At 38.5% G+C, this 68,606-nt stretch overlaps 6 protein-coding genes and 1 long non-coding RNA gene across 10 annotated transcripts; 3 read left to right on the top strand and 4 right to left on the bottom strand.

Moving 5' to 3' along the window:
* Positions 1-3,917: 3,917 nt before the first annotated feature.
* Positions 3,918-15,713, bottom strand: hspa4l (heat shock protein 4 like). The gene is made up of 19 exons (XM_046856370.1): positions 15,349-15,713; positions 14,643-14,700; positions 14,417-14,557; positions 13,815-13,937; positions 13,619-13,718; positions 12,340-12,473; positions 11,965-12,209; positions 11,735-11,811; positions 11,501-11,652; positions 10,750-10,856; positions 9,875-10,008; positions 9,275-9,471; positions 9,073-9,150; positions 8,828-8,971; positions 6,852-6,977; positions 6,562-6,669; positions 6,219-6,338; positions 5,239-5,400; positions 3,918-4,891 (listed from the first exon to the last, which is right to left on the bottom strand). The coding sequence occupies exons 1-19, from the start codon at positions 15,453-15,455 to the stop codon at positions 4,730-4,732; spliced, it is 2,475 nt and encodes an 824-aa protein (XP_046712326.1). The 5' UTR covers positions 15,456-15,713; the 3' UTR covers positions 3,918-4,729.
* A 13,381-nt stretch (positions 15,714-29,094) lies between these two features.
* On the top strand, positions 29,095-33,583 carry chmp3 (charged multivesicular body protein 3). The gene is given in 7 exon segments (XM_046856567.1): positions 29,095-29,246; positions 29,632-29,692; positions 29,841-29,861; positions 29,864-30,019; positions 30,116-30,237; positions 30,846-30,960; positions 31,887-33,583. Coding segments are annotated over 7 exon segments (657 nt in total). The 5' UTR covers positions 29,095-29,201; the 3' UTR covers positions 32,024-33,583.
* A 932-nt stretch (positions 33,584-34,515) lies between these two features.
* On the top strand, positions 34,516-47,352 carry reep1 (receptor accessory protein 1). 3 transcript variants are annotated; one of them, XM_046855584.1, is made up of 8 exons: positions 34,516-34,633; positions 38,362-38,434; positions 38,574-38,650; positions 38,778-38,898; positions 39,400-39,513; positions 39,979-40,150; positions 43,536-43,804; positions 44,460-47,352. In XM_046855584.1, the coding sequence occupies exons 1-8, from the start codon at positions 34,602-34,604 to the stop codon at positions 44,535-44,537; spliced, it is 936 nt and encodes a 311-aa protein (XP_046711540.1). In that variant the 5' UTR covers positions 34,516-34,601; the 3' UTR covers positions 44,538-47,352. The 3 variants fall into 3 exon arrangements, with proteins under 3 accessions (XP_046711540.1, XP_046711539.1, XP_046711538.1); XM_046855583.1 differs by lacking the exon at positions 43,536-43,804; XM_046855582.1 differs by lacking the exons at positions 43,536-43,804; positions 44,460-47,352 and adding an exon at positions 42,759-42,945.
* Positions 47,353-47,367: 15 nt separating this feature from the next.
* mrpl35 (mitochondrial ribosomal protein L35) lies at positions 47,368-51,198 on the bottom strand. Its single transcript, XM_046855585.1, has 4 exons — positions 51,063-51,198; positions 50,588-50,747; positions 48,271-48,415; positions 47,368-47,806 (listed from the first exon to the last, which is right to left on the bottom strand). Exons 1-4 carry the CDS (start codon positions 51,091-51,093, stop codon positions 47,624-47,626), a joined length of 519 nt encoding a protein of 172 aa, XP_046711541.1. The 5' UTR covers positions 51,094-51,198; the 3' UTR covers positions 47,368-47,623.
* On the top strand, positions 50,703-52,480 carry LOC124389959. The gene is made up of 3 exons (XR_006926668.1): positions 50,703-50,838; positions 52,074-52,259; positions 52,354-52,480. It is a non-coding gene; the product is annotated as an uncharacterized LOC124389959 (long non-coding RNA).
* On the bottom strand, positions 51,487-57,301 carry si:dkey-21a6.5 (sushi, von Willebrand factor type A, EGF and pentraxin domain-containing protein 1). Its single transcript, XM_046855581.1, has 9 exons — positions 56,965-57,301; positions 55,883-56,068; positions 54,974-55,112; positions 54,804-54,892; positions 54,587-54,650; positions 54,085-54,173; positions 53,092-53,204; positions 52,332-52,488; positions 51,487-52,235 (listed from the first exon to the last, which is right to left on the bottom strand). The coding sequence occupies exons 1-9, from the start codon at positions 57,014-57,016 to the stop codon at positions 52,078-52,080; spliced, it is 1,047 nt and encodes a 348-aa protein (XP_046711537.1). The 5' UTR covers positions 57,017-57,301; the 3' UTR covers positions 51,487-52,077.
* Positions 57,302-61,779: 4,478 nt separating this feature from the next.
* nt5c1ab (5'-nucleotidase, cytosolic IAb) lies at positions 61,780-66,713 on the bottom strand. 2 transcript variants are annotated; one of them, XM_046855305.1, is made up of 7 exons: positions 66,499-66,713; positions 66,227-66,413; positions 64,669-64,836; positions 64,388-64,517; positions 63,840-63,962; positions 63,577-63,761; positions 61,780-63,082 (listed from the first exon to the last, which is right to left on the bottom strand). In XM_046855305.1, the coding sequence occupies exons 2-7, from the start codon at positions 66,326-66,328 to the stop codon at positions 62,717-62,719; spliced, it is 1,074 nt and encodes a 357-aa protein (XP_046711261.1). In that variant the 5' UTR covers positions 66,329-66,413; positions 66,499-66,713; the 3' UTR covers positions 61,780-62,716. The 2 variants fall into 2 exon arrangements, with proteins under 2 accessions (XP_046711261.1, XP_046711260.1); XM_046855304.1 differs by having other exon boundaries at positions 66,513-66,713.
* Between the last annotated feature and the right edge of the window lie 1,893 nt (positions 66,714-68,606).

Raw genomic sequence — 68,606 nt, 5'->3', positions numbered from 1 at the left:
CTCAATCTCGCCTCCCTCACCTTGTCACCAAAACATCCTACATGCGCTGTCCCTCTAATAAACTCATTTCTAATCTTATCCATCCTCGTCACTCCCAACGAAAACCTCAACATCTTCAGCTCTGCTACCTCCAGCTCCACCTCCTGCCTTTTACTCAATGCCACTGTCTCTAAACCATACAACATCGCAGGTCTCACCACAGTCCTATAAACTTTCCCTTTCAATTTTGCAGATACCCTACTATCACAAATCACTCCTGTCACTCTTCTCCACCCACTCCACCCTGCCTGCACTCTTTTCTTTACTTCTCTAACACACTCTCCATTACTTTGCACTGTTGACCCCAGGTACCTGAATTCCTCCACCTTCCAAGCTCTTCTCCTGCAACCGCACCACTCCACTGCCCTCCCTCTCATTCACACACATGTATTCTGTCTTACTCCTACTGAGTTTCATTCCCCTTCTCTCCAGCGCATATCTCCACCTCTCCAGGCTCTTCTCAACCTGCTCCCTACTCTCACAACAAATCACAATATCATCCGCAAACATCATAGTCCAGGAGACTCCTGTCTGACCTCGTCCGTCAACCTGTCCATCACCACTGCAAACAGGAAAGGGCTCAGGGCGATCCTTGATGCAGTCCAACCTTCACCCTAAACCAGTCTGTCATACCTACTGCACACTTCACTGCCGTCACACTGTCCTCATACATGTCCTGCACCACCCTCACATACTGCTCTGACACACCTGACTTCCTCATACAATACCACAACTCCTCTCTTGGCACCCTGTCGTACGCCTTCTCTAAATCCACAAATACACAATGCAATTCCTTCTGTCCTTCTCTATACTTCTCCATCAACATTCTCAAAGCAAATAAGGCATCTGTGGTGCTCTTCCTCGGCATGAAACCATACTGTTGCTCACAGATGGTCACCTCTTCTCTCAGCCTGGCTTCCACTACTCTTTCCCATAACTTCATGGTGTGACTGATCAACTTAATACCCCTGTAGTTACTGCAGGTCTGCACATCTCCTTTATGCTTAAAGATCGTTACCAGCACACTTCTTCTCCATTCCTCAGGCATCTTCTCACCTTCCAAAATCCTGTTAAACAATCTGGTCAAAAACTCCACTGCCATCTCTCCTAAACATCTCACGCTTCTACCGGTATGTCATCTGGTCCAACCGACTTTCCACTCTTCATCCTCTTAATCGCTGCTCTCACTTCCTCCTTACTAATCCTATCTACATCCTGCTTCACCAACTCCACATCATCCAACCTTCTCTCTCTCTGATTTTCCTCATTCATCAGCTGCTCAAAATACTCCCTCCACCTTCTCAACACACTCTCCTCACTAGTCAACACATTTCCTCTCCATCCTTTACTGCTCTAACTTGCAGTACATCCTTTCCAGCTCGGTCCCTCTGCCTGGCCAATCGGTACAAATCCTTTTCTCCTTCCTTAGTGTCCAACCTCTCATACAGCTCCTCATATGCCTTTTCCTTGGCTTTCGCCACATCCTCTTAACCTGCTGCCGCATCTCCTTGTACTCCTGCCTACTTTTCTCATCACTCTGTCTATCCCACTTCTGTTTTGCCAACCTCTTTCTCCTTATGCTCTCTGCACTTCCTCATTCCACCACCACGTCTCCTTGTCTTCCTTTCTATTTCCAGATGTCACACCAAGTACTTTTCTAGCTGCCTCCTCATCACTCCTGCAGTAGTTGCCCAATCATCCAACACCTCCTTAACACCACTGAGCCTCTCTCTGACCTCTTCCCTGAACCTCACACTACACTCTTCCTCCTTCAGTTTCCACCATCTTATTCTTCTTTCAGTCCTCACTCTCCTCCTCTTCTTCGCCTCCAAAACCATCCTACAGACCACCATCCTATGCTGTCTAGCTACACTGTCCCCTGCCAACACCTTACAGTCGCCAATCTCCTTCAGGTTGCATCTCCTGCATAGCACATAGTCCACCTGTGTGCACCTTCCTCCACTCTTATACGCCACCCTATGATCCTCCTTCTTCTTAAAATAAGTGTTCACCACTGCCATTTCCATCCTTTTAGCAAAATCTACCACCATCTGCCCTTCCACATTCCTCTCCTTAAAACCATACCTACCCATCACCTCCTCGTCACCTCTGTTCCCTTCACCTACATGCCCATTAAAGTCCGCCCCAATCACCAACCGTTCTTTCCTAGGTACACCATCTACCACTTCATCTAATTCACTCCAGAATCTTTCTTTCTCCTCCATCTCACAGCCAACTTGTGGAGCATAGGCACTGATGACATTTATCATCATCCCTTCAACTTCCACCTTCACGATCATCACCCTATCAGAAACTCTCTTCACCTTCACTACACTCTTACTGTACTCTTCCTTCAGAATCACCCCTACACCATTTCTCTTTCCATCCACACCATGGTAAAACAGTTTAAATCCACCTCCAATGTTCCTGGCCTTACTCCCATTCCACTTGGTAGATATGAGAAAAAAATGCCATTCGGAAAAACATTTGAAAAATTAGGATCAGCTTTATGACTTTCATTAGAGGCATTGAACTCTACTGTACTATAAAATGGACTGTTTCTCATGTTTTCTCTTTTATTTATTTATTTTTAAATATAAAATCATAAATGAGAGGAACCATGGCAACTTGAATATTTTGAATCGAATATATTGATTGGTATAAGGCAACATAAAAATTCAGCCCACAGCCCTTAAGTCAGGTATGATTTTTGGCCCTTCATAGGAAACCTTCATGTGAGGCCCTTCATGTGCCCCTCTGCTGTACATGATTGAAATGGCTTTTAATTTTTTTTTGGCTACACATGCCTGTTTGAGTAATGCAGAATCAGACTGCATAAATGTTATGTTGACCTAAAGATTTGTTGTATATTAAGATACCTCTTCTGCAATACTCTCATAATGTACAGATTTTCAGCGATTCATGTGCAAAAGCAATTTTTCAGCAGAGATTAATCTTACCTGAGAATTATAATAGAAAATGAAGAGCTGAAGATAATTATATATTTAATGTAATTCCCTCCTGTTTAGTCAGTAATCCCACAAATTTATTCCATTTTCATATTTTACTTTCAATATCGGGATTAAATACTATTTAAACATCACCTTAGTTATTGCATTAGACTCACAATGTTTTTCTGTGCAGAATGGTCTCTTTATTAAAGCCTTGTCATCATAATTAACCATTTTTTATGATATTTTAACTTTTACCTCCATATCAAATCTGTTGAAGGCCCTGATTGAAAAGTTTGTTTCATCATGTTCTGTGATGATAATCACCTTTCTCCCTATTTTGCTATTTGGATTAAACATTTATTTTGTCTTTTTTATGTTGCTTGCTGTCTGATTTTATAGCTTGGTGTGTTTTATTATTTATAATATCTTTATTGTTGATAATCCTTATTAAATGTTGTACTACTATTTTCCATTTCTGAATTGAATAATTGCTTTACTCCTGAGTTGATCTTCATTTGATTCGTAGAACCAAAATATTCAGTTTTAAACATCTAATGCTGTAAACTAAGTATGGAAAAAAAACCATATATTTCCCTCGTGTATTTTTTATATAATAAAATAAATATATATTTGTAACTCTATTTTACAAAATAACAATTACAAACATCACATCTATATAGATACTTATTACAGTAACCTTGTTCATATCTATTTATTTAAAATGCACATTTAGATTGGCATCAAATGAGGACATCAGCATGTAATCTATTTCTTGACAACTTTTTTATGGTTTTCATGCTTTTCATCTGAATGATAAAATTTTGACTGTGCAACACTTAAACGAGGGAAAATTACCATATTCTTTCTGTTCATTTTGTCTGAAAGATTTAAATACACAACACATCTTTACACAAGCCAACAGACTTTGATCATAAAGATGATTTTATTAGATGTCACCATCAAATCTCAAGACTTAATATTGGGAAATGGATAAGTAAAGTTAACTTGAATAAAGAGCTTTTCATGTTCTACTTCTAAGTAACAGCTTAGAGCTGGAAGCATTGCCGTTTCAGCACAGGGACCCCATATGTACCCTTATATTGATTCATAAATCAAAATGACTAATACAATATTTACAAATCCCAAACAACACACCTTTGAATTTCATATAGAAATATATACTCTCTCTCTATATATATATATATGTATCTCATTGCATATATATATATATATATATATATATATATATATATATATATATATATATATATATATATATATATAAATATATTTGCTCAAGTTTTTTCAACCTTAAAAATGATCAAGTAGCAATTTACATGTTCTCCATACATGCTGCTGTGCAATAAAATTGACCTCTTGGGATTGATTTGAATCCAGCGATTGTATTGTCTTAACATATTTTTGTTCTGGAGAGGCAGCATTTTTTTTTGTGTTGAGCTACAACTAATTTATCCTGGTCTATTGATGGACATCTCACCCGGGACTTACTTTTATTCATAGCCCTAACATTCAAATGATAAACTTAATCCAAAATGAAATAAATACAGAAAAACAGAAAACCAAACCAGCAATCAGACTTTAACAAGCAGAGGTGCAAACTACAACCAGCGGAGTTGTGGACAAAGAGAGACTGGTACTGGCTACAGGTGAGAAGTTTGTTGCACGGGACGGACGGAATCTTCTGTGAGAATGAGAGAAAGGCTAGATAAAGCAGTTCAGTTCACTTCCATCTCTCCATGGTTCTTAGTCTGCTGGTTGCTCTTGCCATCAACCCCATGTCCTCCTGCAGGACCATTGTGTGCTCTGTTCTCCTCTGCTGGCTCCTCAACATTGGGTTTGGGACGGTTCACCACAGGACTGCAAATGTCCTCCAGGTCCTGTAGATAAAGAAGAGATACAGAGTACTATGTCTATGGCAAGAGTTGGTGGCTTAGTGGTAAGGCATAAGACATTGGATCCAAAGTTCATGTCCAAATCACCACACCAAACTGCCATTCTTGGGCCCCTGAGCAAGGCCCTTATCTGCACAGTTGTATAAATGAGATAAATGTAAGTTGCTCTATATAAGGGTGTCTGCCAAATGCTGTAAATGTATGACTACATTTGTTTAGAGGATCATACTTGGCTCATGTCAACATGATTATACTGTAAATCACTCTGGATTAAAGTGTATGCCTTAAACGTACATGATTCAATTTTTCGCTATTAATACAGTTTCACTAACCTGAAACTTCTGTATGATCTCTGCTACTTTCACTGCAGGATCCTGGGTGATGCTGAGTTTGCTCTGAGCGAGCATCTTACTGTTCATCCAGCTCATGGCCTCATTCACACTCTTCTCCACACTGCTCATCTCCTCAACGCTCAAGTGTTGGTAACGCTCATCCTAACAGTCAAAACATACACCACTGTCAAACACACGTTTCACGGACATTTCATCGTCCACAGTGATAAAAGCTAATCTAGAATTAGTTTTATTGGTTTCAGACTTCTGTTTAACCTCTTAAAATATTTCCAAGTTTATTCTTATGTAAAAAGTGTTAAAAGTTATAAGACTAATATACAATAACACTCCCAGACACAGGACAAAATAATGATTAAACTCTATAAATCTATTACAAAAAAATAGTAAACATTAAGCATGGGCAACAAAAGACAGTCAAAATGACCTATCTACCTTTGACTTTGAAATTTCTGTACCTCATAGTTGCTTGTTATACTTAAATAAAAACACAAAAATAATAAGGGGGTGCTCATAGTTCTACAGGGAACATAACCTGAAGAAGACTTCACAGACTATGGATAATTAAAATGATTAGCAGTGTAAAAGTAATTAGGCCAGTTCCAGCAGTGTAGTGATCTTTAGAAAATCTATTATAAAATGCTTTAAAGGGAGATGGTAAACTTCTCCCAGAAGAATACTACCATAACAGCTCATGCACTATTATATTCAGGAGCAGAAGTCTTTTGACAAAATTTCATACACCTCCAGTCATAACTTTGGACACACTTTCTCATACAAGGGGTTGCTGCCACAGTATTTTGTAGCGAAATACTACTAATAATAATACAAATATTACCAGTATAAATTGAAACATTTAATATTTAGCAAGATTCCTGAAAAACTGTGTGCATTCAAGTTACGTGCCAATTATTTCAGCAGTATCTAAACACCTTAGCACAAGCCTAAGGATGGCCCTTTACCTTTTGCTTAAATGCTTCCAGAACCTTCAAGTACAGCTGGATTTTCTTGCCTAGCTCATCAAATGCTTGTGGCCTTTCCTCCTGCTCTCGGTAGCGCTCTTCAATAGGCTCACCAAACCTCTGTACACAAGATCAGATATATAAATATAACCACTGTATTTCACAAAAAGTAAGTCTAAATATTCAGTTTTGAAGCTACAACAACAAAATAATAATCCATTGCTCTGTAACCTGGAGATTAATTTACCATTCTGTCAATTGCCACATATTCACTTAATGAAACCACAAAGATAATATAACTTAATCTAAAACAAAAGAGCTTCATACAAGGTCGAATACCTACTTTGAGTTCACTCAGTTTATCCAGATAGATCTCTTTTAACTGGTCTTCTCCTTCCTCATACAGCCAGTTCTCTGTATCTTCAAGCACTAGAGTGAGTCTGTTGCTGTCCTGCACACCCCCCAAAAGCCACAGACATAACACATCATTTTTGCTTTAGCCTTATATTCATTCACGAGTGTGTTCATAATTACATTTATTTGGTAAAATATGCAAACGCATTACACCCAGAGAAGGCAGATTAGTGTTTAATGAGACACGCTGATTAATGAATAAAGAGCCGATTTACTCACTTCTTCGGTGATGTACTTTTCATAGATGCCACACAGCTTGTCTCGCAGGTCATACACATACTCCTCCACAGCATTCTTGGCATCATTCCTCTCCTTCTCCAATTTATCCTGAACTATCATTTTCCGCTGAAATTGTAAACAGAGAAAACTATAAGTTTTCCTATAAGTAACTATAACAAACAACATATAAACACTTGACTTTTCAAACCATTTGGGGTTCTTCCCCAAACTGTTACCACAAAATCGAAAGCATGCAATTGTATAGAGTGTTACACTAGCATTACATTTTACCTTCACTTAAGACCCAAACCTGTTCCAGTATAATAGTGGCCCTGTGCACAAAGCCAGCTTCATTAAGATATGGTCTTAAGGGTTTGAAATGAAAGATCATGATCAGCCTGCTAAAGAGCTCTGACCTGAACTCTGCTGGACACCTTTTGGATGAATCGGAAGACGGGCTGCACCCCAAGTCTCCTCACCCTACATCAGTCCTAGGGCTATGTAGCGGCAGGAATTTGGCTAATACGATACATTTCATGATACAGGGGTTGCGATACGATATGTTTAAAAATACATCACGATTTAGTAAAGCAAGGCGATATATTGGCATATTTCTTATTACAGAAATAGGATATATTTGTAGGAAAGCCTTCATTAAAAACACACCACCATTTGCAAACCTTAGCAAATAAAATGTATTAAACCAGAGCAAAGTGGAATCTGCATTTTCACATCTCTGAAAATTACATCTAAAATGACACTGCTAACCCAAAACCTTTAAATTTACCCATACCATGGAACCTGTGCCAGCTTTCCCTTCAGTGGCATCAAGGGTTTCGCAATACATGAACACAACGAGTATCACTGTACCTACTATGGGCATTTTTTAAACATGTGCACATATTCGTTAAAGACACCTAAGTTGATGTGCAATTGATGATGATGATAATGATTGTATTATATTATTAGTATTACCACTAGTATGAGGCTAGTATTAGAAACATGAACTGAGCGCTAACTAGTGTTTTGCATCTAAAAGCTACAGTCCTAGAGAGGCCAGAAAATAAAGAGTATGAAAGACTTTTATTTCTTCTAAAAAGTCCACTTTAGGTTTGTGCGTATAGCACTGCTCTTTAAGCCACAAATTAAACTTAGTCTGGTTTTAAATGCAACCACGAATATCACATATTTTTCCTGAGCTTTTTTAATGCCATTTTAACATAATCCCCGAATAAAAAACAATCCGCACATAAACTATACATATTGCCGTTCCTGCGGAAGTTATACCCATAATCGTTTTCACCAGAAAACAAGTGGGTATTGAAGCCAGTACTTCCTGTCACTGTTTAAGTTCAGACATAAGAGGATGGCTATCTGGCTACCGGTCGGGATATAAACGAAACAACTGCCATGAATTTTGTATGATTTTTTTTTTTGTTAATTTGTTTTTGAGAATCGATACAGTATCGGCAAACTAAATATTGCGTTACTCATCTATATTTTCTTACACCCCTAATTAGTACCTGACTTTAAAAAAACCTTTGTGGATTAATGAGCACAAATCTGCAACAAGCACACTCCAAAATCTAGTAGAACAACGTCCCCCTTTTCTCTGGAGGAAAACGACGACTGAATATGGAATGGGATGTTCAGAATGCATGGTCAGGTGTCCCCAAACACGTTTTCCATATGGTGTATATAGTTCTAACATTGTACAAATAATGAGCATGCAAGTACATCTGCCAGAGACACATACAAGACATAAGTATAAAGTATTTTCATAAATTTCATTGTGCTTTTTTTTTATATGAGCCAAATGTTATTCCACAGATATATTAATATTTATACTCTGAGTGCTCAAAAGTACTCCACCAACTCAAAATATCGATTTGTAAAAACAATGAAACCTATTGTGCAGTTCCATGTTATATGTTTTAGATCAGATCAATCACATAACTGAATCAAACTCAACTTACTTCCTCTTCAGTAAAGTTGCTCAGTAGCTCTCGGTCCAGTTGCCTGACAGTGCAGGTGAAGATGGGCAATTCAAAACTCTTCGCCTTTGTTTTGGGTTTGCTCGACCCTGCACCCTGCTCTTGCTTTTCAGGAGATGCACCATCCTTTATACAAGTAGAGAGTATTAACACATGAACAACCACCATACAGAAACACCGACCTTTATATAACATGGTGTGTCAAAAAGCATTGTATTCAGAAGTACCTTAGTATTAAATCCCTGTGCTTTCCCATCTTCGCTGAGCTGCTCACTTTGACTGTCTTGGTCAACTTGCATTTTAGTCTAAAAACACACACACACACACACACACACACACACACACACACACACACACACACACACACTCAAAAAAATTCTATTTACAACTCAGTTCTGGTATTTTTTGATGTGAAGCAAGATGCTTTACCTGCTCTTCTTGCCTGCTCTCATTCTGAACTGTGGGCTCCATCTCCATCTGCACATCCTCCGGTTCACCTTTCTGTTTCTCGATCAGAGAGGCGCTGGACACGCTGAAGATACCGTGCACATTGACGCGCACTTTCACCTTGACCTTTGAACTCTCTCCATCAGACTGGGGAACAACATTCTGGATAATAAAACGGCCTAGAAAAGAAACTGAAATTATTTCAGGTCCTGTGCTGGCTTCATTTGTGATTATCCCTTAGAAAATGAAAAACAGGTATAAATCAAAGAGGTGACAAATATGATGGACCCAGAAAAGCATGTATGCAGTGTTATTGGAAAAACAAGGAGAAACTAAGACAGGAAATGCTTTTCCTCTGATACTGGGACTCCATTTCTCTGAATATAGCCGTTTTAGCTTAGAATTAACTAAGATACATCATCATTAGTACTTGTGATTTAACTGTCAAAAGAGAGCCAAGTTTACCAGCTATGATCTGAATCCTGGAATGGATATTTTTAGAATAAAAAAAAAAAGATTTCATTCTATTTTTCACAGGATACGAAATCCTGCCTATGCAGTAAGCTTTATAACACATCCCACCTATTGCGGTGTCAGGAAACGGCAAATCTTGCGAAGTACTGTAAAACGCTTGCAGATCAAAGGGCTCTTTCTTGTGGAAAGTGATGACTTTGGAGAAAGGTGCTGCATGGTTCTTGCTGTACACTTCACATTCACTATGAAAAGAGAATTGCAAGAAATAAATAAGTAGGACAGTGGTAGGGCTTGGAGCGTTTACACTGTTAAACGATTAACATTGCTGTCTATTCAACTTACATGTTAGTCATATATAGTTTAATGCCTATGACATATCATTAGTGTGAGCAATGACTCATGTGCAGAAGGTAAAATAGAGTGAAGGATGTAAATGTCTTTAGAAGAGAAACTAGAAGCAGGGAAATGTACACCTTGTAAAATCATGTACAAATTATGCACACAAAAAAAAAAAGACAAAAAGGAAACTTTATTAAATAGGTTTTGATTTGAACAATAGGGATGAAACTTTTCTCTCTACTCTGTTTGGCATTTGAAGAAAACCACTTTGGTATTTGGACTTTAGCAGTACAGCACTACAGTCCTGAAATACTTTAAATAATATAGAAATTAGAAATGCAATTTTCTATCTCCCTTTAAGTGTGTTTACATGTGCCCTATGTCATTTATGTAATATGGTGCATTGCTCAAGCCTAACAGTTTCTCCTATTGATAAATTAAATATTAGCCTTCTTATCTCATATCAGGACCAGCAATCACTGACACCATAATTTAATTATCTTCAAAAACTGTTCTCATTTATACCCACAACTACTGGTCCAAATTATTGATAATCAATGAATTTAGGTTTACCTTGCTACTATCAAGCACTACAGGAAAAATAATAAACAAAATATATATTTTCCAATTTGGACAGCTGTTACCCAACACCCTCATCTGTGGAAGACTTCCAGCGTAGAGTGATTGGGAAGGGAACCACATCAGTGATAGTAAACTCACGGACCTTAAAGGCTGGAGACAAGATTGCACACTGCACACACACACACACACACACACACACACACACACACACACACACACAATAATTTTGCTCAATGAACACATCAATACATTTTATATGGCTCAGACTCAGAGATTTCTTCATATTGTTTTACATGGTATGATATTATGAGAAAGGTCTATGGAAAAGCAAAAATATCCACACATCACCTAAAAGTAATTTCTTTTTTAATTATAGGTTTTGTTATTAATCTTCAAAAACTAATGGCAGTGTATGTGCTGGACATTTTCACAACCACTTTCTTAAATCCAGTTGTTGAAGACTACAACTCCAATAGGTCCTCTACCTCAGCACCTATTTAAATCTTCTTGCTCCACTATTGCGTCTGTCACAAAGCAAATCCTTCATCAGTTTATCTTGATTACTATTTGAATTATGTTTGCTGGTCACATGACCAGTTGCGCATTGCCTAACCTTTGTGTAAAGTAGCCTATGTGCTCTACATTTATTAAATTTTCCCCAGAAATCTTTTGTTTATTGATTAAATATCTTTTCCTATTTGGACAGCTCCTACCTAACACCCTTATCTGTGGGATTCTACACTGGTTTTATTAAAAACAGGAAAAACCCATACCCAAACTGGTGTGTGCTATACCTGCTGACTGACTCCTTACCTGTAGTGCACATCCTCGTGCCACTGCTTCATCTGCGTTCAGGGTGGTACTGACATCCTTAGAGAAGAACTTGGAGATTCTCTCTTTAATGGCTGGAATCCTAGTAGCACCACCAACAACCTCAACTGCATAGATCTCATCTCTGCTGAGCTCTGCCACAAAAAAAAAACAGTTTCTTATTAAACATGTCTACAACAAAATAACACAGTTGTTTTACTTGTTATTTTCACTCACTTGATTGTTCAATAACAGCTTTAAGTGGTGCTTCCACTCTCATCAAAAGCTGGGCACACAGCTCCTCAAACTGGCTCCTGCCAAATCAGAACACCATCAGAATATAAAAATATGGAAATAACATTTAACCAAAAATACAAATGTAAATAAAGAACAACAAGAACTCCTGTTACAAGAACTTTAGCTGCTTAGTCATATTGTATGAATCTACTCATCTTGCATTACATTACCTATTCATCTTTCCTGAAACATCAATGTCATTCATGAAGCACTCGATGTTAAGTGGTAGCTCTGAAGAACTGGCACTCATGAGTTTTTTCAGCTTTTCACACTCTTGGTAGAGCCTCAACAGGGCTCGAGGATTGTCCTTCACATTTAACTTATAACGGCCTTTAAACTCTTCGCAGAAATACTCTACGAGTACTTCATCAAAGTTACGCCCACCTAAATATGGGTCAAATGCTGTGGCCAACACCTGCAGCAGTGGAAACACCAAACTTATGAGAGTTTGTGCAAACAGTTAGCTGGGGCATTAAATGTATTCTAAAGAGCACTTATAAAATATAGTTACAAACAACACATAAAATGGGCTAAATGTCACTGACCTTTAGTTTCCCCTTGTTGAATGAGACAATTGACACTTGATAAGATGAGTGTCCAATGTCCACAAACACAACATTACGGGGCTTTTCTTCAGGGTTTGGCAAGTCTTGCTTGTATATTCCATATGCTAACGCAACTGTAACAGAGGTCCCATGAGTCGTAAGAGAAATATTACAGAAAAGTAATTTCATGAAGTGTTTATAAAGTATCGGGTTTATCTATTAACAACATATAAGTACTGGGATATTAGTTTTTCAAAAATACAATCACCGTCTCATTTAAATATATAATGATGAGAAAGCACAGCATCGCTGTTCCTGCTAAGAGAGCAGGATACAGCAGTGCTGTCCTTGGTGCTGAAAATCATTTTTGACTGTCTGGATGTTGTAATGCTTAAAGTGACCCAACCTTTGTAATGGCCTGGTTTTTATAAACAAAACCATATACATGTCATATAATTTTCATGACTGTCTTTGCAACACATATCCTTACCATATCTTTGTAATGAGGGATAACCGATATAGAGCATTTTTGTGAACTGGGATACTTGGAAGCTTTCATGCATTTAGTCAGGTTTGTTGCCAGTGATGTGGCAGGCCATCTCTTATCACAGGGATCCCTCATGTCTGTGTTACTTTCTGGCTCTTCTGTTTAATTATGCTGCCATAACTAGTTATGCCAGAGTCCCTACTTGCTCCCTGTTTATAAGCAACTCAAGAACTATGAAAATAGATTTGGATATAAACAGATTTGGATATAAACAGTTTGCTAAAATGGCTTAGGACTGCAGTTCACATGAACAGTTTGGCATTTAGGCCTTCGTCAGTTGTTCTGATCAGCAAACCTTAACAATAATAAAACTATAATGAAAAGACATTAAGTGCGACCCCGGATAAGAAGGGGTTCCCTTTTGAAACCTGGTTCCTCTCAAGGTTTCTTCCTCTTAGCATCTCAAGGTGTTTTTCCTTGCTATTGTTACCACTGACTCATTAGGGATAAACCTACAAGGAACAAACTTATAAGCATTAAACTTATACAGTCCAACTTTATCATCTCTTTATCTCTGTAAAGCTGCTTTGGGATCATGTCTATTGTTAAAATCGCTATACAAATAAAACTGAATTGAATTAAATTAATGCCATAATAGAGATTATGCCTTTTTTCAAATCTGGCAACATGTTTTATATGTAGCTGACATTATTTTGTACATTGGCCATTAGGATGCATTCTGTTAAGGTCCGTCTCTGACGAAAACTGAAATGCATTTCTTGCACAACAGACCTGCTGTTGTGTCATTGATCAGTCTCAAGCAGTTGAGGCCGGCAATCTGAGAGGCATCAATCACTGATCTTCGCTCTGCATCAGTAAAGAAACTAGGTACCTGCATAAAAAAAAGATTTTAAGCAAAAACTTTCAAAAGAATTTTGTACAAATTATGGACAGTTTTCTCTGAGAGAAAAAATCTGATATCACTTACAGAAATCACACAGTCCACCACTGGTTTCTTAAGTGCACTCTCAGAGGTCTCTTTTAGCTTAGTGAGCAACATAGCTGTCACCTGCTCAATGGTGAACACCTTATCCTCATCCAAGTAACGGACCTATAAAAAATGGCATTTACACTTTTTTACTACCTTGATACAGAAGTGATACACCACTAGAGACACAATCAATAGTCATGTGAAAAGGAAAGTGCATTCTATAATTATCTGGCCCTTTAGAGGTCTTAAAATAAAGTAAATACAGCCTACGATGATCAACAGCACACAGCATATTACACCGTCATTATTTATTTTACAAAACTGCTAAAACTTGATCTTTTATAGAGGTGATCACACTTGCTGATCATCAGTTATTCAAAAGTAATTGATTAGCAGCGCCTGGCTCCTACTTAGCTTCTAAATTCCTATGGAAGCAGTGTGTACTAAGATTTTCACACATGGTTTCTCCATTCAGACAACTGAATATTTACTGAATACAAATACACCAACACTAAAAAAGATGAGTGCACTCTCTGCATTTCTGTTTCAGCTTTGCAGTAATGACAAAGCGCAGCCGGTGTGGAACATGTAAACCTTACCTTTATTCCAGTGCTGCCATTAGCAAGCTTGTGAAGACTGTAAGGCAACTTGGATTTTTCGCTTTTAACAAAGTGATCGTCAAACGCTCGACCATGAAACTTCTTAAAGCCATGTACAGTGTTCTTAAAGTTTGTTATCATCTGTCGAAAGAAATGTATTATGTTCAATACGTCGCAATTCCTGGATTTTGGCTGGTTTATTCTGGACCATGTCATTCCTCTGTACCTGACTCTTTGCGGCATTTCCGACGGTTCTGTTTTTAGACGCCAAAGAAATACAAGCCCTGTGGAGGAAAAAAAAAATGTAAACGATTTTTTTTTACATCATTGACATTGCGATCATCGACGTCCAATACCCAAGAGACACTGCATAGTCAGGATCAACAAAACCTCTGAGGACAACAAGTCAGGACCTGAGAGAGAGCACCTTTAACCTGCTTTTCACAAATGTAGTGTTTTGCGAGTGCGGTAATGGTAACCACACGATTAATATTTAATCAGAAGCTTGTTGAATACATGAGAATTAGTTCTGTACACTTTAACAATGCAAAAGTAGACCACTTTCCCCAGACATGGAGTGTGCACATGGACTGCTTTGTCCTAAATACCATTTAATAATACAAGCAATTTAATATAAAAATGAATAATGACTCATAAGTAATAATGGGCTTTAACCCTCTTGCTAGCTCAGGTTTAACCTCAGGCAGGGCGTAGCGGTGGCCCATTGCATTTGTGCTCGGTTACAGTGAAGGAGACATTTCATCTCGTTTCCAGTTCAATTCCAGTTAGCTCTAGCATAGAAAATACAGTCCGGTGTGACCTGTATCAAGCAGTAGACTAGTGACAAACAGAAAGCCCGTGTATTTGGGCGCATGATCATCAGAAAACACTGCGTAACAAACTACAGCATCGTTCTGCAGTCGTGTACTTACGGAGTGCATCTGTCACTGTATTCATTTGCAATGGTTTCAATGCCGCCGCTCCGGGCAACGGCGATGTAACAGTTCTGAAAACCTACATCAAAACCTACTACGGACATATTCAAGCTTTAATTCGTCTCCTCACTTATAATTTTACAATATATATAATTTAGACGAGAATAGCCTACCACGGTTAAACTAAACTACGTGCCTAAATCTACGGTGCGTATTTATAAATATATATGTATAAATATTCGAGGTAAGAGTCGCTAGCTGTTCAGGTAAAGCTAAGCTAGATCCAAGCGTTAATCCCAAACCAGCACACCACTACTGCATTCTCTCGGCCGGGCTGCAACTGATGCCCAGGACCGCGAACACTGCGCACAGGAATAGGATGAAGAACCGCCCCCGGTGCGTTCTGATTGGATGGCGGACGCAATGCAGCAACCCGATTGGTGAAACGGGCGAGATAAGGAGGAAAAATCTAGAAGCCTCGCAAGACAGGCCAGCGACCTACGTCATCAGGACTCACCGGGGTAGCTGAGTGACCAATGAGAGACGCCGTAAGTGTCACTGAGCCATCCGAAATCATCCTCGTCATTATAATACCCAATATATTATTTTTTTTATTGGTTTACATAAATATCTCAATACAATATTATACATTTAATTGTGGTGAAATTCTTTCCTGGCATATCAAAGCATATTAGGAAACTGGGGTCAGTCATAATACAGCACCCTTGGGGCTTGCTCAAGGGCCCGACCATGGACGTGTGGCAGTAGGGCATGAACCACCAAAATTAACAGATCAGAAACCCAGAGCCTTAACTACTGAACCACCACTGCCCTGCATAATGATAATGATAATAATAATAATAATAATAATAATAATAATAATAATAATTATTATTATTAGATATTATTATTATCAATGCAAAGTAGCAAAGTTGCTCTGAACCTGAACAAGAACATGAACACCTGGACATTTATTAAATTACCAATCATGTGGCAATATCACAATGCATAAAATTGATATTAAGGTCAAGATCATCAGATGTTAATCACAGTTATTTTGACAACAAGGTGATTATTGGTTACAGACAGGTTAGAGAATTTCATTAATTGGCAGGACTCCTGGGAATTTCACCCATAGTGTGAACGCTCAAAGAAAAAAAAAAAATAAAAATAAAAATAAAAGGAACGAGGCGCTGGGTCGAAACGCTTTGGAAATGCGCTCGAGTGTTCACGCTCTAAAATAATGTGTGTTATCAGTCAAAAACGTGGGGTGGGGTGACGTTACGACCAGGAAGTATAAAATGCATACAGAGAGAGGCAGTGTCAGCTTCTGTAAGGGAGAAGGAAGCAATGCAGGGACGCCGGAGGTTTGGCATAGAACTATGGTTACATACGTAATCTAGAGACGTTCCCTTTCAGGACCTCGAGCTGCGTCAAAAGTGTCCAATCACGCCAGACTGACCAGTCCCTGCTTAGTGTGTGTCTGTCAAACACAGCTAGAGGGGGACTGAGGGGCCAGAAGTGGCACTGCAGTCTAGGTTATAGAACCGCAAAAAGGTCAGCGGGGTGGACCAACCCGCAGCGTTACATATGTCTTGGAGAGGAACTCCAGAGGACCAAGATTTTTGAGCCAGCTCTGATCCCGGAGGGAGCGGGGAGACCAGAGGACTCATAAGATGATGTGATGGCATCAACAATCCACCTGCTCAGAGTCTGCTTATTACCAGTAAGGCCTCTCTTGGGAGGGCCGTAGCAGACAAGCAGCTGACTAGTCTTTCTCCAAGGAATTGGAGAATGCATCCGAATCCAGTGCGTGCACGGGAGAGAGCCGGTTAATTTTTTTGATTAAAAACCTTAATGGTTGATGCAGGAGACCACCGCAGTATTGTCAATATGGAACAACACATGGTGACCTCTGATGTGTGAGAGGAAATGCTTCAGTGCTGGCATGGCCAGAATCTCTAGGTAGTTCATGTGCCAGCATAGATGAGGCCCTTCCCACATACCTCGGGTGGAGCAACCAATCATGATCGCTCCCCACCCCGTGAGGGACACATCCATCGTTGGTGTTAAGCGACGACCGGGGACTCCCAGCACGGTGCCTAGAGATAGGAACTGGGAATATTTCCAAACATCTAAGGCACGTAGGCATTGCTGCATGACCTTGATGGTGCGGAGTGGGTTGCCCCTCCGTGAGAACCCACTGGTCCTGATCCACCAGTGAAGGGGTCTCATGTACAGCAGGCCAAGTGGAATCACACTAAACGCAGTTGGCATAAGCCCTAGCATTTTCTGGAACTGCTTGACAGTGAGAGGCTGTCCTTCTCTGACCTTCCTAACGGCCGTAAGGATGGCCACAATGCGGGCAGGGGAAAGCTGTGCACGCAAAGTAGTTAATATCCCATATGACACAGAGATAGGTGGTTCTCTGTAATGGAGAAAGCACACTCGTTCAGCCGTAACCCCAACGCCTTCATGTGGGCGAGAACGACATCTCGATGCCGGACTGCCAACAGCTCTGATTGCGCTAGGATCAACCAATCGTCGATGTAGTTGATCCACACATTTTGTGAAGGTACGGGGTGAAAGGGCAAGGCCAAACAGAAGAAACCGGTATTGGTACGCTTCAGCCCTGAAAGCGAACCTCAGGAACTTCCTGTGAGAAGGTAGGATGGATACATTAAAGTTTTCTTCTTCTTCTTTCGGCTGCTCCCATTAGGGGTCGCCACAGCGGATCATCCGTCTTCATACCACCCTGTCCTCTACATCTGCCTCTTTCACACCAACTACCTGCATGTCTTCCCTCACCACATCCATAAACCTCCTCCTTGGCCTTCCTCTTTTCCTCCTACCTGGTGGCTCCATCCTCAGCATTCTTTTACCAATATAACTCATGTTCCTCCTCTGCACATGTCCAAACCATCTCAATCTCGCCTCCCTCACCTTGTCACCAAAACATCCTACATGGGCTGTCCCTCTAATAAACTCATTTCTAATCCTGTCCATTTCAGCTCTGCTACCTCCAGCTCCGCCTCCTGTCTTTTACTCAATGCCACTGTCTCTAGTCCATACAACATTGCAGGTCTCACCACAGTCCTATAAACTTTCCATTTCATTCTTGCAGATACCCTACTATCACAAATCACTCCTGTCACTCTTCTCCACCCACTCCACCCTGCCTTCACACTTTTCTTTACTTCTCTAACACATTCTCCATTACTTTGCACTGTTGACCCCATGGACTTGAACTCCTCCACCTTCTCCACCTCTTCTCCATGTAACCGCACCACTCAACTGCCCTTGTTTTCATTTACGCACATGTACTCTGTCTTACTCCTACTGACTTTCATTCCCCTTCTCTCCAGCGCATATCTCCACCTCTCCAGGCTCTTCTCAACCTGCTCACTACTCTCACCACAAATCACAATATCATCTGCAAACATCATAGTCCAGGGAGACTCCTGTCTGACCTCGTCTGTCAACCTGTCCATCACCACTGCAAACAGAAAAGGGCTCAGGGCCGATCCTTGATGCAGTCCAACCTTCACCCTGAACCAGTCTGTCTTTCCTACTGCACACTTCACTGCTGTCACACTGTCCTCATACATGTCCTGCACCACCCTCACATACTTCTCTGACACACCTGACTTCCTCATACAATACCACAACTCCTCTCTTGGCACACTGTCGTACGCTTTCTCTAAATCCACAAATAAACAATGCAATTCCTTCTGTCCTTCTCTATACTTCTCCATCAACATTCTCAAAGCAAATAAGGCATCTGTGGTGCTCTTCCTCGGCATGAAACCACACTGTTGCTCACAGATGGTCACCTCTTCTCTCAGCCTGGCTTCCACTACTCTTTCCCATAACTTCCTGGTGTAACTGATCAACTTAATTCCCCTGTAGTTACTGCAGGTCTGCACATCTCCCTTATGCTTAAAGATCGGTACCAGCACACTTTTTCTCCTTTCCTCAGGCATCCTCTCACCTTCCAGAATCTTGTTAAACAATCTGGTTAAAAACTCCACTGCCATCTCTCATAAACATCTCCACGCTTCTACCGGTATGTCATCTGGTCCAACCGACTTTCCACTCTTCATCCTCTTAATCGCTGCTCTCACTTCCTCCTTACTAATCCTATCAACATCTTGCTTCACTAACTTTACATCATCCAACCTTCTCTCTCTCTGATTTTCCTCATTCATCAGCTGCTCAAAATACTCCCTCCACCTTCTCAACACATTCTCCTCACTAGTCAACACATTTCCATCTCCACCCTTTATTGCTCTAACTTGCAGTACATACTTCCCAGCCCGGTCCCTCTGTCTGGCTAATTGGTACAAATCCTTTTCTCCTCCCTTAGTGTCCAACCTCTCATACAGCTCCTCATATGTCTTTTCCTTGGCTTTTGCCAAATCCCTCTTTACCTGCTGCCGCATCTCCTTGTACTCCTGCCTACTTTTCTCATCACTCTGTCAATCCCACTTCTGTTTTGCCAACCTCTTTCTCCTTATGCTCTCCTGCACTTCCTCATTCCACCACCACGTCTCTTGTCTTCCTTTCTATTTCTAGATGCTACACCAAGTACTTTTCTAGCTGCCACCCTCATCACGCCTGCAGTAGTTACCCACTCATCCAACACCTATTCACCACCACCGAGCCCCTGTCTGACCTCTTTCCTGAACCTCACACTACACTCTTCCTCCTTCAGCTTCCACCATCTTATTCTTCTTTCAGTCCTCACTCTCCTCCTCTTCTTCTTTACCTCCAAAACCATCCTACAGACCACCATCCGATGCTGTCTAGCTACACTGTCCCCCGCCAACACCTTACAGTCTACAATCTCCTTCAGGTTGCATCTCCTGCATAGAACATAGTCCACCTGTGTGCACTCTTATACGTCACCCTATGATCCTTCTTCTTCTTAAAATAAGTGTTCACCACTGCCATTTACTTACTTTTAGCAAAATCTACCACCATTTGCCCTTCTACATTCCTCTCCAACCATACCTACCCATCACCTCCTCATCACCTCTGTTTCCTTCACCTACATGCCCATTAAAGTCTGCCCCAATCACCAATCGTTCTTTCCTAGGTACACCATCTACCACTTTATCTAATTTACTCCAGAATCTTTCCTTCTCCTCCATCTCACAGCCGACTTGTGGAGCATAGGCACTGATGACATTTATCATCATCCTTCAACTTCCACCTTCACGATCATCACCCTATCAGAAACTCTCTTCACCTCCACTACACTCTTACTGTACTCTTCCTTCAGAATCACCCCTACACCATTTCTCTTTTCATCCACACAATGATAGAACAGTTTAAACCCACCTCCAATGTTCCTAGCTTTACTCCCTTTCCACTTGGTCTCCTGAACACACAACATATCTAACTTTCTCCTCTCCATCATATCAGCTATCTCTCTCCCTTAACCAGTCATAGTACCAACATTTAAAGTACCAACCCAAACCTCCACTCTCCTACACTTCTTCTACACTTCTCCTTTTTCTGCTGTCTCTGTAGACGTCTTCCTCCTCTCCTTTTCCTTCTTCAGCAAACAGTAGCCCAATTTCCACCGGTACCCTGTCGGCTAACGATACCTGTAGCGGTCATTGTTAACCTGGGCCTCAACCGATCCGTTATGAAATTCTTATTTGTGACCCGCTTATTCGATTTGGCACGTGTTTTACGCTGGATGCCCTTCCCAACGCAACAATCCCCATTTATCCGGGTTTGGACTGGCACTAAGAGTGCACTGGCTTGTGCCTCCCTAATGGCTGGGTTTGGATACATTAAAGTACGCATCCTTTAGATCTACTGTGACAAACCAGTCCTGTGATCTTATTTGAAGCATGACCTGCTTGAGGGTCAGCATCTTGAACCTGAGTTTTATGAGAAAGCTGTTCAGCTGACGTAGATCTAAGATAGGACGCAACCCTCCGTCTTTTTCTGGGAACTATGAAGTACCGGCTATAAAAGCACTTTTGTACGTCGCTCTGGATAAGGGCGTCTGCTAAATGCCCCAAATGTAAATGTAAATAAAACCCGGACTCCCGTTCTGATGGAGGGATCACCTCGATGGCCTCCTTCCTCAGTAGAGTGTTTACTTCCAGTTCCATGACCAGAGACTGCTGGCTTCCCACCAGGGTGGGATGAATCTCATGAAAACGGACAGTGCCCTAAGACGGCTCAAAGGGTTGCAAAATCTCCCCTTCGAGGAGTGCTCTCCAGGAGTGGAGCAATCGCATAGAATGTGCGCGGCACAATCTGCAACGAAAGCGCACAGAATGCACGCAGTCAGATCTCTCAGAAACCAGACTTAGCTCCGCCCCCAACTCCATAGCTCCTCAAGTCTAGCTCCAAAGCGCGCACCCTCTCCTTTTTAGAGGAAGAGAAGCGGAGTTAATGCTCTCGTCGCAAGGGGAAGAAACCGCAGAACGGTGTGCTTCCAAGCCTGTGAGCAAGTGCTGGACCAAACTGGTGAGGTTGGAGAAAGGGACAAGCCCGTTTTGAAACTCTCTGCAAGGCCCATTTGTGAGCCCCAGGAACTGCCGCGCCGCTCCGCCTCAGCAAGAGCCGGGGCAGAACCGTGATGAGTGCGAGCTCTCTCCTCGGAGAGTGATGCTCGGAAGCTGGGAGCAATGGCATTGACATGCAGCCAGCTCTCTCGAGAACTGACTAGCGTGCTCCGTTTCCAGGATTTTTTTTTTTTTTGATGAACAATTGACAGACAATTCAACACATACACACAGAGCACTTCGTTAAGAAACAGAAGCTGACGCTGCTTCTATCCGTATGAGTTTTGGTCGTGACATCACCCCACCGGTAATGGCCAGCTTCCATTTTTTGACTGATTACACCCATTATTTCAGAGCGTGAACACTCAGGCATGTTCCCAATGTGTTTCGACGCAGCTCAAGTTCCTGAAAGGGAACAACAAAAAACATCCGATAGATAGCAGCTTCACACCAGATTCGGTGACTATCGTTTAAAACAGATTATCTAGAGAATTTGGCGAACCCAGCCAGAAGGGTTGCACAATCCAGTGCACTCTTAGTGCCGGTCCCAAGCCCGGATAAATGGGGAGGGTTGTGTTAGGAAGGGCATCCAGCGTAAACGTGCCAAATCAAATATGCGTCTCACGAATCAGAAATTCATACTGGATCGGTTACCAACGACCGCAACATGTATTTTTTGTCAACAGGGTACCAGTGGAAATTGGGCAGTGTGGAATGGGTGGAGAAGAGTGGCAGGAGTGATTTGTGATAGAGGAGTATCTGCAAAAGTGAAAGGGAAAGTTTACTGGACTGTGGTGAGACATGTTATGTTGTATGGTTTAGAGACAGTGGCATTAAATAAAAGACAGGAGATGGAGCTGGAGGTAGCAGAGCTGAAGATGTTGAGGTTTTCATTGGAAGTGACAAGTATGGGCAGGATTGGAAATTAGTGTATTAGTGGGACAGCGCATGTAGGACGCTTTGGAGACAAGGTGAGGGAGGCGAGATTGAGATGGTTTGGACATGTGCAGAGGAGGGACATGGGGTATATCGGTAGGAAAATGCTGAGGATGGAGCCACCAGGAAGGAGGAAAAGAGGAAGACCAAGGAGGAGGTTTATAGATGTAGTGAGGAAAGACATGCAGGTAGTTGGTTTAGAAGAGGCAGATGTAGAGGACAGGGGGGTATGGAGACGGATGATTTGCTGTGGTGAACCCCTAATGGGAGCAGCCGAAAGAAGAAGGAGAAAAAGAAGTTAATAGAAACAAACTTACAGCAGGGTCACCAAATTTGATAAGGCATTATTACAGGTTATCAAAATCCGTTCCCTTCCTCTATTTTACATGCAATGACTTTAATGTTCTCCACAAAGCCATTAAAATAATGACCATACTGTTATGTGGTTGATAATGTCTAACATACTAAGTGCCTTATGTATGTAACCACTAATTTTAACCACAAATGTAAAACATAAATCCCATTTAATACTGTTGTATAGTGTAATATACATGTAATGAATCAATGACAGTTTTTTATATTTCTAATTTGTGCTAAAAATTATGGTTATCATAAAAATTAAAAATACAACTAATTTGTTTTAATGGTAACTATAATATAACAGGGTTAACAGGGTAATAATAATAGCAGGGGAACGGAGAAGAAATCTTAAAATGTGCACGCCGCACAGCTGTAGGACAGGATAGAATCAGGCTCCTGAACACACTGCAAATAAAACAAATGGTCACACACATCACACTGAATCTGTAACAACAAAGGATGTTTGAATATCTGAAAAATCTGAGCTGGGATCTACATATCGATCTACATATATCTACATCTCGAAAGAAAATTTACTTATAATCTTTTACTCCAGTGCTCATGTTAGTTCTCACTCTCCAGTGTTCTGTATTGTTGAAAGATTTATGATCAAACTCTTGATGTCACCCAAATGAGGATGGTTTCCCTTTTGAGCCTGGTTCCTCTCAAGGTTTCTTCCTCATTACATCTAAGGGAGTTTTTCCTTGCCACAGTCGCCATGGCTTGCTGGCGATCAGGGATAAATGCACACTATTCACCTTGACTGTTGATTTCTGTAAAGCTGCTTTGAGACAATGTCTGTTGTGAAAAGCGCTATACAAATAAACTTGACTTGACTTGACATATATTATTTTAAGACAGATGCCGTGTAAAGGGGTTCAGAATAATCAGAACACTGTCATGAACTGCCCTATTTTAACAGCATTTTACCCAAGTAGATGATAACGGTTGTTCATGTTTTTTCCTCACTGCTTCTTTGACCGTTGGTCTTCTCCCCACAATGGTGGCACAGCTCAGTAAGATCCTCAGGTCACCATTAAAAACAATAAAACTTGTAAATAATTGCATGCATGTGTTATTCATTCAAATAATGTATTACATAAGTTAAAACCATAGAATTGAACAAAAGTACCAGTCTCATTTAGCAGGGTCATGGCAATGTGTTCGGTACTGATTTACTTCTGCAGTGTTGTTAGGAAATGCCAGAGGCTCCTCTGCCAGTAGTTCCTCTTTACTAATATGGCAAATGTATTACTGATTGATCAGTGTTTAAAATATAGTTGTGGGTGTTAACATTCCTGTTGACATGAGACCCAAATATTTTTCAGGATATAATACAGAGAGGGTTAGACATCACCAGAGTGAATATGGAGAACTTAAAAGTAATTGCGTGTGAAATTGGCCGCTTTTCCCCCGCGTTTCAGAATCTCGCCGAGGTCGCAGTCACGCCTCGGACACCCGCCAAGGGCGTCGCTGCGCTCCAAAATCCGGCCGAGGGCACCGTCGCGCTCCAGAGTCCGCCTAGACCTCCGTGGAGGGCACCGCTCCACTACATACCTACGGCGAGGGTGCCGCCGCGCCTCAAACCTCCATAGAGGGGATGCACGGATCCTATCTGCATTACGGATTATACCCGCATTACGGATTATACCCGCATTACGGATTATACCCGCATTACGGATTATACCCGCATTACGGATTATACCCGCATTACGGATTATACCCGCATTACGGATTATACCCGCATTACGGATTATACCCGCATTACGGATTATACCCGCATTACGGATTATACCCGCATTACGGATTATACCCGCATTACGGATTATACCCGCATTACGGATTATACCCGCATTACGGATTATACCCGCTGTCCGGTTCGTACTTATCCTCAAGCCTCTGCCTTGTATATGCAGACAAATAAAGTTTTTAACCTTTCTCTCGTTTCCTAATATTGGTCTATCCGTGACAGAAATAGAGGGAGGTAACAGATCTGATAACCTGTATTAGTGCCTTTTTAGATATGGTGACCCTGCAGTAAGTCTGTTACAGTTCACTTTTTAGGATATAAGAGAGAGAGAGAGAGAGAGAGAGAGAGGGTTGTGCATCACTAGAATGAATATGGAGAACATTTAACTCAATTCACAGGGTTCCAATCAATTCATAACGAATTCCAGTATTTTATTTAGCATTTTATTACCTAATAGCAATAATTCAAATATATTCCAAATTTCTCTATTTGGAATAACAATAATCCTATTGTTGTTAATTATATATATATATATATATATATATATATATATATATATATATATATATATATATACATTGGCGATCAAAATTAGAGAACAATTTATAAACAATTGAACAATTCTGAAATAATGTCATCTTCACTGCTCAACAGTTGAAGGAGTTTTTGTCCTGTCTATACCATGCTACCAGAACACCATTTTCACAAAATAACTAAGGCATTTAAAAAAAAACATTATTTTGCAGAAAACACACTGATCAAAATTAGAGAACACTTTCAGATACCTCCCAGTTATTGGTGTTAATCTGGCACCTAGTGCTAATTTCCTTGATTATCTGTCAACCCCTATTTAACTGGCAGCCTAACTTCCAGTTTCACTGACTCTGCAAGATGGTGGGCCGTTCTAAAGTGACTGAAAGCCTCCGCAGCAGGTTGTCCAGATGAAGGCCAAAGGATGACCCTATCAGCCATAGCAAGACAAGTTGGTCGTTCCAAATCTGTGATTTCAAGAATATTGAATCTTTACAACATCACAAACTCATTCAAGTCCGCCAAGAAGGCTGGTCGTCCACGGAAGACAAATACAAAAGAGGACAGGATACTGCGGAGGATCTCAATGGGCAATCGTTTCCACACTGCAGCTGGAATTGCTCACCAGTTCAGCGCTGAACAGGGTAAGGATCTGTCTCGTCATACAGTGTCTCGACGTTTAAGAGCATTTGGACTAAAAGCCCACTCTGCAGTGACCAAACCTCTCATTCGCAGAAAGAATCAAAAGGCTAGACTAAGCATGTTGTGTGGACAGAGGAAAACTGGTCCAAAGTTCACTTCAGTGATGAAAGCAAGTTTAATTTATTTGGGTCCAATGGGAAACATTATGTTCGGCGACAAACTGGAGAAAGACTGAACCCAAAGTGTGTAAAGAAGTCAGTGAAAAGTGATGGAGTCCTGATCTCAACACACACTTTCATACACAATGTCAGCATTATATATATAATTATATATATATATATATATATATATATATATATATATATATATATATATATATATATATATATATATATATAATTAACAGTCTAAAGCATCCGCACCCGACTAAATTTTATTAGCCTTAATTAAGTTAACTTAATTGAGTGGTTAAAAAAAAAAGCAGTCATGAAAATAAAGAAGGCAAAAGTAGTTAAATAGCTTTGTTTTTTTAAGTACTGTAATGAGTCTTTTATGAACAGTTAATGGCGCATCCACTGTTCTCCACGCGCGTTCAAGGTAACGTGCACGGCGCTAGGCGCGTTCTCGCACCAACATGTAATGACCAGTGAACGCTGATATTTGCATTTGCGCTGTTTGCGTAGCGAACTTCTCCAGATGATCTATTTTAAGCTGCATTTCTGCAACAGCGCCATCTAGGGTCACAACGTACGATGGTCACAGAATCTGGTGTAACAGGTGTTTGGGTTAGTCTGTACCCAGGAGACTATAGAGTCTATAACCTCAGATATTTATAAATCTCTAAAATAACATTTTATTCAAAATGTTAATCTTGTACATTCAATACCAGTCAAACATTATTGACCATACAGATACAACAAAAAAACTGAAAAATGTAATAAATAAAACTGCAATTCGTACTAATAACTCCCCAGTTACCATAGAAACAAACTAAACAGTTGACGTTTTTTGACAGCATTTGCTCCAACCATCACCAACACAAGATAAACATCATCCACAGTGGATGCCCAAATGTTTCCGACTTTTCCTCTAAAGAAGTAGTTTAAGGCGTCCAGACTACGATATGTCTTCACAGCTTCTCTCATTGGTACTCACTCAGTCTCAGACAAAAAATAATACACGTCAGGTAACCTTATTATCTATTGTAAAAGCTTTTATAAATATTTTTACTGTTCTGTTTTAGCTAAACTTAAAAAGTAGTAATTTTGTTTTTGCAGCCCTGTGCTTTAAAACTGGAGTCCTTCAAATAAGTTTTGATCACACTGGAGTTTAGAATATTTTAATAATACTGTATGAATAAGCATATCTTTTTTTTTTTATTTCGGCTTCTCCCTTTAGGGGGCGCCACAGCGGATCATCCAATATTAATAAGCATATAGTATATACATATAAATAATACCCAAAAACAGTGTTCGTTATTTAAGTAAAAGCAAAAGAAGCATAATCCTGAACCAGTTAACAATGATGCAGCTTCATGTGACATGCCAAGAAACAATACGCCACTGTGACAATACCACAAATATGACAAAGCATGTAAAAGTAAAACACCCTCATAGCAGGGGTCACCAACATGGTGCCCGCCAGCACCAGGTAGCCCGCAAGGATCACATGAGTAGCCCGTGGGCCTTTTCTAAAAAGTAGCTGTTTCCTACTTTGTTAAATCATTGTTGATAATTATTATGAGAAATCATTAACATGATCAGTGTCTTCACATAAATGAATATCATTAATTATTAATAATAACATATAATAACAGGTAAATTGAGCAAATTTGTTATTTCAGATCAAACTGAAAACTGTGTGTATTAAACTGGTAGCCTTTTACATTAATCTGTACCCAAGAAGTAGCTCTCAGTTTCAAAAAGGTTGGTGACCCCTGCTATTGAGCATGGGGTCACCAACATGGTACCCGTGGGCCTTTTACAAAAATTTATATAAATTATATAAAATTTATATAATTTTTACTTACCAGTGAGCTGCATTTAATCTTTGTTGTTGCTAATCTTTTTTAAATCACACTTGCATTGGTGTGAATTTGAGAAGGACAATATTAAAATATAGATGACTAGATATAGATGAACATCATTAATTATTAATAATAACATATAATTAACGGTAAATTGAGCACATTTGTTATTTCAGAAGTGTGTATCAAACTGGTAGCCCTTCACATTAATAAAACCCAAGAAGTAGCTCTCAGTTTCAAAAAGGTTGGTGACCCCTGCTATAGCGCATGACAGAGTACAGCAGATCAGAGCAGAGGTGGTACACGACCCCCGTCTTCTGGCTTGAGGCAGAGTTCTTTAGCTAAATGATTTTAGAGAGCTTTACTTTATACCATACAGATTGTTTCAGATATGAGGATATTACAGTATTTCACGTGGGACAGAATATTACACTGCACGAGTACAAATATTTCAACTGGACATTTTTTTTAACAGTGAGATCTTTATTAAAACATTTTATACATACTTTATAAATGTGTCGGTATCGATATTGACGATGCTTGTATCGGATCGATCCGATCCGATCTTGGTATCGGATCGAAAACTATTGGTATCGCCCATCCCTAACTATAAAGGTTTTTGTGATCAGCTAAATTGGTTTCTTAAAAAAATCTGAGATAAAAATGAAGTGTAGTTGTGTTCTGTACACTAAAGCATTGCATTAATGACCTCATTGTTTGATGTTCACTTTGAGTGTATGAACTTTATTTTTAATAGGGAAAATTATGAATGAAGATTAATAAATGTTGCCGTTCATTGCACCCCACCTGTCATGTGTCCCACATTTTGAGAGCCTCTGACATAATGAGTAGGCGAAAATGTGTTCATTAAGGAAGTGTGCTAAACTCTACACAGTATTTTTAACTCTCACTCACTCTGCGCCATGACAGCACGCTTTTATTCTGCACGACAAATTGGGAAACGTGCAACGGAAGTGACGTCATGCGGACGACGTCGTTAGTTTGGAATGGGGAAGAAGAGTTGTAATGTGTTGTTTTGATCCTCTTTAGCTCTCTAACCAGCTAGACTTTTAGAATGGGGCTTTTCGGAAAAACACCTGAGAAACCGCCCAAAGACCTGGTAGGAGATTAACTGTGGTGTTCAGAAAGCTGTTTGATGGAATCCACAGATCAGTAAGGAGTGTTAGATAAGACGCCTGGAGGATTCGCTTGCTAACGTTCCTAGCTAACTTTATGTAGTTGAATGACCATAACGCATTATTTATCACATAGACTGTGGGTGATTAATGATATCACTTCATATGCTTGTTGTCGTTTTAATCTCTACACGTGGCTGATTGACTGACAGGTGCCACAGGCAGGATTTTTCTTTTTTTTTTCAAATGTGCAGTACAATACAAGTTTTAAGTGGCATGTTATAATGCTACATATGGTGACATCTGAAATACAGTGAGCTGTCTATCTATCTTAGTTTGAGAAATAATCATTCCTGCTTCTCTTTACAGATTAATGAATGGTCCCTGAAAATCCGGAAGGAAATAAGGGTGATTGACAGACAAATCCGAGGTGAGCTTTGTCCCATAGAAGTCCCAAAGATCGTAAAACAATATCTACATTTTGTCTTTATTTCTTATGTGTAATAGTATGATGTTACGGTGTCGCTTAAAATGAGGAGTTTCGGTGTGCTCGATGTGAGTTTTTTATCATTTCGTAGATATTCAGCGAGAGGAGGAGAAAGTAAACGATCCATTAAAGATGCCGCAAAGAAGGGACAAAAGGACGTGTGCATCATTCTTGCCAAAGAGATGATTCATTCAAAGAAGGCAGTCAACAAACTTTATGCCTCCAAAGCCCAAATGAACTCTGTGCTTCTTAGTATGAAGAATCAGTTATGTGAGTAGGGCTTACATCTTGCTTACACTACATTCAGAATACCAAACCCTTTTACTGATCATAGATACATATTTATTTTGGTGTATGTTCTGACAGCTGTGTTAAGAATGGCCGGCGCATTGCAGAAGAGCACAGAGGTCATGAAGGCCATGCAGAACCTGGTGAAAATCCCTGAGATCCAGGCTACTATGAGGGAACTCTCAAAGGAGATGATGAAGGTCTGTAAATCACCAGAAATGTGTTGAAAAGTGTGTTTTTGAGTGTGTTTGTGCTTGTTTTTATAATTTTTTTAATAGCCTACATTTCCATAGCCTAGTTAAAGTCTGGGTTTTTTCTAACCACATGATGTGCTTAATTATTTTCTTCTTAAATTTTTGTAATCCTATAATTTATAATACATACAGCACAATCACAACAACAAGGTTCACAGTGAAAACTTCTAGGAAAATATTATTACACCTTAATGTAACTCCTTAGAAGCAGAATCTTATCATGTGGTTCACACACACTCACATTTTGTGTATGTTTTGACACACAAAACACATTTTACCAGTATATGTGTCTTTAATGTTATATGATAGTCTGATACTGATAACAACACATTCTATACACTGCTGTAGGATTTTATTTTTATTTATTTTTAACTTTGCCTTCAGTTCTTTTGAAAATGTGTAGCCATAAGCAGGTGCAATGTTACAGTGACACCCACAGGACCATCACTTCACTTCTAGGGCCTATAGAAAGATAAACATAACTCGAACACACTCCCTGCATCATATTAGGAGTTTTATGTGATTTCATCATTGCGTTTGTGTATGTTGTGTAGGCGGGTATTATAGAGGAGATGCTGGAGGACACGTTTGAGGGCATGGAAGATGAGGATGAAATGGAGGAAGCAGCAGAGGCGGAAGTTGATAGGATCCTGTTTGAGATCACAGCCGGTAAGGAGCTTGATTTTACACAGAGAGTTTATTGTGTTTAATTTGCCACTGCAACTTAATTTTGGTACAATATTTAATGTGAAGTTTAGCTTTTTTTTTTTTTTTAGCTTATGTAGTGACTTGACATGACTTGACTTTTGATCATGGGTGCTTCCAAAGCTAGACAATGAAACGCTACCAGTGGCAAATGTACTAATCATTTAAGCATCATGCAACCAGTATCATGCAAACCTGCAGAACCGAGTCGGTGAAGGTGCTTGGTAACATGACAGTAGCATGAGTTGTTGTGAATTAAGTGCACACAAAGCTATTTGCTGTTCTGCACACTCTCATAACATGCAGATGAACTTTGCTGTGGGTCAGTTAGAATTTTTGGGGCTGAAAATAAGTTCTTACTGCTGTGATGGATCAGTTTAAACCAAGCCCCTGTTTATCAGAAACAGCCCTTGATTTCACTCTGCTATAAAATTCCCCAAAACTGTTCATAATCCATTCTGCTCCTTTTATTTAATTTAAGACTCATGGTGCTGTGCTTTTATATAATGCTTTCTTTTTATCTCTTATACCACCTTAAAAGAGTTAGGTAGACTTGTTCTTGTATTGTTATAGTGCTTTTAAATGGCAAGTTTTATAGTGGTCCTGCAGTCTAATAGACTGTTTCATTCTGAAAACAGAATCAGATTTTAATAAAATTATTACATCAGTGTATATTTGTTATACAAGTTATCATATAAATGATCAAATTTAATAAAAGATGGTTTTGTTTTAATATAACAAAAGTTTTAATTCAGGTACTCATGTTTCTGGTGCGTATGTAATGTTAATAAGCCACCATGATCTACAGTAAAGTGTGCTTTCATATAAAAAGCCGTGTGATCCATCAATATCTAATGCATAATGTTTTTTTTTTTATTTTGTACTAATAGGCGCTCTTGGAAAAGCTCCCGGCAAAGTCACAGACGCTCTTCCTGAGCCAGAGCCAGTCGGGGCTACCGCAGCCTCAGAAGACGAAGAGGAAGATATTGAAGAAATGCAGTCCAGGCTAGCAGCACTGAGGAGCTAAAATGTTAAAGCTACTCTGACTAAGCTTCTGTAGGCATAGATAGAAGTCTCCTCCCGATTACAGCGAATTTATTCTTCGAATGTCTTGTTTCTTCTATATGTCTTTATAAGGACTGAATTGGTATCGGCAGGCTGTATAATAGTTTTACACACAACACGAGACCAAAAGAAATGCAAATACACCAGAACTTCCTTTGCCTACACAATTAAACAGCAAGGTTTAAATGAACAGCAGTTAGAAACCTTTTCATGCAGTTTTTTCTTGGCTGCTTGTAGATCATTTCGGTCTGATTATTTTCAGAAAAACATTATTTAAATAAGATATCAGTCATTTCTGTTTTAAACAGTGAGTTAAGTTAGTCCATGCTGTGAACACCAGGATCTGTGTAACATGACAAAGGATTGGTTGTACAGTGCAGTCATCTTGTTGGTCTCTATCCTTCTGTCTTTATCTTCACTGTGCTTTCTCAAACCTTATTTGGTGTCTAAGCAAATGCTTCTTCCCTGTGTAACCGTTCAGTCAAAAGAAATGTGGTTTTACTGAATTAAGAAAACTTAAAAATAAGCCATTTTTGTATGTAAGTTATGTATAAAATATATAAATATTGAGTGTGTTTATTTGAATTTGATATTAAGTCAATTCCTCCTGGTTATGTAAAGGGTTCTGTGATCTGGCTGCAGGCTGGGTTGATGAAAACCATGCTTTGTTCTGACTTGTTATGGTAACTGTGCAGCTTTCACAAAGAGACGCTGAACCCCAGCCAATGTTGAGAACGTTTCCAAGTTTGCACTCGTAAATTATTGTTGTCAAGAGAACTCCAGAAGTCTGAGACGTTTTCTAAATGTTCTAGACTAGTATGGTTTCACAAAAGAACTGCTGTGCATCGAAAATACTTGAGTTTATTAGAAAAAACACTATCAGTAACTGTAACGTCTTCCTTTTCCTCAATGTTGTTTTAAATTATTTCACCATGCTTGAAATAAATCTTATAGCCAAACATTTGGGGGGGAAAGACAAACTCAGAAATGAAATTTTGTTTGATTTTTACCACTTTATGTTAAATCACAAGCCACGTTTACTTCAATACACTATTACGTTTTTGTGATGTGACCTTGTGTAGCAGAGATCGTTAGGTCTTCATTTAAAATACAGCATCAGAGATATGGGGCTTTTTCTGCGCATACTATTCTGTGGGATCTCTTATAACTCTCCCTATTAAAAATGTGTCAAATTGTCAGTTTATAGCATGAGACTCCTATCTCTTACAGCTGTCTATTTGTGTTTGAGTATTCTGCCTTTCAAAATTTTCGTTCCTTGTCTAAAATAAGGGTATGTCATCAATTCATGATGCATATAGCAAAATATATCTTCTTATAGCTGACTGGAAATCTTTTATACAAATTCAGATTCATTCACTAATTATTAGTGCTTCATGAAAAATTTTCAAAGAAAGCAGTTAGCCTTATTTCAGTCTTATAAAAAAATGTATATATCTGGAGAATGCACACAGAAATGTGTTTTGTAAACAGGGCTGTATAAGAATAAACTTTTATGATCAAACTGGAGGTCTGTTTGTATTTTATTTGCAAATCTAACCATTTATTATTATTTTTATTGTAACAAAAAAGAAATGGAGGGGGAAGAAGTGTGTGTATTGTTTGAATTTTATTGTGAAATTAATGTTTGTTAACTTGGATCTTAATTGCTTGATTTTGCTATAATGCAACTCATGATGCATTACAAGTTATTGACTGGTTCAGATTTTGAGCTCACCATAGCCATAATGTTTACTGTGAAGAGCTGGTTTGCAATAACATCTAAAAATTGGTTTGACCTTTTTTTTCACAAGTGTGTGCTTGTATGTGTAATAGCACAAATTTATATTTATGTACTGAACCTTATTCAACGCAAAATGTTTATTTTACTGATAGCTTGGACTCGTTTCAATTATTGTAATGTTATGTTTGAATAGGAGGGTGTTGGCTTTAACCATGACTCAGGAGTTTATTTGTGTTTATTAAACTTACAGCTAGTGTTCAAAATTGTGTAATTGTTTGTTTAATGGATTACAATATGAGATCTGCATTTTGTATGGTGCAGCATCTCATCTGAACTCCAAATACCAAATTTTAGGGATATCCATAAAACTGTAATGTAGAGGTTGGTGAGTCACGTGGTGTTTACCTTCTCGGCGATGGTAAAGAGTTGTGGCCCTTTTTGCCTTCCATACAGCGCACACTTTTAGAATTAAGTCTTAAGCCCTATACTACGGTACTAATTAGTATATAAAAATAGTACATTATTTCTCTGGGCTACACATTAGCTATGAAATATTCATTCATCCAGTTACGAATTTGACTACCATGCAATTGATACTATATGATACAGGTATTAAAAATGCGTGTTGGTAAGCGTTGTAATGAAAAGCTTTGGTGTTGTGAGATCCTGTGTAGTACGGTAGTGTGTGGGGTTCGGACAGATCCATAGCGCATGCGCACAAGTGGTCCGCTTGTCAAACGGTCACCGCCAGCAGACGCGAAGAAACTCCTCCCTGCTGAATACAGGCTCTCCTAGCGCAATGGTCTCGTGGATTATTTCCAGGCTTGTGGTGTAAGTGTTTTTATTCTATTCCTGTAAAGTGGATTTTATTTTCATGCCCAAATCTTGCATCGAGTTGTTGATCTCAGTATTGTCAGGTGCGTGGTGTTCAGGACCCTGGTGTTTGTGTGTCCTCCTTTATTCTAGGCAGAATAGAATTGGAATCATATGCAGGTCGTGACGCGGTGTTTTGGCGACCGAGGACTTTCTTCTTTAAGGGGTTTTGCATTGGGATTTAATATAGGACAGTGACAATGTTGTCCCGAAAGACCTGTATTTTGATTTGTTCAGTGTCATACCCAGAGACAAATATAAGGGCCAAACAAAAGGCGGTGTGGACAGCGTGTCCCTCTGGACGGATGGGTTTATTTGAACAGGATTGCACATCATCTGGAGAGGTTTTGAGGCCAGCGCCCATCTGTTCCCCAACAGGACAATCATCATCATGTAAAAAAAAAATAAATAAATAATAATAAAAAATTTCTAGGATCTTTTAAAAATAATTATAATAAAATTAAAGGAAAAAAAAGGGGGGGGGGTGTTGGGGAGAAGAAACCGACGGGGGATGATGATGATGATGATGATGATGACGGGGTTAATGGTCTCAAATAGCTCCGAGGTTGTGTGATGTTTGCAGTATTGCATAAAAACAAAAGCAAATTATGCCCGCATGATACTAAATACATATCAAGTCAATTCATGTGTTGAAAGCATGAAGATCAATGTGGGTTGTTTTTGCCATTTTTCGATGATGTGTCCAAAACTAAAAGAAACGACAAAATGGCGAGTCAATTAAATTTAGATTACAATATCCGGTTACATTGCATGGGCGACACTTTGCAGGACACTAAAGAGCTGCATTACAGCGTCCTAATGTGCTAAATATAGTGTACATATTGAGGCATTCAGGTTGGCTTGGCAGAACACAATATGGTGCTGGAACAGGAAGGTGTTGTCACTCACATATCGTTGTGTAATTTGTTGTTGTGTGTTTTTTTGTTTGTTTGGTTTTTAGGGATTTTTATTTATTTTTTATAGGTGGTCGGTCTTTACGGAGGTCGAACACTTGTTCAGGTCAGATATGCAGCTGTCATTGAGCTGTGAGGAGAGAGAGAGAGAGAGAGAGAGAGAACACTTGTGAACAGATATGTAGCATGTAGTTACTTGATCACAGGTGCAGCTTTGGCCTGAGTTTTCTAGGAGTTTCTGGTTTCCAATTATTCAGCTCTACTGTACATCATTGCAGTTCACTTCAGTTTCTTTGCCACAGCCGTGAGCTATTTCTTGTCATGCAGACAAAATAAACTTGGAAAATAATCCGGGTCATAAAGAAGCGTTTGGCTGCAAACTACACACCCGACATCTGCTAGATAAATGTATACAGTCTTCCAGGCAACATGTTACTAAAATAATAAAGTCAATCGTAGGATTAAAAAAATAAATGCATTTTTGTATTTCAATAGGAAGTGCTACAGCTTTGCTTCAACTTTAACATGATGTGTTAAGCGTCACTGTCATATTACACTCATATAGACTGGAAACCCTTTTTTTATTTATTTTAGAAACATTGGGGTTTCATCTTGGGGTATAATTGAAATCCAAAGTCCCGGGATTTACTCCGTAACAATAATATAACTGCGGTAACACAGTGATATAACAATAAGCCAAGTGGCTTTCATTGTCATTACCACCTTATAGATTTGGTAGTACAAGTCAACGGAGACAATGTTCCTCCAACAACGAGGTGCTATATAAAACACCACAGATGTACACAAGACAACACAGAACGTCTACACAATGTGCATGTTTGCAAACAGTACAATACTTTATTAGTAAATTAGTATTTAAAAATAAATAAATAAAATACACAATACAATGCAGAAACACCAAGTACACATATGTAATCAGTTCTCATTGCTAGTCAAATGGTCAGTATAGGAATTACAGTAGGTATTACTTTTTATGTATTAGTTTAGACCAGAGGTGCCCAAACAGTTTCCTAAAAATGGCCAAAAATTAAACTTGATTGGGAACAGTGGGCCTTAAGTAAATTCAGTAAACTATTAGATTTAAATGATAGTTGCGATTGTTCCTCTCATTTATAATTTCATATTATTTTAAATATATTAAATATTAATATATGAAAATGATGACTCTAAACTAATGCAGGTTTTTTTTCAAAGTTGTTTTTCCATAAAACCTATAGTACAATGAGAAACAGAATACAGTACAATGACTTTCAATGCCAAATACAGCTTTTCAGTGACCCCTAGCTTGTCCTTGTTTTTTAAATGTTTTTCCAAAACGTATTTTTTTTTTTTCCTCTTCTTACATATGACATGGCGGACCAAATCAAATGACACCATGGGCCCACTTTGGCTCACAGGTCCTAGTTTGGACATCTCTGTTTTGTGAGCAAAGTGTGCATGTGTCTCATTGCTCACAGATCTCTCACATCACCGGTCCACACCTCAAAATAACTTTGTATATGCAATTCACTGCATCTTGTGCTCACTGTTATTGCACCTTACTTGCTTATACTACTCTGCATGCTGAGGTAGTCCGCTCTATTAATTGTTTAAAGAACAAAAATTGTTGGGTGTAAATGTCACAGATTTGATTAATACTACGTGGGTTTTTTTCTAAAGGTGTCAACGATGCCCACATTTTCTAGAAAAAACAGAGTGAATTGTTAAATAAGTAAATGGATTAAACAAGTTACAGTCAGTTTGGCTGTTGGTCAGACTTCACTACACTGTTCCATTCAGCCACTAGGAAACTGCAGAGAATAAACTTCAAGACATTGCATCTAAATTTGGTGGGGATAAAACCTAAGCAGCTGTGCTCTTACTGAATCCCAGAAAAATGTAAACAGAAACTTGCAATAATCTAGCCACATGCATTGCTATATCAGTTCTGCAAGTGTAGTTGTACAGGTTGCATTTAAAATTAAATGCATATAGTGGATTCAAAACTGTATGCAAATTGTATGTTCACATACTATATTTATATTTATAATAGAGAGCAGTAAACCGAGAGCACAATGCAGCAATGCACATGCTGCATTATAAGTAGATCTTCTATGAAGTCGTATCAAAGTGCTATTTTATAAAACCAATTACTCTATGTGATACTTAGATTATGGCTAAAATTAAACAATTTGCAAAAATCATCATTTACCAGGCATTAGCATTTACTTATTAAGCATTTATTAAGATTATTACACTGCTATTAGCTGTATATTTAAATAAGTGCCCATATCTGAGTGATGATCCTGTTAGTTTATGTTTTGTCACTTGATTTCATGCTACATTGCAAATGACAGCAAATAAATATGCAATTATGTAAATGATTTATATAGGAGGTCTAGATGCTACTGGAAATCTGGCAGCCTGTAAGGTGTGAAGCTTTAATTACTATGTTTAATCTAAAAGATAATTTTGCATACTTTTTTTGCATAGATATTGTTGCCGTCTTTTAATGCAGCCCGATATGATTACTGTAATTCTAGACCTTCATACATTACATTAAAAGGTACTCTTTAAAAATTGACATTTAGAATTGAATTGATTCACATAGCAGACACTTGTAGAAAAATTCTTAAATAGAATGGGCATGACTATTTGCGTGGAAAAAGTGGAGAAAATTAAGCTATGTTTAATGCGAACAACTTGTATTTGGTATTTTTGTTACACTGAATCTTGTTTTGCTGATCTAGTTGATCTATTTGTGTCTGACAGGCTCATATTTGGTACCCTTTATCCTGCATACTCGTCATATAAAGCTGTCAAATCAAAAGATGTGAGAGAATATGTGAGTATGAACTGCATTATGTAATATAAAAGGCGCGTTTCATTTCGCATTCGCAGCCAACATACATACCTACAGCACCATCTTATAAAAATGTGCCTGCTGAAAAGAAAAAATAAATTTTTCATATATATTTTAACAGGTAAAATGGATGATGTATTGGATAATATTCGCACTGTTCACAACAGCCGAAGTGATCACAGATATATTCTTGTGCTGGTAAGTGCCTTCCTGCTCATTTCCCACTGAAGGTGTGCCTCTGATCGGATGTTGTCGATTGTGCCTGATGATAAAGAGTTTGAAATCATGATGCCTGCTTATGACTCATCTTTTGTCTCTTTGGAAGGCTCCCATTTTACTACGAGCTCAAAATTGCTTTCATGGTGTGGTTACTTTCACCGTACACAAAGGGATCCAGTGTGCTGTATAGGAAGTTTGTCCACCCGACACTGTCCTCTAAAGAAAAGGTACGCTTCTAAATGTGTTCACCTTCACCTAGTTGTTTTTCTTTATTTTTTTTGCAAACAAGGTTATTTCAAAGAAACAAATTTTAGTGCTGAATTATTTGGATTTTCTATTTTTTTTGGAAACGAAGACCCATTTACTGTGCGCCTGCAGACTGTTTCCTGCAGTGTGTTAGGTGAAATTTCCCTAGTTTTACTCTTCCCAGAACACACATAGGAAATGATGCTATATTTACATTGAAGGTTTTCTCTTGCCCTATATTTGTGAGGCAGGATATTTGTCATGGAGGAAGAGTGCAGATGCACTGATACAGGAAACAGAGGAAAGTCAGAAACAAAGGTGTTTTTTTTTTTGGAAATCTGGTGTGCTGATGAGGAAACACAAAGAAGAACTTGCAGTGAATGATGCATCATACTGAGGATTTATCAGTTGTAATATTGATGTTATTTGCCCCCTGAGGGAAAGTAAATAGTTTCATTGTTATTTGCACTTGCATTTTCCAGGACATTGATGAATACCTGTGCCAAGCAAAGGACAAAAGTTATGACACCCTGATGCACTTTGGAAAGAAAAGTCTGAATGTGGCCGCTACCGCTGCAGTGATGGCTGCCTCTAAGGTGACATTATTATCATTACAGTAACATGCTGATGAGGAAATTTCCAATTATTAGTAGGTCAGATATCTGTTTTCCAAAATTATCGATATATATATATATATATATATATATATATATATATATATATATATATATATATACAATATTACAGTATAAGCTCAAAACTAGTAACCATGTTTCTCATGTGACTACAGGTTCTTTCTCTTACACAACATCCAGTCTATAAAGATATAGTATAAACAGTGACATTGTTTCAGCTCTGGATTTAATTAATGTTACCTTTCAAGGTTAAGTACAGAATGTCATTGTTTTAAACTGTAGGGTTTAGTTAAAAAAATATCTAATCATGTTACAATCATAGCTCTTTAATCACTCACATGTTAGATGAGAGTCAAACGCCACTATGACTTATTTTAATGTAAATTTTAACATAACTAGAAGTGAAGAGTGGCATTTCTACCACAGGGCCAGGGTGTGCTAACAGATCGCCTTCGGAGTTTCAGCATGCATGACCTGACCACCATAGATTCAGAGGGTCAGGCAAATAGTTCATCTTCAATCAGCGCTCAGCCTGCATCGGGTCAGCACAGAGCTCGCGCCATGATGCGCAGCAAATCAGAGGCTGCCTACAGCAAGTGTAAGTCCATCTGTCCAGCTAATCATCTATCTGCTCTACTTTTTTTCTACTTACCAAATATATACTTTCACATACACACATACTCATTGGTACTGATCCATTTATAGTCAGTCTTTACAATATCTACATTAACATAAGTGCTTCAAGGTTGAATTTTTGATTTTTACATTGCCACACAGTGGTGCTGGTGGTTTTAGCTGGATACAATATGCAGGATCCATGGGTTCCCATGCGATATCCTCACCTTAAAAAATGCCATGATGGTATCCAGTCTGTTTAAAACAATGTTCAAAGTGGAATTATTATGTATTTTATTATTATTTATAAACCTAAGCTTCATACGTTAAGGTGACATTTAGACAAATTTGTTAAGGAGAATTTAACGTCCACATGTATTCCAGTTAATTCACCATAAATATATCTACATATTTAAGTATTAAGTAGCTAATATCACTATATTTTCTATAGTTTAGTGTGGTGCTACAGGTTGACAAATGGCATAGTGAGTGTTTCTGCCTCACTCTTCAGGGTCTGAGTAGTGATTCTGTGTGAACAGAGTTTCTGTTGTGTTTTTGCATGTTTTGTTGTGTTTCCTTCAGATTCCCAGTCTTACACCCACGTTCTGAAAACATGCAAAAAGTTATATAAATAAAGATAAATTACTTTTAGGTGATAATGAGGGTATGAATGTTTGTGTGAAAGGTGTCTTTGTGATGGAATGGTCTAGGATTTGGGATTCACGCTGACCCTGACTAGGAATAAGTGTTTTATTAATGATGAATAAATAAAGATGTATGGTGCAATGCATTCTAGTCACATAAAACTTATAATTCATAGTATCAGTAAGTCAGTGGTGGTGAAGAGGTGCTAAATGATTGGGCAACTACTGCAGAATAGGGAGTGTGATAGGGGATAGGGGACTGATAAGGGAGACAGCTAGAAAGGTACTTGGTGTGACATCTGGTGGAATGAGGACGTGCAGAACAACATAAGGAGAAAGAGGTTGGAGTACAAGGAGATGCAGCAGCAAGTGAGGAGGGATGTGGCGAACGCAATGGAAAATATATATGAGGAGCTGTATGGATGTGCTACAAGTGGCAATAAAGGATGGAGATGGAAGTGTGTTGACTAGTGAGGAGAGTGTGATGAGAAGACGGAGGGAGTATTTTGAGCAGCTGATGAATAAGAAAAATGAGAGGGAGAAGAAGGTTGGATGATGTGGAGATGATGAAGCAGGGAGTGGATAGGAATAGTAAGGAGGAAGTGAAAGCAGCGATTAAGAGGATGAATAGTGGAAAGTTGGTTGGACCAAAAGACAACCCAGTAAAAGCATGGAGATGTTTAGGAGAGATGGCAGTGGAGTTTTCAACCAGGTTGTTCAACAAGATTCTGGAAGGTAAGAGGATGCCTGAGGAATGGAGAAGGAGTGTGCTGGTACCGATCTTTAAGAATAAGGGAGATGTGCAGACCTGCAGTAACTACAGGGGAATTAAGTTGATCAGTCACACCATGAAGTTATGGGAAAAAGTAGTGGATGCCAGGCTGAGAGAAGAGGTGACCATCTGTGAGCAGCAGTATGGTTTCATGCCGAGGAAGAGCACTACAGATGCATTATTTGTTTTGAGAATGTTGATGGACAAGTATAGAGAAGATCAGAAGGAGTTGCAGCGTGTGTTTGTTGATCTGGAGAAAGTGGCATTGAGTAAAAGACAGGAGGTGGAGCTGGAGGTAGCAGAGATGAAAATGCTGAGCTTTCCATCGGGAGTGAGGAGGATGGACAGAATTAGAAAGGAGTTTATTAGAGGGACAGCGCATGTAGGACATTTTGGGGATAAAGTAAGAAAAGCGCGATTGAGATGGTTTGGACATGTGCAGAAGAGGTAGATGGGGTATATCGGTAGGAGAATGCTGAGGATGGATCCACCAGGAAGGAGGAAAAGAGGAAGGCTTAGGAGGAGGTTTATGGATGTGGTGAGGGAAGACATGCAGGTAGGTTGTGAAAGAGGCAGATGTAGAGGACAGGGGGGTATGGAGACGGATTGTCTGCTATGGCAACCCCTAATGGGAGCAGCCAAAAGAAGAAGAAGAAGAAGACGAAGTATTAGTAAGTCAGCGTAAACCATTAAGAAGGTCGATTACATTTTCTTGAGGTCTCTAAGACTTATAAAACAGTTGTGGCTACAAGAAATGAGAGAAGAGAGAAATGTCAGATATTTGGAAAAGTACATTAGAAGTAATATATTGCTGCTTGCTACTGAATTGGTTCTTGATCCAACCTGTAGGTTCAGAAATAAAGATACTAAACTCTAATTTTTTATTTAATTGGGGAGGTATTATTACAGGTCAATGTATTAATACAGGTACCTCTGTATCTGTCAGCTGGGAATGTGCATTTAGCACACCTTTAATCTTTAGATAGTGGATAGATAGTGGTGTTTAAGTGGTGATTAAGGTCAAATGTACCTTTAAATAATAATATATTACATTCATGTCTTCAGGTAAAAAACAGTATTTATTGTACTGTTGTAATAGATTAAAATAGATTTAAATGTATTAATGAGATGTATAAATACACGGGAGTCATAGTCAAACACTCTTCACTTAACAGGTTGGATGTGGTTGGAGAACAAGGAGATGCAGCAGCAGGTAAAGAGGGAAGTGGCGAAAGCAAAGGAGAAGGCATATGAGGAGCTGAATGAGAAGTTGGACACTAAGGAAGGAGAAAAGGATTTGTACCGATTGGCCAGGCAGAGGGACTGAGCTGGGAAGGATGTGCTGCAAGTTAGAGCAATAAAGGATGGAGATGGAAATGTGTTGACTAGTGAGGAGAGTGTGTTGAGAAGGTGGAGGGAGTATTTTGAGCAGCTGATGAATGAGGAAAATGAAAGAGAGAGAAGGTTGGATGATGTGGAGATGATGAAGCAGAAAGTGAGTAGGATTAGTAAGGAGGAAGTGAGAGCAGCGATTAAGAGGATGAAGAGTGGAAAGTTGGTTAGACCAGATGACATACCGGTAGAAGCATGGAGATGTTTAGGAGAAATGGCAGTGGAGTTTTTAACCCGATTGTTTAACAAGATTTTGGTAATGATGTTTCTGTTTTGTTGTTACACATTTCAGTAGCTTTATTATAAATTTACAATAAACTTCTTGAAGATCTTAGTTTTCTTGTGAATTCAGAGGTAAAATTTGCTTTTCATGCAGGAGCTTTAGAGACTCCAAATGTTGGCCCGGATTTTTCCCATCATTATCACTTTACTACTTACTACTGCAGTTTTATTTTATTACAAGTACAAAAATATAGTATGCAACTTATTACAATGCTCTGTAAAAACATACACAGACACGTGCAAAGGCTTGTTCTGATGCCCACACTGTCATGGTGCAGGCCCAGATTTTGACATAACTGAGTTTGAGATGTTGAATGTGGAGCAATGCGATTCTGTGGAGCCTTCTTCCCATCTGACTTTCAAACCCACTCCGATACCAAGATCCATCAGCAATCCAAGCCAGATTCTTACACCCCCTGAGCCTTTCCAGGACAAATCTGCACCCCCTTCATCCGAGGCCCCAGAGGTGCCCAAGGACAATGAAAAAGAGGGGGGCATCCCAGCCAACTCACCTCAACTCGGACTGCCTAAAAGACGTGCCCCCGAGGTAGCCCCCTCTTTAGGTAGTTGGTTGGTGGTGTGTCTGTTGGGGTGCTGATGGCCTGATTATGACTAACTCACTGAGCCACTAATCAGCATGATTACCACCACTGGCTGAGAGGGTTGTAGCAGTCTTTTGTGGGTCATAGAACAACACAGACAATTGTTTAATGTGTCCTTTGGCTTTTTGCTATACCAAGAATCATCTAATGTTTTAGCACACAGGTTTGACTGGAATTTTGTGTGATGCATGAACTGCTCGCACTGACTCTCGCTTCGTAAATGACATTAGCAGCGAAAAAGTTCCATCATGCAGGTGATGCAATAATAAAGGATCTATAATAGATAATTTGGATAATAAAGGATAATAAAAAGCAGAAAACTGTCTACATGACTGTAGACACACGTCTCTGGGACACATCCTCTCAATGTCCTCTTAAACATCACAGGGGTTAATTATTGTATCCCAACTTGTACTATTATCGCTGCTCTATATGTAACATGGACAGATGAGTGTGTGGCTTGACAAACCTTATTCTCATGTGCAAAATAAATATCGTCACAATGTAAGAAGGTGAAATTTGTGATACATTTTGACTTTGTCTCTAGCTGAATTTTATTGTCCTTTTCTGTTTTTCAATCCCCTCATCTCTGCTCCTCAGCCTCCTCCTAGAACTTTGAGACCCGTCACCAGATCCAGATCCAAGAACACCGTTTCAGCAAACCCTGAGGCCATGTGACTGTGCATACGCTGTGAGACTGCTTTTGCTGCCTTAGCTGCAACATGAGGACACCGAAAAAAGAGGAGACAGAGTGTGTGTGTGTGTGTGTGTGTGTGTGTGTGTGTGTGTGTGTGTGTGTGTGTGCGTGCGTGCGGAAAGGGTAGGGTGGGGGGTAAAAGTACAGCGATGCAGACAAAAGATCAAATATTTAAAGCAGCCCTGTTCTTTAACAGGGTAACCAAAGCGACGTGTGACCTTATAACGTCTGATCTTTAACACCCGATGAATAAGTGTGTGTGTGTGTGTGTGTGTGTGTGTGTGTGTGTGTGTGTGTGTGTGTGTGTGTGTGTGTGTGAGGGCGTGGGGGGTTCCATCGAGGTAGCACATGTATGTGGCACCATTTGAAGACTCTTAAATACTTAGCAGATTCTGTTGTACATATTTACTGTATGTGAAGAGCGTATGTTTGCTTCCTATTGTTTGTAAGACTGCGAGAGACAGAAGCATGCATGTCCCTCTGTCTGGTCCGTCATGAGAGCGACGTTTGTCTTCGAGCACTAGGCATTGTACAGTAGCCACTACGCTCACTGGAAATGGGGAGGCACTGCAACGACTCTTCTGTGGACTTTTTTTTTAAGGCCATTCAGTGCACTCGAATGGAGCACAAGTGGGCACGACATCATCGTCCTCTCAGTGCACTGATCACGTCGGTCCACTAACGCCTATAATTCTCTGCACAAAACTCCGATTTTCTGCAGACAAATGTTGATTTGCAAAAGAGACTTCTACACGCAGGCTTGTACTCCAACCAAAATAATTGTATGTTCAATTGTGATATTAATCGTGTATATTTAAAGTCATTTACCGGACAAATGTGCAATGAGGTAAGATTTCAGTTGACTCTGTGAAACAATGTATTTCAAACTGAGCCACACTGGAGACATTTCACCCCTGACTGCTGTTTCTTTATTCATGCTGTTGTCAGATCATGTGATGAGGCATGCTACATGATTAAAATGAAAGAAGGAAAGAAAAAAGAATGAAAGACAACTGAAAATACATCAGATTGGTCATTTATTGTCATACTTATTTATCCAAGGAAATTCATGACCATTTTGAGTAGCATCATTTACGCATTTCACAGTTGTGGACAAGCATAATCATTTTATGTAAATGTTGTTTTAGTTTTTGTTCTTTCTTTTAGAATCTGTAGCTTTTATTTTAGTTAAAAGAATTTATGGTTCACTTTTCTTAACTTTGAACCCTGCATGTATTCTCACAAATTCTTAACAACCTCAATGTTTTTTTTTGTTTGTTTTATTTTCATACCAGTCTGGAGTCAGTATTACTGCATTTATGTACACTAGCGCTCGATGTCTGCACTGTTCAGAATTCTAATGCTGTGAGTGCTCTAACATATACACTAGATGGCACTTTATTCACTGAGCATACCTTCCCCACACGTTTAGCCATACGGGTTGCCAGGTATCATTTCAACCTCAGAACACTGTGTAGTCAGACTGCAATACTTTATTAAGAAATTTGAGTTGGTCACAATGCAAGATGACCACTGCTTAATAAAGAATGCTGGGATCGTACACTCAAAGTCCCACTAACGCTGATGTACTGAATTGCACGGCTACTACTGTTTCACGTTAAGAAAACTTTAACAGAGAAAAGGGTGTCTATCAGATTGAAAATATGATGTATGATGACAATCTTATTGAACCTTTTTCCTCTTAAAGAGATCAGGTAGCAAAAGCCCATGTTGTCTCACTGCAACACAGAGAGGAAATGTGTTTTTTTTTTTTTTTGGGTGTTTTTGCTTTTATGTTTATGTTTTTAGATATCTTTCTCAGGTACAGTTTGTTCCATCCTACCACATTTAATCAAACTTTAAGCATTAAAGATGAAATGATTAGAGGACAAACCTAAAGGGTGTGGAAACAACTAAACTTGTTTACATAAAAAAGTAAACAAAGTATTTACACTGAAGACAGTGACTGGTTAAGTTGATGAGATCAAAAATTAATTTGAGGAGCCGCCAACCAGGGTCATACTCACATCACTTTGGAAGAAACAGAACATAAACATGCATGAAATATACTCTGTCGTATGTTCTGTACACGTTACCGTTTTAATTGCTCTGTGTGAATCATTGTCAGGATTATCTGATGCTACGTTCATTTAAAAGTTATTACAGTTTTTGAACGTTGTTTCAGGAGTTAGTCATTAAAGGCACATTATCCTTAAAACAAGACAACAACAAGAAACAGGCTATTTGAAATCTCAGTGTCTTGATAAGCCTTTTACTGTTGCGTCTTTCATATTGTTATGTAAACCTTAACAAGGTTATTTTTTGATCGGAATTTATTTTTAAAACTGTTCATCACGAGGACACTCCTGCTTCATTACACAAACGATATCTGAGCATAATTAGTCCTGATTCAAGGACAGGATGTGCCTTTAAAGACTATTATTGTTTTTTTTTTTTATATATTTCTTACTGAAATTATGTATTCCTTTTTTTTTTTCGTTAAAACTCCTTGGAAGTGGTGGAAATAAAAGGAAAATGTGGCTAGGGATAATGTGACTTCATAAGGGTGAATGGACATTGCTTTCCTCCTACTGAACCTCACAGCTTGCAGTTAAAAGAAAGAAAAAAAAGATGTACTACAAAAACACAGCTCTAGTGTCTGGCAGGCCAGAAAATCTCTCTTACATTGTTGAATAATGTGTGGAAAAGGAAACCAAAATGGTCTGATCTCTGTCACAAACCCTTCGTATGGATCTGAAGGGCTGCTACTATCAGTTATTAAAGGGAGAAAGAATACACATGGCTCTTGGATTTCATTTCCTTCCCTTTCTGACGAACAAGTCAGAAAAAAGGTTTATTTCAAGAATCGTGGCTCTTTATACAGAACGCATCCATGAACACTGGCTTTTAAATTACATGAATATTTTCACTGATGTTCTGTTTGTTGAACTGTATTCTCTCTTGTGGTTCAGGGTGATCAGTTTAATAAATCATTGATATACACTTTACAAGGAAACGTTTTCTTCACAGAACAGTACATTTCTCATATAAGCTGGGTGAAGAACCCTTACAGATTCACCCTATCGTGGTATTTCTGGTAAGGGTCGTTAAGGTACCAGTTTCTTCGCTTCCAAAAGGAGGTCGTCATTTTGTCTAATTTCTTGCACTGAGTCTTATTGCAGAACACGTGCTCTCTTAAACGCTTCTTCCTCACTGCTGATTTTTTCCAAAGCTTCTTCTTGTAACCGGCCTGAAAAACAGTGATGGCAATCAATGAGCGCAGATCTATACAGTATATATTCTGCAGTCAAATGAAAATGGCCTACTCTTATTGTAAATTTGTGCAGGATATATGTGGAAAAAATCATTAATGTACTATACAGTACATAGTAATAGTACAATGTGAAGTATACAGTGAGTTTGTGGAGTAATAGAAGAGTCTTTATGGAGTCCTAAATGATTTGTATGTTGGACATATGCGTGTTGAAGATCCTGATGGCCTGAAGAAGAGAAACTCCTCTGAGCTTCTTTCGATATTCTTAAAAAACTTTTCAGCCGCTCAGTTTAGCGAAAGTGGAAAAAAAACTCAATGAAAGAAAACAATTCTGGTCTATTTAATATTAAAATCTTTTGTCAAAACCTTCCCAGATTACAAAGTATTAAACCACTGAATGGGAGTAATAAAGAAAAAGTGCATTTGGTGTCCTTCTTTACCTTTCTTCTCACCCACAGGCCACAGTGCAGTCTCAGGAACCTGTCCACCACGGCTTTAACCGTCTTCCTCTTGCCCTTCTTTACACTAAAATATGTCACATTTCTACAGGGCTGCTGCATCAGCGTTGGTATGAGAGGAGAGACTCTGTACAGTAAAAGATATTAAGACATTAAAAAAAACTCAACATACAGCAGCATATGTCTGATGCCACTGATAACTCAAAAAGCATGAGACAGAGGATCGGTTATTGTAATGTAACAAATCTTGCAAATTAATGCAGGACACAACATATGGTGCCATCAAAAATGTGATGCTTTCTAAGCTCTAAGATTGTTGCATAATTACGTTGAGGTAACAGCTACAGCAGATTTATTTGTCACTTATGCCACAGGGCTGTTCTTGATTTAGAAGGTGTTTTCATCTCTGACAGTAGAACTGGCTGCATCTCAAATCACAGGTTTAGACTAATACATAATGCATTCAAATTTAATTTCTCATCTCAGCATATACATGTTTTATATATATATATATATATATATATATATATATATATATATACAAACACACACAGCATTTGGCAGACTTCTTAAAGGTGCTTTATATTTGTCACATGTACATTACAGCTCGGTGCAATTTTTTCTTCGCATATCATTTACAGGTGCATCTCAATAAATTAGAATATGATTAAAAAGTGTATTTTAGTAATTCAATACAAAAAGTACAACTCGTATATTATATACATTCATCACACACAGACTGATATATTTCAAGTGTTTATTTCTTGTAATTTTGATGATTTTGGCTCACATTCAACAAAATCTCACCAATTCATCTCAAAATAATCTGAATAATGCATTTTTTGGTCTCTTTTTTTTTCAAGATTTTCATCTTGATTTTTTTATGGATTCTCTACGGGGTTCATGTCTGGTGAGTTTGCTGGCCAGTCAAGCACACCAACACCATAGTCATTTAACTAACTTTTGGTGCTTATGGCAGTGTGGGCAGGTGCCAAATCCTGCTGGAAAATTAAATCAGCACCTCCATAAAGCTGGTCAGCATGAAGTGCTCTTAAACTTCCCGGTAAACAGTTGTGCTGTCACAGGACTTGATAAAACACAGTGGATCAACACCAGCAGATGACACGACTCCCCAAACCACCACTGACTGTGCAAACTTTACACTGGACTTCAAGCAACTTGGATCCTGTGACAATCGAAATGCAAAATTTTCTTCCTTTCATCTGAAAAACAACTTTGGCCCACTGAGCAACAGTCCAGTCGTTTTTGTCCTTTGCCCAGGTAAGGCACCTCTGGCGTTGTCTCTGGTTCAGGAATGAGTCAGTTGTAGGCCATGGATACGTCTGTGCGTGAAGGCTCTTGAAGCACTGACTCCAGCTGCAGTCCACTCTTTGTGAATCTCCCCAAATTCTTGAATGGGCTTTGTTTCAACTTTTTCGATCACATTTTTCCTTCCATTTAACTTTCCATTAATGTGCTTAAATACAGCACTCTGCGAACAGCCGGCTTCAGAACAGCGATGACCTTTTGTGGCTTACCCTCCATGTGCAGGGTGTCAATGATCGTCTTCTGGACAACTGTCAAGTCAGCAATCTTCCCCCATGATTGTGTAGCCTGAACCAGACTGGGACACCATTTAAAGGTTCAGGAAACTATTGCAGGGGTTTGGATTTAATTAGATACTGCATTTTGGGTTTTCATTAGCTGTAAGCCATAATCATCAAAATTAAAAGAAATGAACACTTGAAATATATCAGTCTGTGTGTGATGAGTCTATATAATATACGAGTTTCACTTTTTGTATTGAATAAATAAAATAAATCAACTTTTTAATGATATTCTAATTTATTGAGGTGCACCTGTAGCTGCCGTCAGAGCTCAGGATCAGTCATGAAATAGCTCCCCTGGAGCAGTGGAGTTCTAAGGGGCTTGCTGAAGGGCCTGAGCAGTGGCAACGTGGGGATGCTGGGATTTGAACTCTCGACCTTCTGATATAAAGTGCAACAATCCTAACCACTATGCAACTACTTCTGTCTTGTGGTGTTTTATTTATTATAGCAGTAATTCAGACAGTTTCCACCTTTTTCCACTACCACTGCAAGGGAGCATCAACTCTAGTGTCATGTTTATGGTCGGAGGAATCATCTAGCACTTCAGCCCTCTTTCTGGTTACTGTATGTATCCGAGTGGACAGGTGTGCTGGAGTACACACTTTCTGTGGTACTTGTATTGTATGTAACAATCCCGAGTGGATGTAAAACCGTGCCTTATTTCGGTATGAGTTCTTCCTGAACCTTACCGTTGCAGTAGGGTCTGCTGCTGAAGAACACTTGCACTATGAGAAGGTTTGAAACTGAACTGTCGCTGAATAAGTGTGGAGAAGCGAGGAAGAACCAGCGGCGCTCTGACTGCGTGGTTAATGCAGGACTGGCCGAGCAGAGTCAGAGGTCTCACTATACCTGAGAATGACAACGAGACGAAGCAATGTTCAAGTGGGTTTGCACAAATGTTCCTAGTTCCTGTATCTACGAGTTCTTCTCTCGTGGGGATGTAAGTCAATAGTCTCTCTGACGTCTATCTGAGACACACACATGCTAACGAACGCTACCCAGTTGTCGTATGCTAACGTTAGCTAACCGAGCTATTTAAATGAAACAAAGAGCTACGACAACTCTGTGTGATAGGATCTAGTCGAATCTCTTAACAGAAACCCTGCTGAATGATCTAAAACTATAGCTGCGTGATTTACAGTATAAAAGTAATAACTTTACTACCTGATAGTCCTCTAGTCAAGGTGGCCGCCATCTTGAATTTGTGTGACCCTTCACCTACAGAGCGCAGCAGGGACAAACAGCATACCGTGGGAAAGCAAATCGTTATTACACGTTTAAGCGCCCGCCTGTTCCACCACCATCAGCAACAACATTAAACAATGTTAAACATTATACAGAAAAAAGAGAGGACATACGTGATTTTTTTTATTATCCCTGTTCAATTAGATCTTCCCATCATTACACTGGTCTCAAAAAATAGTCTATTCAAACTGAGCCAAAATCAGTGCACCTCACGTTTATAGTGTCATTAATAATAAGCTATCATTTATTTATATTGTCTACAGGAAAAATGCTTAAAAAAATTATTAAAAAAATTAAAAAACTATCAAATGAATAGTTTAGTAATGTCATGAGTCATGAGAAGTCATTTAAAACTTGTGCAAACTTTACTTTTTATTCAAGGCCAATTGTGCTTTAAAAACAAAAGACATGTTTACCTTTTGTAATGACATAAGATTGCTAATTCACAAAATGAACATTTCTTAAGTATCATAGTAGTAAAACACCAGGGAACAAGAAAATAAATAGAATACGACAGGTAACAGCAACAGTTCAGCACAATCAAAGTCTTAATGAGTACCAAGTATTAAATACCAGTGCAATAATTAAACAACAGTTAAATACAAAACAAGTTCTCTCTCTACATATAGAGGAAAAATTATTGTCAGATTGTCAGATGTATTCATATTGACCTTGCTTAAAAACTGGACTAATACTTCTACCAGGACAATCCTTTCATTTAACCAGTGTGCAGTGTACAGCAGTCAGCAGAATAATCAAGAAAAGACAGATTTGATTTGAGTGCACTTTCAAAAGCAAAACCTGTGCAGCTCTAAACTTCATCAAAATGTTGCAAATATTCAGTTATTATACATTTACACAAATGCAGCAGAGAAGCTTATAATAGCTTGGAAGGATTGTGTTTGCTTTTGTTCTCTGCATTGTCTGCAGTGTGTCACCATCCTGCATACACAGGATCCGCATCACACGGGACTCCATACGCATGATGAGTGGGACGGTCTTTCCCCAGAAGCGGGGCACGAGAGAGAGATAATTCGCTGTCTGTATCTCTTCTCCTTCGAAAAACCACCAGGACAATGAATAGAAGAATCACTGAAAAGATCAGAGTGAGAAAAGGTTAACAAAATTCACTCATTTATTGTTATGATCAAGAGATAATAACAATAGGGAATATGTAATTGTTCATACATCCTCCTCCAATCACAATTAGAGCTATGGTGATGGGGGCAAGCTCGCATATGTCTCCAGCCTTCCTGAAGAAAGTTTCCATGCAATAACCAGGAGCAGTGCTGCCCTCAGGGCAAAACGCATCACTGGGGCACTGGATTGGATCCACATCTGGACTCTGTAAGGCAAATAGGTCGACTTGATCTTAGATAACAACTAAAATTCATGATCAAATATTTTACCCGTGCAGTATCTTTTTGGGATGTAACTGAATAAGAAAGAATTATTTGCATTGAACAACTAATATGTGAAAACAATACAAACACAGATATGAATATAAGTTGGGTTTTTTTTGTCTCTTTTTTCAATTTGTGTGTTGGTTGACATTCATGGCAGAGTTTCATCCAACTTTCACTGTCACTTTCTAAAGCCCAAACAACCAATGAGCTGTAAATAAGGCAGTATGTCTCTGCTGGAGAAAATACAACGAAAATGTATACAAATGTTTTACTTTCATTTAGCATATTAAAAGTCTTACAAATAAATAATACTGGCATAGCTGTTTTTAGCAATTTGTTATATATTGTATTGAGGAAAATGACCTCTTTCTCAAGCAGCCTGCCTTTTAATATGTTACAGAGAGTGGCATTGCTTTACATTGTACTATAGTTACATCAGTAGAAGCTTTAAAGAGTTTGAATCCTGTTTTGGCTTTTGGAGGACAATTATTATGTATAATTAAGTGTGTGTATGAGTGTGTTAAGAGGTAATAATCAATTACTGGGCAGTAGTGGTCTTTTGGGCAGGTGTCACAATTCTCCTGGCCCCAGTGGATCTGATAGGAACCACTGCTGCAGATCTGACACATTTTCTGCTGAGAGGTCTTGTGCATGCCTGCCCAACACACACAAGCAACGAGACAAACACAGTATACAAGGCAACTTCTTATTATTCTTTGCACTTAACATACGTTTAGTTGTTAAAAGAAGAACAAACAAAAAGCAACAAACAAGAAATTATGAGCTTTATGAATGCATCCAGGATACTTTTTATTGACTTAGATAGATGCACACACACTTCATGCCATACTTTATTAACTTTCACTCCTCAATAAAAGTTGCTCTAAGAAATTATACAGCACATTTTTGCTTGCAGCTTTTGACTATTATAAGTAAATTTATAAATTCATAAGTCATAAGTAAACTTCTAACACGTCTTCTATTAAATAAATTTTTAAAAGCTCCAAAAATGATCTTGACGATCCTTTACATCAGGTTTATGTGTATTTTACTTCAGTAATGTTTACTCATCTTCCTGTCAAACCATAAAGTAAGTAATGGGAAACAATGCTTTCTAAAGGGACTTTGTGGTGTGACCTGCAAATGAAACAGCATGTTTCATTTCTCTTTTTTACATTTGTACAACAGCAATTACAAATATTACAAATGTAATATTGTAAACAACATAGCATGCATTTATACATTAACACAAGTTTCATGGAATACAAGACGGGTTATATTTCACCTTCTTTCTAAATATTCAGTAAAATGTCCTTTAATGAAAAGGCAGGTCTTTGGATTATCTCTTAAATACTACCTGCACGTTCTGAACCAGGTACTACTATAGAACCAATAATAATAAACGAGAAGGATTGCAATAATATAACCCTGTGATTTTATTATAGCTGGTACAAAACTGCTGTTATGTGAAAGAAACTTAACTTCTGACTAAATAAATTTGAGAACTCAGCAGCATATTTAATGCCATTGGTTACCTGGGCGACAAAGGGAGCACTGCTTACTTCCAGTGTTTAGGGCTTCAGAGCCCACGGGACACACCTGACACTGAGCACAACTGGAGGAGCTGTTAAACAGGAAGACACAATTCCAGTAAAATCGAATTAATTCATTATACTCAAAGCCAAAGTTATGCCGGGTATACCGCTGTAATATCAGTCTTGTGATGTTGATATGAGGTCAACAGACTGTGGTAGAGGAACTTACAGAGAAAAGTAAATGACTTGCAGCAGTTTCTGTGGCTTTGATTAAAATCCCAGGATAAGAGACATGTGACTCTGCTCTAGAGCCAGTGTAAACTCAAAACTAAACAAACACTGTACTAAATATGGCTGGAATTCACAAGGACACTCTAGCACTGTTGTCTGCTATAATGCTAGAAAGTGTAATCAGGCTAGATTTTTATAGTGAGCATATACTGTAGATTTTAATTTATGTGAGTAAGAGTTAATGTCAACAGTAGCCAAGTGCACAGCTTACTTGCAGTAGGTGCCCTCAGGACATGGATTACAAGCAGTGGCATTCGAACTGGATTCATAAAACCCTGCAAAAAAATCCACGTTTGTTTTTATGCTTTATAAATAATAACTAAACAAATTGACTTTGATTCCAGATGTCCTGTAAAGGTCCAGTTACTTAATCACTAAAGGCAATTAAATAAATTAATTGTATAAAAAGTTCACATTGAACTGGTTACCTGGTGCACAGGACTGACATGAGACTGACCCACTTCCATTAGTATAAGAACCAGGAGGACAGGCCTGACACACAGAGCTTGCTGTGATACTGAAGAGAACAGGAAAAACTAATCATCTATTTTTATATGATGTATAAATGTACATTAATGTGTGATTATTGATTACTCACTTAGTGTAAAAGCCCGCTGTACATGGAAGACACGCCTGCCCGCCTGCTAGAGGCTGATAAAAACCTGGTGAGCAAGGCCGACAGCCACTGGGGATGATACACAGCCCAGGCTCCGGACAACATGAGCACAGCAACGTCTCTGTCAAAACAAACAAACACAAACAAACAAGCAGGATCTTTAAAGTATGTAGACACCAGACCAAATACACCCATACCTGTTTCTTCCCTAAACTGTTATCACAAAGTTTGAAACACACAAAATTGACTAGAATTAGGGTTTTCCATTCACTAGAACTCTGTAGCACAAACATGTTGCACAAAGTGACACACATAAAGACATTAAAGCATTTCAGCAGACTAAACACGGAATGCCGACTGTGCAATAGACATTCTCATTCGACATCAGTGACTGACCTCGTTATTGCTCTTGAGGCTGCATAGGTAAATCCCCAAAGCCACTCTCCAAAACATAATAGAAGTCCAGACGCGTGGAGATTATTACAACCGCCACGAGAAAATTATTAAGATCAGGGACTGATGTCAGGTGACATACTCTAGGGGTTGAATTGTGTTAAGGTCAGGGCTTTGTGCAGGAGACCTGAATTCCTCTACAAACTCTGTCTTTATAAATCTCACTTTGTGCCCTCAGATATTGTCATACTTAAACAGGTTTCGGCTCACTTAGTTCCAATAAAGGAGAAATCTACAGCATTATCTACAGAAAATAATTTCTACAGCATACAAAACATTGTACATTTAGTGGTAATACTTTAGCATTATAGGGAGGTGATGTCAGGATCATGTAAAATGAGTAGCAGTGTTACAGACCATAATCAGTAGCTATTTAAATAACTAAAACCACAGCTATTACCATACACTGTTGTTATAGGCCAAATACGTCATACCCACCATTGTCATAGTAGGTGCCTGGTGCACAGGCTTCACAGCTGGAGATGTTCATGGTTGAGCAGCCAGGTGTAGTGGTGCTAAAAGTGATCGTAGTCACACTGTCATTCACATTGATGGCGGTCACATTCTCAATAACTGTGGTGGCTGTTAAACCTGGGGTGAGGGTAGTCTGACTCCTCACGACTCCTACCAGTAATACATACAAATGAAAGAATGCTTTATATTAGACTTTTTTATAAAAAAAAAAAATAATAGAATAATTGTATAGTAAGAAAAGTAGTAACCCTAAGTATTAAAAAAAGTCATTACAGTCAATTCTGATTCTATCTAAATTCAAATGTTTGTTTGTAAATATCGCAACAGCAAATGTTCATCATTCCCGTGATTAAAATTGCTTCATTTTGAGAAAAAATGACTAAATGAATGTTTGCTAAGATGGAATTAAAATAGAAACAGAGTAGTTATTGTGCAAGTAATCACATTAAGCATGTGGTACATATGCACTTATTCCTGGTCTTGTGACTTCGACTTGGCCCAAAGACGCTGAGAGAAGTGAGAGAAGTGGGCAATCCCTGCATTCCCCTTAATATTGGAAATTTTGAATAAATTTCTTATGCATCAACAACAGTTTCCATTGCGAAATGTTTATTTGCTCAACCTGAACTGGGGGAAAAGCTCAGCAAACTCATCATCACACTCTATCAGACCATCACAATCTAATCAGTCGCATCAAACTCTTCCTCTAAGGTTAGAAAACCTCTAAGGAATGAAAAAACATGACATTTTCTATGTAATTAACAACATGAAATATGTGTAATGTCTTTCAGTTGTTATTTGTTGATGTCAATCTTCATAGCTTGATGTGTCAAAGGGATTAATCTCCTAAGTGACAGAGTGTTAGAGAGAGAGATTATGACCTGGTGACCCAGAAAACAAATGAGAACATTACATACTCTGATTCTGAAATCTGAATTAAGTGCCACAAGAACACGTGCGTGCGTGTAAATAACACTGAAACGGGCTCTACTGCTGTCATGATCATGTTTTTCACTAATCACAGTATTATAGTATATTAAACTCACCCCACAGACACGCGAGGGCCACGACAACAGCCCGGACTCCAGAATGTGCCATATTTCACTGATTAACCAGTCACAAACATCTTCCTGAGGTCAGAGCTTCTAAACTCTTCAAAAGGAAAATGAACTCGTCAATCTCCGTTTATTCCTTCCTTACGATTCTGCAACAGTGTCTGCTGACACCTGACTAATCATGTGAGTTGTAGCGCTTTGGAAATGACTCCAGATGGATTCTTCATGAGAAGTAAAACCAGCGCTCTCCATACACAGATGTTCTCAACAGCTGAACCCGAGCGCTCGTGGCATCACCGCGGAACAAACCTGCTTTCACAACCAGATGTAAATCCCTGCCCACAAACCACAGGCCACGCCCATGTGGTTTTCAACCACGCCCATGCGGCTGGATTCAAAGCTGGAACTTCTTGTGACGCGCAATCTTCTTCTTCTTTCTCTTCTTCTTTCGGTTTCTTCCATTAGGTGTCGCCACAGCGGATCTGTCCTCTACATCTTCCTCTTTCAACCCAACTACCTGCATGTCTTCCCTCACCACATCCATAAACCTCTTCCTTGGCCTTCCTCTTTTCCTCCTTCCTGGTGGCTCCATCCTCATCATTCTCCTACCGATATACCCCATGTTCCTCCTCTGCACATGTCCAAACCATCTCAATCGCGCTTCTCTTACTTTTTCCCCAAAATGTCCTACATGCGCTGTCCCTCTAATAAACTCATTTCTAATCCTGTCCATCTCGTCACTCCCAATGGAAACCTCAGCATTTTCAGCTCTGCTACCTCCAGCTCCACCTCATGTCTTTTAGTCAATGCCACTGTCTCTAAACCATACAACATCGCAGGTCTCACCACAGTCCTATAAACTTTCCCTTTCACTATTGCAGAGACCCTTCTATCACAAATCACTCCTGCTATCACTCTTCTTCACCCATTTCACCCTGCCTGCACTCTTTTCTTCACTTCTCTAACACACTCTCTATTACTTTGCACTGTTGACCCCAGGTACCGGAACTCCTCCACCTTCACCACCTCTTCTCCCTGCAACCGCACCACTCCACTGCCCTCCCTCTCATTCTCACACATGTACTCTGTCTTTCTCCTACTCACTTTCATTCCCTTTCCCTCCAGCGTGTACCTTCACCTTTCCAGGCTCTTCTCCACAAATCACAATATCATCCGCAAACATCATAGACCAGAAAGAATCCTGTCTGACCTCGTCCGTCAACCTGTTCATCACCACTGCAAACAGGAAAGGTCTCAGGGCCGATCCTTGATGCAGTCGAACCTTCACCTTGAACCAGTCTATCGTTCCTACTGCAGTTGTGACGTGCGTATTATATGACATAAGTTTTATATGATTTAATTATTATTTTAATTATTACAAATATAACGAAAATGTAACTCACCTTCAATGCAGAATCAGATGCATAGAAAACAGTTGCTGGGAAACACAGGATATTGTCTTTCAAGGCCTGATGACAAATGATCCACACCCTGGTACCAGTCCACCACCCAGTTGTTGGAGTATATAGCATGCTTTACAGCTAGATTTACTCAAAAATCAAGTAAAATATTGATATGGTGGACTACAGTCAAACTAAATGTGGTTTTAATTTTGTTTCTTTTGTTTCTTTATTTTTTTTTTTTATGTTCGAGACATTAACAGTCTTGTTACTCTTAAAACACTGTCAATTTGTTCCAGTTTGGTGTAAATACAAAAAACAATTTTATTATTATTTATTAATAAAATAAAAAAAAAAAAAAATTCTTGAAAGGATAAAAACAATGACAAAATAGTAAATTATTGATATTCAGTTATTGCTATTGCAGCCACAGCCTGTCCTAGTGACACTAAATAGAAGGATTCACTTAGGATTGTATGTGGGTTCAATGCAGAGCACAATTCACACACATTCACAACTAGGCACCTATGTTAGCATAGCCAATCCACCTCACTGTATGCTTTTGGACAGTGACGTGAAGCTGGAAAACCTTGAACAATCGAATACAAACAGAGAACAGGTAAAAGCCTACACAGACATTATTCTGAGCTAAGGAATGAGCCCAGGACCACATAGTTGTCTTATGTTCAAGATTCGGTACAGAATTATTCATAAAGGAGATGTCCAAATTATTGACTCATGAATTTTCTATGGACAAATACATGAATTATTGAACATATTTATTTGTCAATATCATTCATCTTCAGTAACCAATGTCCTGGCTCATGTTGGACATCTTAAATGGCAGGATCTTAATTTTTCCGACTTATACAATGATTTACAATTTTTTTTTTAAACCAAAATGATAATGTGTAAATTATGAAATTGTTATTTGATAAATAATATATTTAATTAATGATAAGACCATGCTCAAGATATTTACACTCACTGTCCACTGGGGGGCGAAACCACTGGAGTAGAGAAATACCTCATCACTAATATTAACATAAAAGCATATTACAAACACTGCTCCATGATCATATAAATAAATAAATGAATAAATAAATAAATACATATTATTTTACATGCATACTCTAAATGGCCAAATATATACAGACACCCGACCAAACACACCTACGTATATGTGTGTAATGAACATCCCATTTCAGATGAATACCCCTTTGCGGTTGTAATTATATCCATTATATTGAAATGGCTTTCCAATAGATTTTACATTGTTCATTCAGCCATAAAAGCATTGAGGTCAGGCACTGCTGTCAGGTTCGTCCCAAAGGTGTTAATGGGTTTGAGGACAGAAATGTGCAGACTACTCGAGTCATTTCACATCAGCTTTTCCAAACCATTTTTTCATAAGCGCTTGTGTTTTACACAGTGATATTGTCATGATAAAACATGTTTAGCCTCTTAGTTCCAGTGAAGGGAACATTCTACATTCTAGTCGATCATGTGCATGCAACAGATGTGGCAACAGATTACAAAAGAACCACATAAGGGCGTGATGAAATGTTCACGTTTTTGTCCACATAGTGTATACATTCAGCATAAAAAGAGAGAACTTAACATGAAAATAAACACATTTGAAGTTGTAGGAGATATAGTAGTCAATTCACAAATAAAATAAAAAAAAAAAACAATAAAAAAAAAATACAAAAATGATGTGTAAGTGAATAAGAGCATCTATTTATTTTTGTAAAAAATCTAACATTTTTCATTTGCATTATACAGTCTCAAATATATTATATTCTATTTATATTTAGTATTTTTTTTTTTCTGCACATAGAGAAAAAAACATTTTCAATACTGTAAACATGTCTTTTTGTATTCTGTCCAGGTTTAAAAAATAAAAATAATAATAATAATTTTTGCCTATTCAGAGAAATTGGCTATAAATGTGACTGGAAATAAACACCATAAGCTCTTTTTTTTGTTTTAGTCCACCTAGAGCTTATAGCAAATGGAAAATCTTTCACAGGCTTTTACATTTCTGTCACATTGTTAATACAAATGTACATCATAGAAACAAAATTTGGCATATGTGAGATCACATGCAGACACTGACCATTTTTACCAAACATACTGAACTCACACACTTATCAAAAAGACCTAAAACAGCATCACAGCATCTAATTTACATAAAGGACAAGCAGGTTACATGTCACAGGAAGTCTTTACTTATATTAATTTATAAAATAAGAGGCACAGACTGTTTTTCTTTTTTAAACAACCAAGTAGTACCTGAAAGGCCCATTTAGTACATCCATTATAATTCCTTGCTGAATAAAATTTACTCTGTTTATTCAGCCAGGAAAACATACAGTGGTCTTATTTTTTTGCACGTTTGTCACCGTTTAATGTTTCAGATCATCAAACTAATTTACATATTATTAAAAGATAACACAAGTGAACACAACATGCAGATTTAAAATGAAGGTTTTTATTATTGAGGGAAAACAAAATACAAAACTACATGGCCCGGTGTGAAAACTGTTAAAACTGTGGTTTATCACACCTGAGTTCAATTTCTCTCGCCACACCCAGGCCTGATTACTGCCACACCTGTTCACAATCAAGACTTCTCTTAAATAGGACCTGCCTGACAAAGTGAAGTAGATCAAAAGATCCACAAAAGCTAGACATCATGCTGAGATCCAAAGAAATTCAGAAACAAATGAGAAAGAAAGTAATTGAGATCTATCAGTCTGGAAAAGGTTATAAAGCCATTTCTAAAGCTTTGGGACTCCAGCAAACCACAGTGAGAGCCATTATTCACAAATGGCAAAAACATGGAAGAGTGGAGAACCGTCCCAGGAGTGGCCAACCGACCAAAAGTACCCCAAGAGCACAACAACGACTCATTCAAGAGGTCACAAAATCCCACAACAACATCCAAAGAACTGCAGGCCTCACTTGCCTCAGTTACAGTCAGGGTTCATGACTCCCCCATATAAGAAAGAGACTGAGCAAAATTGGTCTGCATGGCAGAGTTCAAAGACTAAAACCGCTGCTGAGCAAAAAGGACATAAAGGCTCGTCTTAGTTTTGCCAGAAAACATCTTGATGATCTCCAAGACATTTGGGAAAATACTCTGTGGACTGATGAGACAAAAGTTTAACTATTTGGAAGGTGTGTGTCCCATTAAGTCTGGCATAAAAGTAATGCCGCATTTCAGAATAAAAACATCATACCAACAGTAAAATATGGTGGTGGTAGTGTGATGGTCTGGGCTGTTTTGCTGAAAGACTTGCTGTGATAAATGGAACCAGGAATTCAGCTGTTTACCAAAAAATCCTGAAGGAGAATGTCCAGCCATATGTTCGTGACCTCAAGCTGAAGCAAACTTGATTTATGCAGCAGGACAATGATCCAAAACACACCAGCAAGTCAACATCTGAATGACTGAAAAAAAAACAAAATGAAGACTTGAGTGGCCTAGTCAAAGTCCTGACCTGAATCCTATTGAGATGCTGTGGCACGACCTAAAAAAGGCGGGTAATGCTCGAAAACCCTCCAATGAGGCTGAATTACAACATTTCTGCATAGATGAGTGGAGCAAAATTCCTCCACAGCGCTGTAACAGACTCATTGCAAGTTATCGCAAACGCTTTGTAGAACATTGGGTTAATGTTCTGTTATGTTTAACAAGCATTTGTATAAATGGGTATCCGTAGTGATGAAGCCAGATGTATGCGTAAGCATTGGTGGTTGGATAGAAAAAAAAGCACATTGGAACATTATGTTTTATGTTTCTTATGAACAAGGTTCTCAATAAAGGAGCTTCGTTGTGTTAACCCCACGAGTGTGACCGTCATTTAAACATGCTTGATTGCAGTTGTTGCTCCTAAGGGTGGCCCAACCAATTATTAGATTTAGTGGGCAAACAACTTTTCACACAGGGCCATGTATTTTGAATTTTGTTCAATTAAAAACTGCATGTTGTGTTCACTTGTGTTATCTTTTACTAATATTAAAATTAGTTTGATGATCTGAAACATTAAAGTGTGACAAACATGCAAAAAAATAAGAAATCAGGAGGGGGGCCAACACTTTTTTTACACCATTGTATATGGCTTGATCCTCTTGATCTTTAGCTATACCTGATTTCACAGATTTCGGTTTGCTAACACAGCTAGAATATAGTATAATATAAATCTAGGTACTGCATATGTTCAACTCTAATCATTATACAGTACAGTACAATATGTCGCTCTGATGAACATAACAGCTAAAAGAAAATTCTGTCAAAACAAAATATATTTCATGCCAGCAATGACGCAATTTATTTTTTAATCAAACTCCTTTGTGTCCTTTGTTTTTTTCCTTAATGGCACTTTTTGGGCGACTCCATAAGGAACGTGAGCTGCCACGGTTCCCAGCTCTGCAGCCCCTTCAATATGGAACATTTGATCATCAAAGAAAATGTGGGGCTTGATTTTTGCAAGCATTGGACCCTTAGGTGCTCCAGCCAAGAAAAGAGCTTCGTCTGGCTCAAGGCCCCAAGAACGCAGGGTCTTCAGAGCACGCGTACCTGAACTAGCTGCACTGCGAGCAGTCACTAGGTATGTGCGGATGGGACAGTCCATACGCTGGCCTTTGGCAGAGAATTTCTTTTGCAATTTTCCCAAAGACTCCAAGAATCCTTTTAGTGGACCCTATAAAACAAAGATAAAACTGTCTTTCTGAATTTGCATTCATGTAAACATAGTTCATCAAATAGCCAACAGTAACAGAACTGTATAATAATATGTAAGCAAAAAAAAGAAAACATTTTAACAAATAGATCAACAATTTGATGGTATGATGAAGAATAACCACTTCAATGGATTAAATTTTTTTAACTATTAAAAAACAAATCAGTGTACTTATTCAGTCTATTCATAGTAGAAAGCTAAATGTTTCATCACAGAAAATCATATACACAAAATCTATTTCAGTCCACCTCACAAGTCCCACTGCAAGTTGTTAATATAGAAACAGTAACATATTATAAAGAGCACATTAAAAGAATTAATTAAAATATTTGTCTTGCATCTAAAACTACTGTTACCTCCATGCGTGACCAATCAGAATAAAGAATTCAACAATGCTATGGTAAAATGAGTTATGCTTTATTAGACTAAATTCCCATGTGCTTTAACTGTCTTACGTGATCAAGCGGCTTGTTTTCATGAGCCTTTTCGTGTTCAAAAAATTTATCCAGGCCTTGCGTTTTAAAGATTCTCTCCGACTCGTCTGAGAACAGCACTGCATCTCCATCGAAGGCCACTCTCAGCTGTGTCTCAGACACCTCCGCCGCTTTCTCTCGTTTGAACATGGTGGCTGCTGCAATACCTTTTAGTGACCAAAAGAGCGAAAATTATGTTTCAACAATTCAGGCAGAAAATGTAAATTTGTTGTTTTGATAGTCACCTTGCTCTAAGGCCTCTATCACTTTCTTGGAATCAGCAGACAGGTACAGGTTGGTGTGGTAGGCTTTCAGGTAGCCAATTGGACTATTACCTCCAGTCATGCAGAAGCGCTCAATGAACAAATCTACCAGAGAAGAAAATATTTATTTGACCAACCAATATAAAGTGTGCAGTAGTAATAGTAGTGACAATCTCAAAATAAAGTGTACAATGGCAGACATCTAATCCATATATATATATATATATATATATATATATATATATATATATATATATATATATATATATATATATATATATATATATATATATATATGGATACGAGAGCACCATCTTTTCCTCATCACACACCACACCATCCCCCATGTCCTCAGCAATCACGAGACATAATAATCCAGGGTTTACACATTGCTGTATTTTCTATTCTAAGGACTGTACACTGAATAAACCACTAGCATGCCTATCAAAGGTCATTTAAAAAGAATGAAAGCTAATAAACAGCTAACGGAAGACAGCAGTGAAATCCTGTCTAATAGAGCTTTGACCTACTGTGATGGTTGATGGAATTAATGAGTCTGAGTCCGACATTAGCGTGATGGTTAGTCATCAGCACAACATCAAAAAGCTCTTCGCTGTCTGGATATAGTTCCCTCAGCTGCACATTGACTGCTTCCAGAGCCTGCAGGTGACACACAAAAGGCACACATTATGGCATCTGTGTCATCTCTCATCATTGCATTGGGAAAATCAACTAAACAAGTACTCCTGTGAGTTTAAGTAATGTTTTGTTAAATGAACGTCGACTGTGACGGTAGATTTTAATCTCAGACCTTAATAAAAGGGAAAGCAGGTCCTGGTGCAAATGGTTCAGTCTCATGTTCAATCTGGTATTTAAGGTACTCCTCCATGCCCTTCTGGTTAAAGATCTGCTGCTCCAGGTCCATGTTGAAGAGGACACGTGATGACACAGCAATGGTGATGGCATTTTCAGGCTTGGGCTTAACACAAAAAATGAAATAAATGATTACAATAGTTCAATAATGTAACAGTATCATTTCTCTCATTTAAAGTCAATTTGAGTTTCTCAAAATCAATTTACGTCCTTGATTTAGGGGATAATCTCAACTGGATACCTGCAAACTGCTGCAGTTATCATAAAGACTGATGTTTATATTAAACACAATTTCAACACACATCTATAATATACAGGTAATGTAAAATTAATGCTTTATAAATCTACTACACAGTGTCACAAAGAGAATGGGTTTCTTTTTTAATTTGGTTCCTGTGAAACAAGATAACCCAGTATTAGGTTTACCCAGAGTTTAGAATGACCCACTATTCCAAGTGTGAAAAGCCCTACTATCACCTTAGGGAGCTTCTTTCCTGCCTTGTTCATATGGATATACTGTAAATATAAATCTACATTACATCCAAGCTGCTTTGTGACTATTAATAAAAGAGCTATAGAGCTATTTTACCCGGACTTGACTTACATTTATTCTGTAAATCTGCCTGACACAGCAGAATAAATAACAATAATGGACTAAATGTGGGCTGTGAATAATTCATATGCACTGAAACAGTAACATTAAACCTTACACTGTTCCACTTTAATACCATAATACCAAATGTTTGATCAATTTACACAATAAAAAAGGATATCTATTTGATACTTTTGTGTGGATGTGTAACAATGAGAGATTAATTAAAGAAAGTAAAACATCGATATTTTTTGTTGTTGCCTTATATCATCGTTAGTTAATGTTAGAATAACGTGATTTGTTTTAATCAGTCATTTGAAGTACAATACAGAGAATACAGAACAACCATTTCTACTTTATGTTTCTATTGATCTAGTACTAGCAGTCAAGTGTGTTGCCTAAATGAACTGCATGGATATTGAGTCGTTTCTTATATTGACGACTCATTTTGATGATGACAACAACCGCAAAACACCACATCGTATCATGGTATATCATATCCCTTTGTGGTGTAAACATGATCCAGGATTTGTCAGTTTTTTCTCTGCTTTTTATTTATGTATATATTTCAAACACCACTCGCCAACATGATTAATATTCTACCATTACTCTTGTGCTCTAGAACTGCTCCTGTTGCTGTTCAGTACAATGTTTTTGTGTTGGTTGCAGTGCTGCATCTGTTCACTATCCTGCAGTAAGAGCTACATTTGTGTCTGACCATCACAATGACTCAACATAAATATACACATGAAATGACTAATTTTATCAAAAAATGTATCATCATCAATTATTGCCTAAAATGATTGGTCAAAAAAATAGAAAAGCCTGCAATAATCCATAAGAAAACACTAACATTAAAATGAATCCATTAATTATTGCTATTTCACAAAGCTTTCTGACTTACAGATTGAGGTTTCTTAGTTGGGGTTGAGGGATTCTGCAGCTTTACGCCTTCCAGACGTGCGTCATCGTTCGTGCTAGCCATCCGTCCATCATGGAGACTCATTTTTGAAGTAGCTTCTCCTTCGTGGCACACACACTATTACCCCTGTCTTTTGTAATCTCATCCGCACCACAGTGTTTCCCAGCCTCTACAGGCAGGGTGGATGGAGGGATGGTGATCAATACAGAGAGTGTGCAGCGAACAATTCAGTGAAAAAAATCCCATTAACCTACCAGAGGAGACTTACTGGTGCTGAGTGTGTCTTCACTCCTTCCCTGAGGCATACTCTTACGGTTTCTGAATTAGAGGTCACTCATCTCACTGGCACCTCCTTCAATCATCACACTGCTGAAGCAAATATGTCCAGCATGTCTGTAACAGGCATCATTCTGCTGTGGCTGTGTGCTCGTAATGACGCGCCATTTTATTTTTAGATGCTGAAGACCTTTGCCAGTGCAGATAGAATAAATGTTGCCATGACAACCACAGATAGCAGGCTGTACCGCAACGTCATTCTGTCAAGTCTCTTCTGTGCAACACACATCACTTATCTTTCATGTCCTCATGCAATTTTTTTTTCAATATCAAGTGTATATAGTGTCTATTGGACCATTTTTCTGCTTACATTTCTTATGGTAATAATGGAGATAAAAATGTGGTTTGTTCATGTGGAGCTTAGAAAAATACTGAATGTCACAGCAGAACCAAACAGCCAAAGTGACCAATCACTGTATGTATCAATCACAAGGCATTTTATAATCCAAAATTTATACAGAAGAGGTAAACATTTCAAACTATGCTTTCAACTTTGCATAACACAACATCCTCAGGTTGCATATAATAAGAACAAGAATTAAGAATAATAAGAATTAAGAATAAGAACAAGCATCTTAAAACTGATAGAGGACGTAAAAAAAAAAAAGAACAAGCTTCGCTTTTTTTTTTTTTAAAGGAATAGGGTCATTTATTACTTTCATTGCATGACAAATACTCAAATTATGACTTCGAAAAGCTCTCCTTTATCGCTTATTGAATTGATACAGCCATACTAAAATAAAAACAAGCTTTGAATAAATAGGGTGTACAATTCTCACAGGTCATTTATACAGAAAAACCTTATTTGTACATTTATATATATTATCATCATTTTTGTTCTTTGTAAAAGAAAAAAAGCTTCTTCACTTTCAATGCAAAATGACCACAAAATATTACTGAGGCCTGAGGATTGGTGACAGGGAAAAGTCAAACTCCTTACACACCAGGTCAATAGCTAGATTTGAAAAGAAAAAACCTACCATGGGAAGATCCCAACTTTTGGTTGTATCGTACGACAGAATTTGAGTATTCCGATCTAGAAAGATGAACCTTTACCTAGCATCATTGCAAAGTACAGTAATATACCTGAAGAGCAGCAACAACATCAGAAAGGTATCCAGCTATTGAATGATTTTTAAGTTTGGAGCCTTTCACGCTTTGAGCCATACCTGCAACTCATGTAAACAATCGTATGCAGTTTTCCTAGCAAAAGATTGTTCCCCAGGACTCCAGTAGCAGACAACTGGTTGCCCAGCTGTGTGGGAACAAAAAAAAGCTTATTTAGCTGAAAATGAAAATATATATAACTCATTAAATAATATAAGCATAACAACTGAGTAGTTGAGAGGTACTAAATTTTAAAGCTTTGACTTAGCAGGCACTGATGTACACCGTGCACCGAGTACTGCTGTTAGACAGCCTCAAACATTGAGGATACCAGAATTGGTGTTTGAAAAAAGCAGGAGATTCAAGAACTATCATGGGCTGGAAATAGCTAGCATATTACATACTGTTACAATATTACATAAGCATGGCAGAATTAAGACTAATAAACCTCATACATATAATATGAAGTTAACAGAATATGAAACTCTGGCGTAAATATTCATATGCTAAAGTGTGTCAAACGGTCAAATCTCAGAACTTTCTATAAGTGTAGAGGTATTGACAATGAGGTAAACTCTTAAAGAGTGAAGAACAAGAAGGCAACTGGATGAAACCGAGAAACAAGAATAGCGATTTTGTTCGAAAGGATTTCGGCCAAAGATTTGCCAAAAAAAAAAAAAAAAAAAGTGCATTTGCTTAGAACTAATGAGAGGAATGCAAACAGCATTTAAGTTTACAATTAGTTAATAGCTTATAATGAATTTATTAACAAGAATACTAACAGTAGAATCTATGTGAAAATTATTATTTTTGATACTGGATTTTAACAGCTTGCTGTTTATGACGATTATGATTATATTTCATGGTGAAAGATTCAAGCACAAAAACCACAAAAGTGCATTTTCTGATTAGTAAAACA

The sequence above is a fragment of the Silurus meridionalis genome, chromosome 8 (assembly GCF_014805685.1).
Source record: "Silurus meridionalis isolate SWU-2019-XX chromosome 8, ASM1480568v1, whole genome shotgun sequence".
NCBI lineage: Eukaryota > Metazoa > Chordata > Actinopteri > Siluriformes > Siluridae > Silurus > Silurus meridionalis.
The sequence above is the reverse complement of the archived record's forward strand: the minus strand, read 5'-3'. Positions and strand labels throughout refer to the sequence as shown.

Coding starts and splice junctions, on each gene's coding strand:
- nt5c1ab (XM_046855305.1), bottom strand. CDS start 66,328: ATGAGTCTCCATGATGGACGGATGGCTAGCACGAACGATGACGCACGT. Junction 63,762..63,839: donor GATAGAGGCCTTAGAGCAAG/GTGACTATCAAA, acceptor GGTCACTAAAAG/GTATTGCAGCAGCCACCATG. Junction 63,083..63,576: donor AAAACAAGCCGCTTGATCAC/GTAAGACAGTTA, acceptor TTTGTTTTATAG/GGTCCACTAAAAGGATTCTT.
- hspa4l (XM_046856370.1), bottom strand. CDS start 15,455: ATGTCCGTAGTAGGTTTTGATGTAGGTTTTCAGAACTGTTACATCGCC. Junction 14,701..15,348: donor TACAGTGACAGATGCACTCC/GTAAGTACACGA, acceptor TTTCCTCCACAG/GGCTTGTATTTCTTTGGCGT. Junction 10,857..11,500: donor CACGAGGATGTGCACTACAG/GTAAGGAGTCAG, acceptor GTGTGTGTGCAG/TGTGCAATCTTGTCTCCAGC.
- mrpl35 (XM_046855585.1), bottom strand. CDS start 51,093: ATGGCGGCCACCTTGACTAGAGGACTATCAG. Junction 50,748..51,062: donor CTTGACTAGAGGACTATCAG/GTAGTAAAGTTA, acceptor TGTCATTCTCAG/GTATAGTGAGACCTCTGACT. Junction 47,807..48,270: donor GCCTGTGGGTGAGAAGAAAG/GTAAAGAAGGAC, acceptor ACTGTTTTTCAG/GCCGGTTACAAGAAGAAGCT.
- si:dkey-21a6.5 (XM_046855581.1), bottom strand. CDS start 57,016: ATGGCACATTCTGGAGTCCGGGCTGTTGTCGTGGCCCTCGCGTGTCTG. Junction 52,489..53,091: donor CAAAAGACCACTACTGCCCA/GTAATTGATTAT, acceptor TTTGCCTTACAG/AGTCCAGATGTGGATCCAAT. Junction 52,236..52,331: donor AATTGTGATTGGAGGAGGAT/GTATGAACAATT, acceptor TGATCTTTTCAG/TGATTCTTCTATTCATTGTC.
- reep1 (XM_046855584.1), top strand. CDS start 34,602: ATGGTCTCGTGGATTATTTCCAGGCTTGTGGT. Junction 38,435..38,573: donor CAAAAGATGTGAGAGAATAT/GTGAGTATGAAC, acceptor ATATTTTAACAG/GTAAAATGGATGATGTATTG. Junction 40,151..43,535: donor AGAGGCTGCCTACAGCAAGT/GTAAGTCCATCT, acceptor GTCATGGTGCAG/GCCCAGATTTTGACATAACT.